General features: G+C 42.2%; 1 long non-coding RNA gene across 1 annotated transcript; it reads right to left on the bottom strand.

The window, feature by feature from the left end:
• Positions 1-33,258: 33,258 nt before the first annotated feature.
• Positions 33,259-60,348, bottom strand: LOC144587430 (uncharacterized). Its single transcript, XR_013542592.1, has 2 exons — positions 46,885-60,348; positions 33,259-34,033 (listed from the first exon to the last, which is right to left on the bottom strand). It is a non-coding gene; the product is annotated as an uncharacterized LOC144587430 (long non-coding RNA).
• Between the last annotated feature and the right edge of the window lie 11,741 nt (positions 60,349-72,089).

Below are 72,089 nucleotides of genomic sequence, written 5' to 3'. Positions count from 1 at the left end.
ATATATGTATGTGTTTAAGTATTATTAAACCCATTTATGGGAGTGCATTACTGTGGTAGACTGGGCAGGATGGGTATTTGCGAAATAAATTATCTTAAATCACTGCTGAGATTACATCAAAGGAAAACGACACTTTGATAGAGAAATGCATACAATAGAAAGGAACAAAAGGGAGCAGAAAAGTCGTGCATGGCTAAGAGAATACTAGAGCTGGCTGAAATGTCTCTCCGCTTTCCAATATACATAAAAAGAAGCGTTTTGTCCTGGAGGACAATTAATTCTGCCCACAATCTAATTTCTTACTCTGCTGTCTTTCCCTACTAGCCTCATTCTAGCTTCTTGGGGGGAAAAATATAATTGGCGGTCTCACTGCTTCCAATATTGGAAACTTCAGCTCAATGGCTTGGTATCTGATTTATTCCACAGAGATCCAGAAACTAAGGTGTGGTTAATAAATGAGAGTGATTCTTTGGCTACATCGAAGTGCAGTCTCTTTCTTTTTCATTTGAATAAACTGAGATTGACTTTTGAATGAGCTTATCTGTCAAAGGAGGTTTCAGAGAAATGGAGAGGCTCAGACAGTGGGGCACTTTGAAAAGGAGCAAAATGAAAGCCCATTTCTACTGTAGTGCTCAGCGTCCTAAGAACCTGACAGAAAACCTTTGACAAGCATCTGGTGGCATTTCAGAATGAATTCTTCTCGGTTTCTTGCAGCTTGATTCTGGCAAAAATTCATCTGGGTTGAAATGTGCAGATTTAACTATCAAAGTGCATTTTTGGGTTTATTGATTTATCAGTGAGCAGCAGGCATTATGTGGGGTAAGAGGAGAAAGCAAACTTCGCTGGCTTTTTTGATGTTCCTAGTCAGAGGAAGCTATTCCTCAGGGACACTTCTGCCTCTGGCCAGGTCACTCCTTCTGTGGACACAAATAATTATTAAATGGGCCTATGTAGTGACAGCATGAGCTGTGTGAAAGGCAGAAGTTTGTTTCTTCACAACGTGTGACTACTTGTCATACTTTTTTCATGGGGGGGACATGTTAGTTGCAGCAGAAATAACTAAGAATCTTGGTTGCATCTGAAGAAGTGGGGCATAGTCCAATGAAAGCTTTCCCCAAATAAGTTAGGAATGTCTACACTGGCTCTTTAAGAGTGGATTGGTGTGGTCTAATAGTGCCACTTGAGGTTGGATGCAAATGCAACCCGCCGTTTGGTGAGATCCTTACATCCAAATGGCATACAGATTTCACACAATGTTTATTTAGTCTGTATCCTTCCGGTGTCATTTTCTAGTATTCTGAAGCGACTTAATAAGCAAGTCATTTCAGAATATCATAAAATTGAAACTTCCCTTGCTCCTTTATGGAGGGGTGGGGGAAGTGAAAAACAAATTTTGCCTCTGGTGCACCCTCACTGATGCGCTGCGTCACTTAGATTAAATTTTTAAAAATACTTTTTTTATCTTGTCTGTACTGCCAATCGAGAGACTACTCACAGCCATGGTTTCAATCAGCACCTCAGACAAGGCAAAGGAAATGTGTTTAAAAAATTAATCTACGTGATGCAGTGCACCAGGATGGTCTAACAGAGGCAAATAATAATAATAATAATTTCACTTCCACTGACCCTCCACAGAGAAGCAAGGGAAGTATTCAATTTGCTGATATCCTGAGGAGGCTTCCTTATTAAGCCAATTCACAATATTGGAAATTGACAATGAAAGGAGCCCTGACAGTTTAAAGATCATTTCTTGGTCCATTTCCAGCAACCACACGCACTGGAAATGGGCCAAAGTAGAGCAAGTTTATCTATACCCAAAAAAAGTAGAAGCCCCTGACTGGGACTCAAAAAGGCACAGGTAGAAGAGCTCTGGGGGCAAATTGGTTCACTTTAGCAATTATGTCATCTGATTGCCATAAAAAAGAGCAATCTGTTCCCACTGGGCACCAAACAGTAGGATGAATGTCCATCTGATTATGCCCTAAAACTTGTTAATCGTTAAGGAGTCCTGCAAGAATATTTGTGGTATACGTTGTGTTGATCCACGGATAAGTGCTTTGGGCTTGACCGAAAAAGGCAACCGGATTTCACCAAGGCTGGGGCAATCTTCACATTTTCAAAAGGGGACAGATGAGGAATCCAGTCTTTGGGAATCTCTGTTCACAACAAGCTGAACCACCCCACTCAGACTAATAAGCCAGTTGGTACTTAAGCTCTCCACTAAGACCATTTCAGAATTCTCCAAATGCTGAAACTCAGTTCTCAGCAGTTTGCATGTATAAAAATATGCTTCTGAAGAATGATTTTTTTAAAAAAAAATACATATTTACATAGTATTGAAATGCACATCTAAGTAAGTATAGTAATAGGTATTATTTAAAAATTGCAAATAAATTCAGTAGAGAGAATGGAATTGAGGTAAAAACAAGCAAAAGCGACATGGTTTAGAAAGAGAGAGACTAGTCCATCCTTGAATTTAAAATTCAACTTTATAACTTTTTACTGCTGAAAAGCAGAGGTGTAAGTGTGATTCAGGAGAAGTCACAGTGTGCTCTGAAACATGAGGGATTACTCAGATATTAGCAGCAGCTGTAGTTATTGTGAAGTATAACAAATAATTATAATTACTTATGGTGCTGGAGGAGACTCTTGAGAGCCCCCTGGACTGCAAAGAGAACAAACCTATCCATTTTGAAGGAAATCAACCCTGAGTGTCCACTGGAAGGACAGATCCTGAAACTGAGGCTCCAATACTTTGACCATCTCATGAGAAGACTCCCTGGAAAAGACCCTGATGTTGGGAAAGTGTGAAGGCAAGAGGAGAAGGGGACGACAGAGAACGAGATGGTTGGACAGTGTCATCGAAGCTACCAACATGAATTTGACCCAACTCCGGGAGGCAGTGGAAGACAGGAGGGCCTGACGTGCTCTGGTCCATGGGGTGACGAAGAGTCAGACAAGACGTAACGACTAATCAGCAACAAATAACAAATAATAAACTGAGTACTGCTTTTAAATATATGCTGGATGTAAAGACTTATACACATTTGGAAGAACAGTTTTTTCAGCCTCAGTGAACCAAGAGGGACTGACAGCAGCCACTTACAGTGGCTCACTACATATGGCAAGGGAGGGGAAGAAGGACATGGATATTCCCATCCCACTGTGTGTGGGGGGGGGTGATGCTTCCAGATGCCCATTGTATGTCTGACAAAAAATACCAGGGCAAAGGAAAGGAAGTTCTGGGGACCTGAACTCTTATAATGCAGACACAGACCAAACATAATGTTCCAGGAAAAAAAATCAAATCCAAAAGAACTCCCATCATAGCACACGACACCAAGCCTTACTGCTGTTCAAAATGGCGCCCATTCTGATTCTTTCTGCTCACTTTTTACAGATGCACCCAAGTTTCTGGCAGTACAGGACCACTCCTTTTCCTCCACCAGTTATCCCCCTCATCCCTTCACTACCTCCCTCTTTCTTCTCCTTGCTTTTCCCTCCTTCAAGCATCATATTTTCTATTTTTTTTTCCAATGTGCCTCCATCCACACTGGTGCAATTCCTTTTTGTTTCCTTTAAACTGCAATTAAAACCACACAGTTGAAGATGGGCATAAAGACATTTTTAAAAAACCTTGAGGGGCTGAAGTGGGGCACCACGTTCTCATCATGTGAGGTCCCACCACCCACCCGCACATGCCCACACTGAGCGTGCGCACACCAGATGAAAATGAAGGAAAAAGCACTGCAATTTGAGCATGTGTTACAAGCAGAGTCACACCTGTTTCCAGTTAACCTGCTGCACACAGTACTCAGTCACTGCCGCTGGTAAGAAACAGATCTCAAGCAAATACGTCGATTGTTGCTTAAATTCGCTCAAGTAAGACTGCCGTACTTCAACAGTGGCCTGACAGAAAGCACGAGCAACCGGTTGGATGCCTCCCACAGCACCACCTCCACCCCTTTAACAGGTATGATTTCCTCCACCTGGTCCATAACTCTCTTTCACAGAGTTTACCCTGGTGCAGGCATCTGCCTGGAAGAGGTCAGCAGAAAAAGCTGGAAGTGACCTGATACCTGATGCCGATCCTGTGGGTGGACCTTCCACATTTGTTTTCACAAAAAGGGCTGGGGGACGGATCCTGTGCTTGTACGGCAGAGCAAACAGGAAGGGAAAGGAGAAAGAAAGTTACATTACCCTTAGTGCTGGGGAGCACATCTTCCTGGGTGCTGGGGGCAGAGTCGGCATTGGCAAGGAAGGAGAGAGAGCAGTGCCACGAGGAGGGTCCCATCTGGTTCGTGCCATCATTTCTGCCACTGCCTGCCATGCATGCAGTGGGGAGGCGAGAGGCCCGTGGGATCAGGTTTGCCTCTTCTCCCTCGGAATGGAATTCTGCACGCCGCTGTCAAAAGACTGTCATCCTTCCACCGCAGACTCCAGAAGTTGCGTAGTCCAAGACTAGACTCTAACGGGAGCAAATCAGCTGATACAACTGTTTTTGTCAGTGCAATTGGGAAAGGGTGGCCTGCAGCCACCCTTCCAACCCAAAACCCGCCCTGGAGCGCTGGGAAACTGGGCAGTGCTGAGAGCTGCGGTGAGGAAGGGAAGTGTGACAGCACTTAATCATCCTTGAAAGTGAGAGATGCCCATTCTAACCCCTTAGCAGTTGTTGTTGTTCTGTGCCGGCAAGTCCGACTTACAGCAACTCTCATAGCACTTTCAAGATAAAACAAGATATTTAAGGAGTGGTTTTACCAGTTCCACTCTCCCAGTCAGCTTCCATGGCTGTGCAGGGTTTTGAACCCTGGTCTCCAGAGTCTTCATCTGTCACTCTATCCAGATCATACTCAGTACATGAGTGAAGTATGCATACTTCACAAAATGTTTCACCTAAGTGTAAACTAGGCCTCAGAATTATATTTACTCTGGTATATACTCAATTTCTGATTTTTAGCATGACTATTGATTTTACTATCTTTTTCTAAGTGTACTTAGTCAACAGAAATTTCCAGAGAAAAGTCAAATACTTAAGGGACAAGGAGTATATCTACTGCCAATGCAAAATCCTTTTTTCCAGGAAAAATGAATCAATTTTCTTACTTCCCTCCATGAAAAATGTGCATTCTTCTTAGCAGACATTTCAAAGATAGACCCTCTAAAATGAAATACACAGCACTTCGTAGCAGACAGAATTATGCAAAATATAGGCTAGTCTAGATGAAATGTATACCTTCTATATACTTCTGCAAGACAAAATCCATTCCATCACTTACTATCAATTACTGTACTCGATTTTGCTTAAATGTGTAACGCTTCTAGCTATTAATTATACTAGTCTAGCACTTGATCAAATGTATGTATGCCTAAAAACTAGTAGTTTGATTTAAAAATATATATATTCATAATTAGGTTATTAAGAAGAAAAATCCCATATTTTCAGTTTTAAAAAAATTACAGAGCTCCTCTGTAGCCCCTTCATGGACACACATCTTAATGTGGCCAAGATGTTTGAGTGTGTGAGGGAAGCTGACAGCAATAAAACCAGGAGACCAAAGTCTAGATTCCTAGCAGGGTCATCCAAAGCAAAACGGTCAAAGCCAGGAAAATGAGGCAGATAAAAATCCACCCATCCTCATCAGAAACAAATACCTGTACTAGCAGCAGAACAGCGATTATTAATTCATTAATAAATTTTAACATTAAATTGAGTTCCTTTGTGTGGAAAAAGGTACATAACAAGGAAATAAATATATATATACCACTTGGCCCCATTTCCATCTTCCCTTTCCCATACTCAGTCCCAATTCCATCCCCACATGGCATCCACTGTACACAATAAAAATGAGACCCATATACTGTGCTCCTTATCTCTGTTGAAGTGGACTGCAGTCTCCAAAAGCTCACACCAATATATATTTCCCTCCCTCTTCCCCCTTTTTTTTTCTTTTTTTCTTTTTAGCTAGGCTAGCGTGATTTATGTAGGAATGGACAAACATGATCCGATGTGATCCTTTCCTGCCATCTAATTGCACCCAGACTTTTAAAGATGACGCAATTCTTTTGGGGTTTGGATTTGGTTTGCTTTTTTTGCTTTTGTTGTTGCATCAATCTGTTTCGTCTGGAGGTATTCCAATATCTCTATGAATGGGTCAATTTCTACAACACTTTTGCACTGCTACTGGGAGAGAAAAAAATCAAATTAAAGAATGAGCACTCTCTCCAGAGAGTGTACCCTCGTTCAGAGCAAAGCATAACAGAAAGCAAGATTAAAAGCTCAAAAAACTACTTTGTTAACAGAATATAGCACAAAAGGTTATGACCTCAACAAAGAGATGTGTGAAAATCAAAATGTGATTTCCACACTTTGTGACATAATCAATAGTGTTTTTTTTCTAAATTGAAAGTAGCAGCAATAATGGAATAAAAGCAGCAAACAAAACCAAAGTGAACTAGGATATAGGCTTATATGAACATTTAATTGAATACTCCATTTACAAATTCAACACGTCACCCTTCCGCAGCCACAGAAAGACATCAAAATGGCACTGAAAAGACAAGATGAACTATAAAAACATATCATTTGGGGGGGGGGGCGCACAACTGCAAGCACAAGACATCCAGTCCCCCCCCCCCCAAATCCATCCACAATACAGTTCTTTCCCCAGAGAGAGGCTAAAGAGCACAGGCATTGATTCTAATTTATATCTTGCAGAGGATGTGAAATGAGTATGTCATTACTGCTTGGATTGGAATGCCTCGCTGAAGAATTTAACAGACTCTGTGTCTCTCAGTAGGAATATAGGCAATGGCTATCACTGTGCAGGAAATTATACAGCAGCAAGAGTTGTTGGTACTAATTTGTAACACTGCCAATATCTACAGTTGACTCTCAGAAGGAGATGATGATCTACCTACTCAGGTATCCTATCAACATTAGGAAGGAAGGAAGGAAGGAAGGAAGGAAGGAAGGAAGGAAGGAAGGAAGGAAGGAAGGAAGGAAGGAAGGAAGGAAGGAAGGAAGGAAGGAAGGAAGGAAGGAAGGAAGGAAGGAAGGAAGGAAGGAAAGAAAGAAAGAAAGAAAGAAAGAAAGAAAGAAAGAAAGAAAGAAAGAAAGAAAGAAAGAAATGCATCGTGAAACTGGCTACCATGGAGGCATATGTATTGTTGGATTATCACCCTTGTTAATGCTTATTAACCATCTGCAACCCTAGATAAACTCACTTGGAAATATGTCCAGTTAGTCTCAGCAAGCTTTACATCCAAGTAGACATGACTGGGGTGATACTATGAATCAGAGGTTAAAGAAACAAGATTAGATTTCACTGGCTCTTTGCTTGCCAGACGATGGAAGTGACTCTAAATAAAGACTGAGCACTACACTTTCCCTCTATTTTTTATTTGGTTGCCTATGTGCCTGAGGCAATCTAGCACACACCATCAAAAAATCCATTCAATTAACTTTTGCTCTGTGACATTGAGAACCACATGCCTATAGCTGAGAAAGAAGCAAAGAATTTTTTCCCTCTTCTTCTGATACACTGATACGTTGGAGTGTGTCCAATTCTTGTAAAAGACCATTACTCACATTACTCGTCAAGGGACTGGTGAAAATTCTGTTTAGTTTGCCTTTTAATAAGATCCTTCCATAATTCATATTTTCTTTTCAAAGATTCAGTGGAAAAGAACTTAATAATCAGAAACTATGGGTGGAGGGTGGGGGGAAGCGAAACTGTCAGGTTCACCTATCCAGGGGTACGGATGGGTGCTTAATCCTCAAAAAGCTAGCTTAAAAACCCTACATATTCAACAACGTTTGTGATGCCGAATTAGAGTCATCACCATTTTTTTTCCTTGATAGGCTTCTCATCTTTGGCAGTTATGCAGCCATGAGTGAAAACAGAGTCTTGTGGTACCTTTAACACGGGAAGCTTTATTACAGCTTGAGTTTATAAAGTGGTTTTCAAAAGGGGAATGGAGCCAGCTTAAGACCTCTTGCTACCTGAGGCAAATCATGCTCCTTCCCAAGCAAAGTGCTTATTATGGAAAGCCAGTCAAATTATTTTGGCAGCTGAGGCAGAAAAATCCCACATGCATCTCTCCCTGTCTATGGCAGTAAAAATACAAGAACAATAAATTTCAATAACTAATAATTGGTTACCCTTTCATGACACCCCAAATCTGCTACAGTACCTCGTGTACCCTAAAGGACACAGGGCTCATCCTGACTGGAAACCTATGGAGTTTGGCCAGTGCAGAGGGTGAACAATTTCAGTCAGCTTATTTTTGATAAGAACCTGCCAATATTTGCAAATTTCTACTTAAATTCAATGAAAAAACTGACAATATCCCATCCCTACTTAGCTTTGTGTTTACCTGTAAGACATTTCAGATTATTGAGCATATATGACATATGGTTAGTGTGAGGGTTCATTGGGGTGGGCTGTTTTCTCCCCAATAAACGGACGAGGCATTGGCGGCAAGTCAAAAGGTTCTACATTTATTCCAACATTAACATCAACTGGGTTTCCCCCCACAAAGGGGTTCAAGGATTCTTGTAACACATGGCTCGGTTTTAACGGTGTCCACAAACTATGTACAAAAGGGTTCGTTGTCTCTGGATTCCAGGGGCCGGTTGTAGGTGGCACAGGCTCCAGTCCAGGGTCCAAAACTTCTTCCAAGGAGATCAAGGGTAGTGTCTCCTCGTCCCCACTCCAGCCGTCCCAGGAGGATCCCTCTCCTCCATCGGCACCCCAAGGGCAGGGTAACCCCCCAGCTTCCTCAGTTCGGCGATATGCCATTGCTTCTTTCTTTCAAGTTCCCTGGCAACCGCTTCTCTCTCCTCACGGAGTTTTCTCCTCCACTCCCTAGCTTCCGTTTCCCCCCAATATGAGGGTCGGGGTTTCAAACCGAGCTGCCAGCGCTTTTCCGCCTCCTCATGAGGAACCCTGACCTGTTCCCACTTGTGGGTCCAGGGGTCCTCCATCCACACCCATTCCCAACCGCCTGGAATATCCCTTGGTCTTTCTCTTATATCCCCTACCCCCGCTTCAATCTCCTCCCCTCTGTTTCCCGCCCGAACTCGCCCCGGTTCCCGGGTGATTTTTAACTCTTTCATGACCTCCTCCAGGTCATGGGTATCTACCCCCTTGTTTAGGGTGAGGGATCCGACGCTTTCCTTCCCCCAATCAGGGGTTTCCACGCTTTTCTCTTCCCGTCGCGGAGGGTATGGCGGGGGGGATGTCTGGGTGTGGTGGGTGCTCTTCGGGAGCGACGGCACTCCTATCATGGCCTCCATCTTGGGAGCCTCACAGTTAGAAGCACATGCATGCTTGTGTCAGGCTAGGTGACTTCTTACCAGTTTACCAGCAGAGCTAAGATTCTGTGTTCTGAACGGCCTCAGATCTAGTGCCTTGTACTGCATATACAAAATCTATTACAGGGAGCACATCACTATAGTAGGAAATTTCTAAAGTGCAGAAAGCCTTTAACTGTCACATCAGGACCTTTTCACACCTCCCATGGCTTGCAAATTACCTTCCTTTATTTGTGATTGGTCTTCTGGATCTATACACAGGCTTTGCTTGCAAATCTGATTTCTAAAATATGATGGTCTGGCAGAATCATCTCTCTGGAATACCAATATAATTTGAGCTAAAATGATGTGATATCTGTAACATATGATTTGGCTCTCAACTAACAGACAGAGTCAAATGTTCATCTTGTAGAGGTACCAGTAATCAGTGAGGACAATACTAAGCTAGGTGTACTAATTGGCTCAATATGAAGCAGCGTCAAATATTCAAATGTATAAGCCAAAACCTCAGGAAAGAATAAAACTACTTTATAACATTAGGTTATTGATTTTTAAACCTACTGTTCTATAGTTCTATCCTGGATCAAGGCCATGAAGTACAGGTTATTAAGGCTTTTGAATCTTTTAATAATTGGATTGTGCAACACCTTGGCCCTTTTGTTATAGGTGTGATAAAAGATAATAAATATGTGATTTGTCACTTCCGTGCTCAGAAAAGATTGATAGCACGGGGATTATTATTTGCTTGTTATTTCCTACTCTTCTATCTCGCAGTTTCTCAGGAGGTTAAGTGAGAAAGCTACAAAAACTTTTTATCAGGAAAGGCACTGCAGGAAATCAAAACTCATGTGCAGACTTGGAGCTGAAGTTTTGGGAAAGTTCCATCAGCAAGTTTAACCATATCGCTTCATTTTAAATAAAAGGACACCGTGCTAGCAATCTGTAATTTGTTAACCAGTGACATACAATCAAAAGAAGAAGATGAACATAAGGAGAAAAGAAAAAGGAACAATATGGAAGAAAGCAGTTCCATATTTATTGCCTAACTATGATCATGCAAAAGACTTGATTAATTTTAATGGGTTGTGCTAATAATCAAGGGCAACAAGGACATACCACTGTGTTTGATAGGGCTTATTAACTGGCAAGGGTGTTTGGGATCATAACTTTTTAGAAAGGTACAAATATGGCAGGGGAGGGAGAAATGGCAGCTGGCATAGGTCCAGATCAAAAGCCCTGTCAGGTATACAGTGAAAGTCACTTTGGATCCTTTGGGAGAAAGAAAGAAAGAAAGAAAGAAAGAAAGAAAGAAAGAAAGAAAGAAAGAAAGAAAGAAAGAAAGAAAGAAAGAAAGAAAGAAAGAAAGAAAGAAAGAAGGGAGGCTGAAGGAAAACTAATAATGCCAGCTGTAGGGAGCTAATTTGCTTTCTGTTCTGTTTGAGGGGTGACAGAAGAACAAAGCATTCAGATCCAGCATATTCAAACCTCCATCTCCTCCTTGTGCCCATTCCATTTTTGCAGGTACTGACATCTAAGTATCAACAACAGCGGCAAAGACAAAGACGGACAGGGAAATTCCCTATGCCCAATTGGGAGATCATGGCAGTGGAGTTCCTTCCCTGTTCATAGACAGGGGGGGGTGGGGGTGGGGGAAGCAATGATCTAACTGGGGGATAACTAGAGAACATTTCCCTCATGTGACCAGGGCCAAAGTGAAGCAACGCCCTGCCTCAGCCGCCCTGCTCTAGCTTGTTTCTATTTCTCTTGGAAGGAAGAAGAAACGGTTGGGGCAAGACAGCTGGTGACCAAAAAACATGGTTCTTGGACTGTTGCTCCCAGAATCCCCCCAGCCAGTATTGACAAAGGTCCTTAGCCAAAAGTAGCCTTTCCAAACGTTGTCACCGCATTACAAGTACCTGTTAGAACTGTCTTCAAAAAAGGAAGGAAGGAGACTTCAGAGCTGGCTTGAGAAGATGGATGCAGGAGAAGGAGCAGTGCAACCTGGGGGACTGAGTGCAGATCCCTGTTTAGACATAATATAATCCAGTACTCTCCCATAAGTAAGTATTCTCCCATACAATTTGTGTCCAAATACCGGCAGCTGAGCAGGTTTGGAGGCCTCTTGAACCAATTTGTTCTTGAACTTGTGCAGATATTTGTATGTACTGTATCCATGCATTTCTGGATCAGATGAAAAATCTGCAAATGAAGAAAACAAAGGACTATTAGGACCTGTGAGGGGTGTTTGAGTGTGATAATACACAGGGCCATGAATTTTTGGAATGTGGTGGATCTCCAGTTCCTAGGCAAAACTGTTACCAGCTTCTGTCATTTCTTTCATTCCTCCCCCCCCCCGACTCGTGCACTGTACTTCTTGCAGAGGTTCTGCTCTTCTATGACTCCAGTCCACATCATCCAACAGCTCGCATTAAAAGATAAACAAAAGCAGAAACAATTGGGGGGAGGTGATGGTTCTCAGCATTGCTTTGATCTTGCAAAACCTTGATTTGTTTCAATGTGAACTTCTGTGGATCAAAATCCTGTTCTTCAGTCACACAAAATTCTAATCTCAAAAATATCATCAGAGCTCTATGCATCTGCTCAGAAACTGCAGAATGCATTTGTCCAAGTACAATAAAAACCTGCCTGAATTTGTTTGCTTCTTTAAAATAAAGTAAAGCCTGGAGATGAGCTCAACTGATACTATACTGATTTTTGCTTCCCGACGATCAAAACAGCTGATCATCAGGTTTTCAATATGGCCACCAGGTGCTCAAAATGGCTCCCCACTGTGTTTAGGAGCCATTTTTTGCTGCACAGGCACCCGAAAATGGCCGCCCCTATGGAGGATCTTCGCTGGACAGTGAGTTCTTAGCCGTTTGGAATGCATTAACCAGGTTTTAATGTGTTTCAATGGCTTTTTTATGTTCGTTTTACGACGTTTTCGTTCTACAGTGATTTCGCTGGAATGAATTAACATCGTAATGCGAGGCACCACTGTACTATGATAGCATGACAAAAACAGCTGTGAGCACATGGATCAGAGCCATGACATGGGGGAACAGAGTCTCCCTCATTTGAAGCCAACCCAAACCTCGTTAGTCATTAATGGAACTAAAACAGGTACAGCCTGGTCCGTCCTCCCACCACCTGCTTGTGCTCCAAACAACAGGGCATTAATAGTTGCCACATTCCTAACAAGCACAATGTCACCTCGACCAAGGTTGCTCCAGACTTTTTGAATGGTTTTCTAAAAACGAGGCCAGCTTGCCAGTTATGATCACACAATGACTTCTTACTTAATATGAACCATAAATTCATTGAACAATTATATTTTAAAGCAAGCCCATAATTTCAGGTTCAGCTAATAGCTGATGGTCCTGATAATGAATGCAGCAAATTTTGGATCCTGTGAAAAACAACTAATTAGCAATGCAATAAGGATGCATCTATTCTGAACTCAGTGGGCTTTACTGCCAGCCGATTGGTATCGCAGCCTCAAAAATTCAGCTGCCAGCATCATGCACTTAAAAGCACTTATGCCACAATCTTATCCTCTGTGTGGGCTCTGCATTTCAGATTTCCCTTACAAATGAAGATAAATATTCCTGAAAAGGCAGGCCTCTTTGAAGCTCTAATGAAAAAAGACATCCCAGATAACTTAAATTATTCACTAAAAGCTTTCATTTACAGAAAATGCTACATGTTTCTTCTTGTGACTTATATTAGAAAGGAAACAAGCAGCAAAGGAAGATATAATACTGCAAATAGAATATTCCCCAAAGAATCAGAAAAAATGCTCCAGGCTTGATCTAAGCTGATTGCCTGCACTCTTAAGCAGGAAAGGAGGCTGATTTCCATTCAAGAGAAGGCTGCAGTCGGAAGACATAAGGACAGAAGTGACCTCATCAGAGCCACTTCTTGTAATGGCACATTCTGTAAATGGGAACGGAGGGTTGATTCTGAACATTAATGTCCACATTTTGGAGATAGTTCCCACACATCTGCAGGGTGCTAAGTGTGAATACCAACCATCAATGATTCTTTGTGACTGATCATTTGGTTTGGTGAGAATTTGTAGCGCAGTGCATCTGGAAAATATTTGGGAAAGGCCGTCATAAAGAGCGGTATATGACAATCTGTTCAATTAAGTAAGGATGGGACTTTTGGTCTACAAATCCCCTAATTCTCCCTTCTGGGAATTCTGCTTATTAAACAGGCACCTTATAGAGACATTCTTAAAACAGTACACCTGGGAGAAAAGGCCTAAAGTGGAAAGCTTTGAAGCCTAGCTAGACCTAACTCCAACTAAGGGTCTGTCTACATTTTTCAAAAAACAGTCAGAGGAAAATAAATACAGACATTGGAGTTCATTATGTGAACGTGGAACAGCACAGTTTTTAACACAGGTGAAATCCCAGGGTTTTTTGGCTGTGTGACCAGGCTCTAAGTATGCTGTTCCTGCCTGTGGCTAACTGGGTGCTTTCTTCCTGACCAAGAAGCTACGCAGAGCTAGGCTTTGAAGCCTTCCAGTTTAAGCCTCTTGTCCCAAGACTGTATACTGTAACTTATGGAATGTAGAGTGAGTGAGTGAGTGAGTGAGTGAGTGAGTGAGTGAGTGAGCAGAGTAGAGTAGAGTAAAGCAGAGTAGAGTAGACCTTTGATCTAGATGGGTGGGCTATAAATAAATAAATAAACAAATAAATAAACAAATAAATAGATAGATAAACAGATAAATAATAGTTAGTTAGTTAGTTAGTTAGTTAGTTAGTTAGTTAGTTAGTTAGTTAGTTAGTTAGTTAGTTAGTTAGTTAGTTAGCATACCATCACATAGTGCACACATTCTATGAGTGGTTTAAAATATGTTAAAAACACATATAAGTTATGGGATATGCAGTCCAAAAAATCCTATCCCTACCATTAAGTTTTTGTTACCAATCTGCAGCTGCTCTTTTCCATATCTGCCTATCTCTACTAACCTATAAGTTGTGTCATCCTGCTTCAGAGAGTGAGGATTCTTTGTCTGAAATGAAAAAGGCAAAAAAGGTAGAAGTGTCCCCTCCACTGTTCAGCTACCATGCCTCGGTGCAGCAGTAAGGGGCTACAAAGGTTAGCTGGGGAATCAAGGGCAGAGCCGCAGACAATGATAGATTCCTACGGTTTCTTAAGTTCTGAGTCAGAAACCGTGCTTAATTGATAATTGCTTCAAAACAGGTCAAGATGTGATTTTATGGTTTCAACATTAGCTTCTGATTCTTGGCATGTTTAGAAGCCATGGTTTGATTGCCAAGGAGCTAGAGTTAATTGTGGCTTCCTGGTTTGTTTCCTTATTCACATGAAGCAGGAGCCAAGTGGCTTTATGGGGCTGTATCAAATGCACGCATATCCCGGCCAGTTAAGCCCCTGTTTGATTACTGAATTTGGAGACCAAGTCAGACCAGTGATCTGCTCATTCCAGTGGTGTTTTCTCAGACTGCCAGCAACTCTTCCAGAACTAAAATCTGTATAACTCTCATGAAGCAAAATGGTTGCTGTTCTAAAACATATCTCTGTTCTTCCATGTCACACTGGCAATAAAAACTACAGTTTTTTAAAATACCTCACTTCTAAATAGATTCAATTCAATGTGGTTTTGTCGATGTTAACACTGTTGTTTTAATTCGTGCTTATGTGGATTTTGGGTAGCAGGGGCACTGCTGTTTTTCCTTTAAGAATTCTTTTTTTATTATTCTTTCTTGAACTATTTATTGCTGCGCCACCTGATCAGTGCATTTGGCATTTCAGCCAGCCACCCCATTCTGTCCAATTGGATGATGAAGGAGTAGGTGGAGCAGCAGAAGACCAACAGGCACAGAGCGGGTGCACCAGCATTCAGAGGGCGACAGCGGATGCACCAACTGCAGGGGTTAAACTCCAGTATTGGATCCCTTCCTAATGAACCTGTTGGAAGCCCCTCGTCCCCCTGCTCCCATTTCCATTTTTTCATCATTAAATGGCTGGGATAACCTCTCTGGTGCTTCCCCTGCAGTTTATAGCAACTAATATCACATCAGGTGACACCTCCTAGATACTCAATTTAGCAATGTATCGCATACTTTTAAAAAATTTAACCAAGAGTTTGCTCTACAGACAGAACAGAAATTGAGTTAATTTCTGTATGGTTTCCCAAACTGGTTTTAATTACCAGAAATACATCGAAGTACATAATTTAAGTCAAAGTGAACGCATCTACCGGGCTATAAGCCACAGGAATCTACAACAATTTAAAAAAACCCAGGTTAGGAATCAATGTAAATTGGCAGTGTGACCGTATTTAGCAGCAGCAGCATATAAGTATTGTACTTCCCTTTATCTGACACCAATGAAACAAAATTAGGCCAGGTCTGTTACGAATAATGGGAAGAACCACAACTATATACAAGATGTTGTACCACATGTCTTCAAACTCAAGACATATTTTTTACAATCTCTTGAATGATAGTCCTGGACCTTTAGAATAGAATATAAACGTTTAACTGAACATTAGTACAAATATGTGTGCCCAGAACCATTCTGATCTCAGAGAAAGAAAGGCAAGCCTCATCCGTTCCCACTGGTTTTTGCTCAGAAGTTGAACTCAAAGCTTATTTGCTTTCTGTTCTACTTTGCTTGCTAATGCTGAGGCCTCCCAGGCTTGCGTCTCAAAAAAGGCAACACACAACATTTGCCACATGTAGCAGAATGAGGCTGCAGGGTTATTTGTTGTATTTTTAAATTGTTCCCTATAGAAAAAGCTCTCTGCACTTTAAAAAAAAAAGGTAAAAGACTCTCTAATATAAAAGAATGAAGTTTCTTCTGAGCACTAGTTTGCATGCAATAATGGGGAAGAAGAAAACATCCAATACTGTATTATCTTGTACTGTACTCTGAAGCACAGTAGAACACTGTATCCACGGGATCAGTACCCACGATTTCAGTTATCCGCTGCTTGAAAATATGAAATAACCCCCTCAGAATTATGCATTTCCAAGATGTATCATCAGAACTGGCCACTAGAAAAAAAACAGCGACTATGCTTTATAGAGAGTCTGCATGACTGTGGTTTTTGGCATCTGCGGGAGATTGGGGTCCTGGAGGCAATCCCCCCATGGATACTGTGGTCCTCCTGTAATGAAGTCTATTATACTATTTCAGGATGTTACCACTTTATAGCCACATCATTTTACTATCTGTTTAGACCTGAGTCCTGCATGGTTACTCTAGACCAGCTTCATCAACATGGTCAGAGAGGAGCCCTCTCCCTCACTGGCTTCTCTACGCTATTTACAGGATTTATTGATTGGAATTATGAACCACCCATTTAGTGAACATGCACTACTCTGGGCAATGCACATGATAAAAACATTATCAGGGAGAGTTTGAAAAGGGGATGTTTCTGCTTACAGGAAGGTTCTACACAGAAGCAACCAACAGGGTTCTTTTTTGTGTGCAAAGCCTACACGTGGGTAGGAACCTTTCCTCCCCAGACTTTTATATCATTGGGCTCAGCTAGGCTCTCCCCTCTAAAGAGGTAGCCGGCTCATTAACGCCTGAATAGGGCTCACACACCAGAGAAATGGATGAGCTATGTCAGCCATTCCCCAGCTAATTTGAGGGGTGGGGCTCCCTTTATATGAATGGAAGTCCATTCTCATAAATGTTCGGTTGCACCAAATATGACCAGATTACAACATTCATTCATAAATAAGAAATCCTTCTCCACGTGATGAATAAAGGATGCTAACAATTCAGGTATTTTTGTGTGTGTGTGTGTGTGTGTGTGAGAAATCCTTCTCCACGTGATGAATAAAGGATGCTAACAATTCAGGTATTTGTGTGTGTGTGTGTGTGTGTGTGTGTGTGTGTGTGTGTGTGTGTGTGCGCATATGGCTCAATCATGCAAAAAATAAAATAAACAAAACAAACCCAACAACCCTGGCATTCAATATTCACATATAATTTTCCTTTAAATGAAGAAAATTAATTAAAGCTAGTCTTGCTTTTAATTTGTAAAGCATTCCTTCTTATTCATAGAGAAGCAACATCCGGTGCTGTAAATTGTGCAGCCTGACTGCCTAGAATGGCAGGCCCTTTTTTTACTGAAAAATGTATATGCCATGTAAACAATATTGTTGTGATTCAGCCTTTAAAAAAAATAATAGTGCTAATCTGGAAACTCTATAACACTTTATACCTGTTAATTAATTCCTTCCCCTAACACTCCAGTGCTTTAGATGAGTATAGTTACCAGTAATGATTTCCAACAAATTTACAGCTTGTGGGGAGTCAGGAACTTTGACCAAGGTGGGTTTGTGATTACATCAGGCTGTGTTCTGAAACTAAAAGTAGCTGTGATTGTAATATACCAAAGCTGTTTATAACTATGCATGAATGAAAGACTGCTTACACAAAGCTCCCCTTTTCCTTTCTTTTTTAAGTCCCACAGTACCTTACTGTTACATACAGCACTGATGTTACCTGTCTGTCATGGGTTTGGAGGGAAAGTTCCATCCTATGGGGAGTGGAAGGCGGGACATCAGGAGGAGGGGCTGTACTGTATATATATGTGTATCCCAGACCTACTGGGATATGCCACAGTTTCACTAAGCTGCCACCAACCATTCCCTGTAAGGAGTCACACAGACCAGGAATGGATTTTTAACAAACAAAGGAATAAGGTTTATTTAAATAACACACAGGGAAAATAAAATGATCAAGTGAATAAGATACAGTAACGTGGCTTTGTCTCAATCATACATCCACCAGTTTGGTTCACACAGAACACCTTTAAATAAAGCACAGACCCTGAACCTATCAGTTCTGGCTACCCATAAAGACACCTGAACCTATCAGGTTGGTACTGACTGACCCACAGTAGTACCCTGTCTGACACACAGACTCCCACACCAGCTTCTTCTTCTCAGCTTCTCCTTCTTCTCCACCCAAACTCCACATATATATACAGTACAGCCCCTCCTCCTGATGTCCCGCCTTCCACTCCCCATAGGATGGAACTTTCCCTCCAAACCCATGACAGACAGGTAACATCAGTGCTGTATGTAACACCTCCCCTCTTTATAAGTTGTTTTGTAGGGGGAAAGCTAAGGTGCTTTTCTCCAAAAAACAACCTGGATCCAAAACATACAAAAACAGTTATACAATAACATACAATACCATACTTACTTATACTTACACTAGGATAACCATATCAATTAGGCATTTAAACATTTACCATTTACAATACATCAAGTTATCTTTATTCATACAAACCAGACATATTTAATAACCAGATACATTTAACCTTTGGTCACCAAAATATATACATAGTCCATGTTTCTTTCGCCGTCTTCATTCTTCAGGTCTTCTTGACAAGGCGTCAGCAACACAGTTCACTGACCCTCTGACCACCTTCACTTCAAAGTCATAGTCTTGCAGGTTTAAAGCCCACCTCATAAGTTTACTATTGTGGGTTTTCATTGTCTTTAACCATTGCAGTGGTGAATGGTCAGTGCACAGAGTAAAATGTCTTCCCCAGATGTAAGGCTTGGCCTTCTGGATCGCGTAGACTATGGCCAGGCATTCCTTCTCCACGGTTGCCAAATGTCTCTCACCTTTCTGGAGTTTCCTACTCAGGTAGGACACTGGATGCTGGTCACCATTTTCATCCTCCTGGCAAAGAACTGCTCCTACCCCGCTGTTAGACGCATCGGTGTAGATGATGAACTCCCGGTCGAAGTCTGGAGCACGCAGCACTGGATAGTTGATGAGGGCCTCCTTCAACCTCTGGAACGCCTCCTCACAGTCGCTGGTCCACGGGATGCGGTCATCAGTCTTCTTCCTCGTCAAATCGGTCAGCGGAGTCGCTATCTCGCTAAACCTCGGGATGAACTTTCTGTAGTAGCCCACCAACCCAAGAAATGATTTGACTTTTTTCTTGGTGTTGGGTCTAGGCCAATCCCGAACTGCTTCTATCTTGGCCTCTAGGGGTTTGATCACTCCTCCCCCTACTATGTGACCCAAATATTTTATTTCTGGGCTACCCAGCTGACACTTGCTCGCCTTTACTGTTAGCCCTGCTGCACTTAACCTCTGCAGCACTAACTCCAGGTGTTTCAGGTGATCTTCCCAGGTATTGCTGAAGATCCCTATGTCGTCAATGTAGGCCACAGTAAAGTCACTGAGCCCTGCTAAGGTCTGGTCCATCAGCCTTTGGAATGTGGCTGGTGCATTTCTGAGACCAAAGCTCAGGACTCTAAACTCATAGAGACCAAAAGGGCTGCAAAAGGCGGTCTTTTCTTGATCCCTGGGATCAATCCTTAATTGCCAATATCCCTTTACCAGGTCCAATGATGAAATGAACCGACAACCCCCTATGGTTTCAATCAGGTTGTCTAGCCTGGGCATTGGGTAGGCATCAGGAGTGGTTACGCGGTTTAATTTCCTGTAATCTACACAAAACCTAATGCTCCCATCAGGCTTGTCTACTAGGACTATCGGAGAGGACCAAGGACTAGAAGAGGGGACGATTATGTTCTCCCTAAGCATCTCGTCCAGCTCCTTCCGCACCTTGTCCCTATAGGGTCCCGTCACTCGGTATGGGGATACTGCTTGCGGGGGTGCATCCCCTGTGTGGATCCGATGCATCACTCCCTTCACTATCCCCGGCTTATTGGAAAACACCCTTTGATATTTGATGAGCAGCATTTTTAGTTCTTGCTGCTGGTCTTGGGTGAGTGCAGGACTGATCTTTACCTCCTCTGGGTTGTATTTTACTTTCCCTCTACCCTCCCAGAAGGGTAATTCAGCTTCCTCACTCTCAGCTGCTTTTATTGCAAATAAAACCCTCTGTTCCCCTCTGTAGTAGGGTTTTAGGGCATTCACATGTACCACCCTCCTTGCTTGGTTCTCCTCCTGCTCTATAAGGTAGTTCAGGTCTGACATCTTGGAAATGACCCTATATGGTCCTGCCCATTTGAGCTGCAGTTTGTTCTCTCTGCAGGGCCTAAGCCAAAGCACTTCCTCCCCTGGGTCAAAGTGCCTCTCCCTGGCTTTGTGGTCATACCATGTTTTCTGTCTGACCTTCTGAGCTTGCAGGTTTTCTGCTGCTAGCTCTAGGTTTCTCTTTAGGTCATTCATCAAGATGTCTATATATGTCCCAACGTCTTGTGGATCATCCTGGGTGATCTGTTCCCAATTTTGTTTGATTAAATCAAGGGGCCCTTTCACCCTTCTCCCAAACAAGAGTTCAAACGGACTGAACCCGGTACTGGCTTGTGGCACTGATCGATAAGCAAACAAAAGGGACTGCAGCTTCTGGTCCCAATTGTTTGGATTCTCTGCCAAGTAAGCCCTAATCATGCGCATTAGAGTCCCATTGAACTTCTCCGTTAACCCATTACTTTCAGGGTGATAGGCAGTGGTTTCCTTGTGTTTAATTCCACAGATTTGCCATAACCGTTTCATGAGCTTCGATGTAAACGATGTGCCCAAATCTGTGATTATTTCTGAGGCAAATCCCATCCTGGACATATACCCCACCAAGGCATCTGCCACTGTGTTAGTTTCAATGTTAGTCAAGGGAATGGCTTCAGGGTACCTCGTGGCATGGTCCACAATGGTGAGAATGAACCTGTTCCCCCTCTTTGTGGCCTTGGGCAAAGGTCCCACAATATCCACCCCTATGCATTTGAACGGAGTGTCAATCACAGGCAAAGGGCACAACTTTGCTTTGGTCCTGTCACGGTTATTCCCCTGCCTCTGACACACATCACATTGTTTACAGAACTCCTTGATCTGCTTCCCTATTTCAGGCCAGTAAAAATTCTGTGTGATTCTCTGCTGTGTTTTGTTCACCCCCAAGTGCGCAGCAAACATGTCAGAGTGCCCCCTTTGTAAGATCATGGGGCGATACTTTTCAGGTACCACTAGCTGACTTCTGATCCCATCTCCCCCTTTTGAGATATTCATCAGGGTCTCTCTATATAAAATTCCCTTTTTCTCTTGAAATCTCACTGGGGTTTCAGGTGTTAGCTGGGCGTCTGTCACCTGTTCAAAACACTTTTGGAGGGTGGCGTCTGCCTTTTGCTCTTGGCCAAATCGGCTGTCTGTGGTCAAGGTTTCCACCACAGCTTCGGAACTGCCCTCTGCTTCCGTCTCGGGCTCGACAGTACCCCCCTGAACTGTCCCCGTGGCAGCTTGTGAGCGTGTAATCACTAGCACCCGTTTCACATGTTCAGCCAGGTCATTTCCCACGAGCACGGCTGCTGGCAGAGTCGATGAAATCGCTAGCCGCCAAACTCCCCTCCAGCCTTGAAGGTTCACAGGTACCTCAGCTACTGGCAGCGAGATCACCTGTCCCTCAATCCCTGCCACCTTCATGCTCTCATTCGGGATTATATACTCCCTAGGAATAATATCTGGATGGCACAGGGTCACCTGGGAACAAGTATCCCTCAGCCCCCTATACTGATGGTCAAGTATTCCTATGTCCACCCCTGCGGTTTCAAACAACTGCGAATCTGTTCTCACTAGTAAGCAGCGCTTGACCTCCACAAGAGGACCATTTTCCTCAGCCTGATCAGCAGATGTAACTGTTCCAGATTGAGTAGCCATGGCAACAGGCTCCCTCAGTGACAAGGAGCTTTGCTCTTTCTGGACACAGAACACAGCTTTTGGCTTGGTTCCACTCAAATCATGAGGCACATTTCCTTTTAGCTGCTGTAATTTCTCACACTCTGAGATTAGATGGCCCTTTCCTTGACAGAAATAACATTTTCTGCTGTATTTTGAGTCTTTCTCATCTTGTTTTGGTTTTCCCTCCAAAATCTGAGGTCTTGGTTTCGTGTCTGAGGGCTTCCCTTCACCATGGGCCCCTCCCACTTGCTGGTTTTTCCCTGGTCCCTGAGAGTACTTGCTGTAGGTTTCTTTAGGTTTACCTACAGATTTCCCCTCACCTAAGGGCTTTCTTATTTGGGAAATAAAATCTGCGATCTCGGCCGCCTCTGCCACAGATTTCGGTTTCCTTTCCCTCACCTGGAACTTCAGTTCCCCATGCAGGACTGAATAAAACTGTTCCAGCGCTATCAGGTCTTTGAGCTGCTGGAAGGTCTCTGTTCCCTCCTGAGATAGCCATTTCTCTAGCAGCCTCACCAGTTGGGCCCCCACTTGGGTAAAAGTCTGCTCTGGTTTCTTGGTGAGTGACCTGAATCTTTGCCTCAGCTGTTCCGCATGTATCCCATGTCTGGCAAACACCAGCTTTTTAAACTCTGCGAAATCTCTCAGCAATTCCTCTGGCATCTCTGCATAGACTTCTGCCAGGCTGCCACTGATTAAAGATCGCATGATGGTCATCTTCTCAGTTTCCCTTACTGAGAAGTCCACAAACGCTCTTTCCACTAGGGAAAAGAACACCTCAGGGCAATCTCCCTTGTGGTACACAGGGAATTTCTTCAGGTCAGTTTTAGACAATTGGCCTCCCTCAGAATCCCTATTGTTATTATTATTCTGGTTCATCATTTCCAATTTACGTAACTCAAATGCCATCCTTTCCTTTTCCAGAGCAATTTTCTCTTTCTCTAATTCAAATTCAAATTGTCTCTGTTTCTCCCTTACCCTTTGCTCCATTTCAAATTGCCTTTGTTTCTCTTCCCTTTCTATTTCCCTCATCCTCAGTTCATGCTGTTGGGCTATGAGCATTTTCCTGAGTTCTGGGTTCTGCTCTCCCGTGCTGTCATCCTGCACTGAGCCAAATTCATCCTCAGAACCTTGGTCTACTTGGGGTTCCCTCGCTTCACCCATTTCTGCCATTTGGCTTCGAGTCAAGGGCATAATCCCCCCCCCCCAGAACAGGCTGCTTTCAAAAGTCAAGCCTCAAAATAAAGCGACCACTTTTTTTTTCTTTTGCCTCAGAACCAGCCTTCTATAGATTGCTGCTGTTCTTCAGCACTAATTTGCAACTGTTGCCAGCCAGAGTCCACCCCCCTCTGCTAGGCCTCTCAGCAGACAAGCTAGATCACTGCTATTTCACACAGCTTTGCCTCAGCTTTTTCCCGCCAAAACAGGTTGCCTCAGAGCTCCCTAATCTAGTCCCACCAATCTGAGGTTACACGTTCTTCTACTAGCGTACCTCCCCGTGAGGTAAGCCTAGAAGATTACCTACGCGCTCTCAGATTGTCCCTGACTAGACCCCCCTTGCTCTGGGCACACTTGCCAAGGCTTTGCTGTACCACTGGACAACTGGACCAGTCGTATCCCACCCGCTGGACACCAATCAATGTGACATCCCCAGACCTACTGGGATATGCCACAGTTTCACTAAGCTGCCACCAACCATTCCCTGTAAGGAGTCACACAGACCAGGAATGGATTTTTAACAAACAAAGGAATAAGGTTTATTTAAATAACACACAGGGAAAATAAAATGATCAAGTGAATAAGATACAGTAACGTGGCTTTGTCTCAATCATACATCCACCAGTTTGGTTCACACAGAACACCTTTAAATAAAGCACAGACCCTGAACCTATCAGTTCTGGCTACCCATAAAGACACCTGAACCTATCAGGTTGGTACTGACTGACCCACAGTAGTACCCTGTCTGACACACAGACTCCCACACCAGCTTCTTCTTCTCAGCTTCTCCTTCTTCTCCACCCAAACTCCACATATATATACAGTACAGCCCCTCCTCCTGATGTCCCGCCTTCCACTCCCCATAGGATGGAACTTTCCCTCCAAACCCATGACAGACAGGTAACATCAGTGCTGTATGTAACAGTACCTTACCATTTCAATATTCTCAAATGCTGCATCACACGGGCTCCTCAACTCTATTCTCAGTTGAGCAATGTCTGGGTTGTTAAAGGTGTACCAGGCGCGTTGCTGGCTTTTTCAATGTTCTCAAAAAGCTAATGGAAGCAGATTTTGCCCTTCCATACAATGTATAGGGTTGTTTCTTACTGGAAATAATCCATTTCCTCTCCAAAAGTGGCTTACAAAATACAGTATTGTTTTAAGAATTCCCCATTAAAAACTGTAACTATTTTTTTTTTTAAATCTGCAACAAGCTAGAAACACCAACAAAGATAAGAATGTAGAAAATCAAAAATAATAATTTTAGGGGGCACAGAGACTCCACAGCTGGAGGCTCTGAATCCTCCATCAGAGAACCATTAATGACAAAGGGCTGCATCTTGGCAATGAACCTAAAAGGTGCAGCTGCTGCTGGGCTGAGAGGGCTTTTGAAAGCTGTTCATTGTGAAATTCACCATGACATTTTTACCATCATAGTCACCGGCTATTAATTTAAAAAAGGGGGGAAATATGTTACCCATTGTATTTAAATTGTATAACAAAATGCCTTACAATAAAAAACATTTTTCAAGCGGCATACACATTTCTTAAACCAATAAACTGGCATTATTGTAATATTGATAATAAACAGTAAAATCATTGCTGTCAATCTGACATTCTACACACTGGAAGATTTGTATGTTCAGTTCCATGGTAAAACATTTTAAAAAGGAGAGGGTGGTAAGAAATGTAGGTTTATGAAATTCCTCAAAGTCTGCAGGGAGTCTGATGGGCTGCTTGAGAATATGGTTCTTTCATCTCATTCCACAGCATGATTAAAGCCACATGTTACATAAGGTACTATTTGCTAAACTGCGAATATATTACAATACTGGTTTTCCATTATATCATCTTACTGTCAATAGAAATGTGACATTTAAACAAACAGAGCCATTAAGCATATAAAGTCCTACCATCAAATTATTACAGTTGGACTCTTGGCTTTATTACAAGTAACTCGGCAGCAGTCCAGTATGTTTTCTGAGCCAAAGGAGCATTAGAGGTGCTTAAATCATGTCTGAAATGGATGTGCCTCTCAGAGCAATGCCTAATAGTGAGAATTTCACTGTCTTATTTATATCTGACTTATCTGAAAGTCTTATGGACTAGGATTTTATATCTGCCTCTTGAGTACATTTTCTGGTGGATTTCCCAATCAACAACATTCACTAGGATTTTAAGGTTCGTTCTAAGGTTCCTTGTGTGTTCTTTTTTAAAAAAATCTCCTGAATATTCCTAGCTTTTAGAGAAAAGGGACGTGGTGGCGCTGCGGGCTAAACCGCAGAAGCCTGTGCTGCAGGGTCAGAAGACCAAGCAGTCGTAAGATCGAATCCACGCGACGGAGTGAGCTCCCGTCGCTTGTCCCAGCTCCCGCCAACCTAGCAGTTCGAAAGCATGCAAATGCGAGTAGATCAATAGGGACCACCTCAGTGGGAAGGTAACAGCGTTCCGTGTCTAAGTCGCACTGGCCATGTGACCACGGAAGATTGTCTTCGGACAAAATGCTGGCTCTATGGCTTGGAAACGGGGATGAGCACCGCCCCCTAGAGTCAGACACGACTAGACAACAATTGTCAAGGGGAACCTTCACCTTTAGAGAAAAAACAAAACGCTGAGAGTGTCATACACGAACATACTGTACAGTACAGGTGGCCTTTAACAAAATTCTAGAGAAATTCTGTTTTAGTAAGTAGAATTCTTTAGCTACTGTGTTGATAACTTAATATCAGAGCCAAATGGTCATTTGGCAAATAGGTTACCAGACAGAATTTTTGAAACACAGCACAATGTGGTTCACAATTGAAGCAAGCAGATTAAAGAAACAAAGTCAAGAAGGCCAGCTGCTGTTGGGTCTCATCTGCCGTGCATTTTCTGCTGACAATCCTCGGGCCCAGGACACCCGTCCATTCAGTGAGGCAACCAGTGCTGCAAAGAAAGGGTGTGCATGATGTGATTCCCCAGTCTGGAGAGGAAATGTTCCTATGCTGGCCAATATAAAAGGCAGGACAAAGAAGAAATGTAACTGTTCTACTGAAGCCCTGTTCAGGCTTTCAGCAGCACTGGCTGTTATGGCATGTGCGTGCGTGCAGATATTGTGGTCCGATATACCCTCCCATTCCACTCCCAAAAGATGTGTACCCTGTTTCCCCAAAAATAAGACCTAACCTGGAAATAATCACTAATATGATTTTTCAGGATGCTCGTAATATGAGCCCTACCCCAAAAATAAGCCCCAGTTAAGTGAAAGCCTGCCCTCCACCATGATGCAGCAACCAGAAGAAGATGACGTGACTGTATTTGAATAAATGTAGATTGGTGTACATGGAAAAAAATAATAAAACATCCCCTGAAAATAACCCCTAATGCATTTTTGAGCAAAAATTAATATAAGACCCTGTCTTATTTTTAGGGAAACACAGTATTTATGTATGTTATAGGTAAAAGTAAAGGTTCCCCTTGACAATTTTTGTCCAGTCGTGTTCGACTCTAGGGGGCGGTGCTCATCCCCGTTTCCAAGCCACAGAGCCAGCGTTTTGTCCGAAGACAATCTTCCGTGGTCACATGGCTGGTGCGACTTAGACACGGAACGCTGTTACCTTCCCACCGAAGTGGTCCCTATTGATCTACTTGCATTTGCATGCTTTCGAACCGCTAGGTTCATCTTGCTGGTTGTGCGCTCCAACGAACGCAGCAGCCTCGGACATTTGTCATGCTCCGCATCTAAACAAGGCTGGGCTTCCAAATCTGTCCTTAATTGGCCCACTTTAAACTGTGTGGAGAAAGGGCTTGCAGCAAAAGTGGCCCCCGTTTCCCTGAAATGTGAAAGAACAGCTATTTCTACCCACTTAATACAAAAGACGAAGGACATATTAACTGAGTTTCCTTCAACAGGCTTGCCACGTTTTTCTTCTTGGAATTCTTTCCTTTCTGTGTCTAGAGATGCCCAGTATGTGTAATGGATAGAGTAATGAGCTAGGGCTCGGGAGGCCTTTGTTCAAATCCCTGCTTAGCCATGGAAACTCACGAGGTGGTGGCGGCGGCAGAACTGGTAAAGGTAAAGGTAAAGGTTCCCCTTGACAATTTTTGTCCAGTCATGTTCGACTCTAGGGGGCGGTGCTCATCCCCGTTTCCAAGCCATAGAGCCAGCGTTTTTGTCCAAAGACAAACTTCTGTGGTCACATGGCCAGTGCGACTTAGACACGGAACGCTGTTACCTTCCCACCGAGGTGGTCCCTATTTATCTACTTGCATTTGCATGCTTTCGAACCGCTAGGTTGGCGGGAGCTGGGACAAGCAACGGGAGCTCACTCTGTCGCGTGGATTCGATCTTACGACTGCTTGGTCTTCTGACCTTGCAGCACAGAGGCTTCTGAGGTTTAGCCTGCAGCGCCACCACGTCCCTATGTATGTTATACAGTATGTTTAATAGGCAGCATTTCTCCCTCAAAGAGGAAACCAAATGTTACACAGACTTCTGTGCTGAGCATTAGAAGAGTAACCTTTCATTAATTTCTTCCATGTCAGCAAGCTTTCAGACATTCCTTTAAGAAATGTGGGCGTGCGCGCGCACTTGCACATGCACGCGCATGCGCTGTGTATGACTTTCCTTCTTTCCACTACCACCAGTTCCACAAAAAAACACTCACAACGTTCAACGTGCCCTGGTGAATAAGATGAGTTGTGACACAGGAAGACTAAGAAGAAAGGAAAAGCTAACAGAAGTGGAAGACTGGCACTTCTCCATGAGTGAAGGTCCCACAAGCATAGACTCTTTCACCTACCTTTGTCCACAGGCTCTTCATTGGCTCCAACCTGAAACTATCACAAAAATGATATCTCCCTTTATGAGCCTACCTGGGTGTTAAGATTCATTAAGGGAGACTTTTCTCTCAGTCCCACCACCTTCATAGGTATGTCTCATGGGGACATGGGGGGGGGGCTTCTCTGTTGCTGCTCCCAAACCCTGGAACCCCACTCCCACTCCCACGGAAGGCCAGGCTGGCTCCATCTTTGCCGCTCTTCTCTAAGCAGACAAGTTGCTTTATCTCCAAGCAGGCTTTCCCTGAGTGACTGACTATCTGGGAGACAATACAAAAATTGGATGGTTTATAGTTTGTTGCTTCTAACGCTGTTTTTCACTTCACTTCAGCTTTCACTTCACTTTCTAGAACTGCAGGTTCTTCATTATAGAATTCCTCTTCAAAGGAATCTGTCAACCTTTTATCTTTTCTGTATAGGTCTTCAGTATGTTGTTTCCACCTTCTCTTTGTTTTTTTCTTGTGAGATAATATGCTTCCCTGTTGGCCTTTCAGGATTCCTAATCCAGGCTGAAATTTCCTTTTGATTTCTTGGCTTTTCCAGAAGAGACCTCTTGTTTTTTCCTTTTGTGTTGTTCTCTTCTATTTCTTTGCACTGATCATTATATTAGTTCTTTTTGTCTCTCCATGTGAGTCACTGAAAAGATGTATTCAGGAATTTAATCCTATTTCTGCCACCTTTTATTTTTGCTTCTTGCCTTTCCTTTACAATTTTAAATGTTTCTTCCATCATTCATTTAGAGTTTTTTTTTCCTTTTTACCACTGGAATTGTCTTTTTATTTTTTGCCTAATAATATCTCTGGTTTCAATCCACAGATCTTCTGGTTCATGGTCAATCGAGTTTACTAATGCAAATTTATGTGGATTTAAAATTAATCAGAAATGTTGTTTAAATTACATTTTGGAACTAGGATTCTTTTAGTGCTCTTCTCAAGCTTTACTCTAATGCTTGATATTAACAGTTCATGATCAGTACCACACTATGTTCCTGGTCATGTTTTAGCACACAGTTTCTCCATTTCCTGATTCCAGTTATATAGTCTATTTTTCTATTGGCCATTTGGTGAAATCCACGAGTACAGTCATCTGTTTGATTGCTTGAGGCATGCATTTGTGATAATCAGATGTTGACTTCACAGAATTCTGTCTGGAAGGCACCTAGAGTGGTCATATTGACCAGATAGGCGGGGTACAAATAGAATAAATAAATAAATAAAATTCTACAAGTCATTCTTCTGCTTCATTTCTGACCCTTAGGGGCCTCGTGGCGCAGTGGTTAAAACGCTGTACAGCAGCTAAAACTGTGCTCACGACCTGGGGTTCAAATCCCAGGTAGCCGGCTCAAGGTTGACTCAGCCTTCCATCCTTCCGAGGTCGGTAAAATGAGTACCCAGCTTGCTGGGGGGGGCAATGTGTAGCCTGTATAATTGACATTGTAAACCGCCCGGAGAGTGTTTGTAGCGCTATGGGGCGGTATATAAGTCCAATAAATAAATAAATAAATAAATAAATAAATAAATAAAACGCCCATCCACATTTGGTTCTGCTTTATTTCCTATGTTTGTGAGCATGTCTTCTTTTGATGTGTGATCAGTTTCCTCCTGGATGTTTGCATAAAAACTTTCAATTTCCTCTTCTTCAGCATTTGTAGTTGCATCTTAGACTCAAATGACACTTATGTTGATAGGTGTTCCCAGAAGGCTGATGAATATTATTTGGTCAAATCTTGCATTGTAGCCCATAACAGCCTGTGCTACATCTTGTCATTATTAGACCTGCTTCCTATTGTAGCTAAATTCAGTAATTCAATTTACACAACTCTTTTCACCCTGCTTTATATCCAAACAAGTTAGATGATAAATAATGAAACATATGCGACTCAATGCATTCTGTTCCAACTAATGCTATTTCTTTTATGCATGGGAGCAGGGCTGTCTTCCCCTTTTTATTCCAAGAAGAATCATACTGAATAAAAAAAAAACTACCGAGATCTCTGAGTCTCAGCTACAAAAGCTATTCATTTCAGAAATAAGTTATTCTGGGGCACACCAACAGTATGTGTGAAGGCTACGCTCCCTTTGAGTCATTCATCATCTCGGTTGTTAGATGTCAACTATTCAATGGCATTTTGACAAAGGTTACCAGACAATAAGTTTCCCTTGAATTGGTTCTCTGGTTACACCATGAGAGCGATGTGTCGGGCCCACGCTTTCATTTTTATTAAACTTTCTGCTGAATGTGACAAGTCAGGAGAAAGTTCTGGATACAGATGCACATCCAACTAATTTTATCCCTTCTCCTTCCTTCAAACTTTAAACCTGTGTCTTTATGTGAAAGGCTTCTGTATTAGTCATTAAAAAAACAAAAGAACAATGATGACTCACCATTTCAGATAACCCACTCAGACACTTCAGCCTCCAGCCCAAAGTCAATAATTCATCTATATTCAGGTGTCGACTGGTTTCCACTAGAGGTGGGCGTTCAAGGATTTGTGCCATTTTTTAAAATCATCTGAACAGGTGCTCGGCACTCCAAAGCCCCATCTCCTCTGGTGGGTGTCCCCTCAGAGGCAGCACCCGGAGGGGCAGAGTGTTGAAGCCAGGCCTCTGCCTCCAAGTGGACGCCCGCCAGTGGAGGTGGGGCTTAAAAGTACCAAACACCTATTCAGCTGCTAAATGAGCCGTCATGAAGTGCCGAACCGGTGGGTTGTGCCCATCTCTGATTTCCTGATTTCTACCTTTCTAATTTGTGGGTGTTTTTTTTTTAATCTAGTACTTGGAGCCAACAATATTCCGTATATTGAATCACAAAGGACAAGGGGGGAACACATTTTGGTTCTTCAAAATGTTCCGAAGGTCCTACTCAACAAGTCTGCAAGTCTTCTGTCAGGGAGTGGCTGAGCTGCTGGAATGTCACGGCGAGATTTAGCAGGTAGAAAGAGGTGACAAATCTCTTCTGGACACCTCAGGTGTAGCAGCAATAATCTAGGGCAGCCTCGTCCCATTGCTGAAGATTTCAGGGTGAAAACCTGGGATCAGAGGATAATTATGTCTGATTTCACAGAGGTTGGCCCTTGTGATGTCACAGAGGAAGGGCAGGCAAGGACTGGGCAGGACGCCATCATAAACACACATGCAAACCCTTTTTGCACTGAGCGAGTAAGCCAGGGATCAGCCGAGAGTGGGTGGATCAAGTTTTCAAAACACCTTATAGACAAAAATTAAACTCTCTCATCCGCCAGTGCCGCTGATTTGTCTCCCTACCTGCAGACTGCTTCAGACTGATTCTTCAGAAGCAGATCTGAAGAAGCAGATCAATTCTCTGAGACCCTAAATGGTACAGAGCAGAGAGGTATAAGGCTAGGCAGGCAAGTTCTAAAGGAGAGACAGAATTTGAATGTGAAAAAGTATCAGCCATATTTGTTCAATTTAATCTAGAAAACACAAATCATTCAACTGGAAGCCCATCAGCAACTGTAGCAAAACTAAGAACATACTGGAGGCGTTCAAGAGAAATTTAGACCACCACCTGTCAGATCTGCTTTGATTTGGATTCCTGCACTGAGCAGGGGGTTGGACTCAATGGCCTTATAGGCCCCATCCAATGCCATTATTCTGTGATTCTGTGCAACTTCCCAAGCAGTGGAAAGGGCAGCTCTTATTTCTGGAAAAGAATGTATGGTCTCTTCCTCATGGCTCAGTGGTTAAACTGAAGCACTGCAGCCAAAACTGTGCTCATGACCCAGGGTTCAATCCCAGGTAGCCAGCTCAAGGTTCACTCAGCCTTCCATCTTCCAAAGTCTGTAAAATGATTACCCAGCTTGCGGAGGCGGGGACAATGTGTAGCCTGCATAATTAAACCACCCAGAGAGTGCTTTATGCATCATGGGGTAGTATATAAACTGCACACTTAGCTTTCCTAATAATCTGACAAAATAGTGTTTGTGTATTTCCATCAGGGCATAAGGCCCCATAAAGCTGCTGGTCACTTCCATAATTAACACAGGGAAAGCAAAATATGCAAATAAGCTTTTTTTAAAAAGCATTATATGCATGAGCTGCAGAATCCACCCTCTTGTAATAAATTTCTTCCACCCCACCCTCAAAGTAATGAACAAACAGCCCTCCCAACATGGAATCTGCACATTCTCACAGGAGCTGCTGTATCAATCACATTGAATACTATCTAGGCGCTCAAAGGCAGCCGCTGCCCTCAAGCAGCAGATTTTGCAGTACCAGTGTATTTTTGCCATCTATCCATGGCATGGATCCACATGAATTTTAATGTACGCTCATCTCCAAATCATTGCCCATCTCCATTTCCTCGGTTGTGGCACTGACGTGAGAGGTTGGACTGGAAGCTTCTTTGAAGTAGCATATTTTCTCCCCACTTGTACTCTGCGAGGAGCTTGATGATTAATATGAGGCTTGCTCAGGTCTCTCCTTTTTCCTTTGCAACACCCCCACAACCATCTGACAGTTTCAAAATGTGGCAGCAGCTGGTGCCGATCTAGCCAGTGCTTGGACAAGAGATCACTGGGGACACCAATGTGTGTGATGCCATCAACCAGATCTCGACAGAAAAAAAGTGTAATGTACATAAATAATACCCAGTGTGATGTAATGGACAGATTGATGGGCTGGGACTCAGGGAGCCTGGGTTGTGGACCCTCCCCCCCACTCAACTATGGAAGGGGTAAAACTACTCCTTAAATATCTCACCCTGAAAGCTCTGTTAGGACCAGTGTAAGTCAGTTCCAACTTGACGGCACAGAACAACAAACATAAACAGTACATACGATTGCACTTCCATACTCCTGTTCTGCAACATCAGCCTTATTAAGCAGGGGTTGCAGTGTAACTTAATGGAAGTCTAATTACCTAGCAGAACCAGCCCTTGAAGGAAACAATTAGAGCCTCTCAACTGTTCCTCCTTAACTTCCTGGATTCTCCCTTATTTTGAAGGACAGAGCTGTGGGTGCCACATCGATTAGCCTGCACCCCTTAAAGTTCCTTGCCCAGTGCTTTCCCTCCAGCATGGTGAAGTGCTGAGCTGCTGTTGAGAGTTCTGGGAACTTGCTTAAGTTCCAGTAAAATGCACAGCAGAAGGCCAGCTCCTTAAGGTTAGAATTAGCTGCAGAAGTCCCCTTCTACCCAATTGCTCTTGGTATCCTCCCTCTCCAAAGCCCGACACAGTAGGAAATAAGACTCAAGAGGCTATCTTTAAGTATAAAAGGTTTTGTGTACTTTACTCATTTAAAGTCCATTTCTAAAACAGGCACTCGTTAGGCTTAAAGTTGATAGAAAAGAAAATAGTAAAAAAAAATAATAATAAGGATTGTTTCCTCAGCCCACGTGGCTGGGAGGATCTCCAGGGTGCAGAGATCCAGCCTGGAGATCCAGCATCTTCTAAGGTTTAAAAAGGTCTGAGACAAAATGGAGTCTCTCAAACGGGTGAGGAGAAGGGAAGAAACAAGGGCAGAGTTTGTCTAGCCTGGGGAAAAACAAGCCACTCTGATTAGTTAGCACGCAAACAAACAAGGAAACAAGTTAGTCTGTGATGGAGGCCCGTCCTCCCATATCTTGAAATTTACATCAAGATTGCTAACTAGCCAACAGCTGCCAGCTTCAGTACATGGAGTACACGGAATGGGGAGAGGATCCATCTTGTCCTGTGCTTCAGGCAGCAAAATGGCCTGGGCTGGTTGTAGGAGCCAGAACCCAATTAAAGAGGCAATCAGACGAGCAAATAGTTTGCTATTTGGTTTGCTTTGGGTGCAGATTGGTTTGGTTTTGCCTATTTTCCAGCAACCACATGAGTTTTAAGTAAGAGTGATCCTCCACCCTGGCCTTCTGTGAGATGTTTCACTCCTTTCTGGCACAGCGCTTGGTCTGCAGGTTATTTGGTGCGATTGGGAGCGCTCCTGATAGTCCCATTCTGCAGTCTGTCATTTGTTTCTTTGTCTGTTCATATTATTTATATGCCACCTCTCTCTTCTAGGAGACCCAAGGCGTCTCACAACAGATGAAACTATAAAACAAACACAGTTTTAAACACTGTATAAATATCATATTACGAAACAATTAAGCCTATATTAAGGTAAAAAAAATAAGATCAAAAACAAAATTAAAGCATTAAAAAATCTGTAAATTAAAAACCAATGCTCCTGAGACAACTTACTGCTTCAAAGTCTGCCTGAAGAGGAAGGTCTTTGCCTGACAACGGGAGGACAAGGGGGGGGGGAAACAACCTGGCTTTCAAAGCTGGAAGCAGCCACCGAAATGGCCCTCGCCAAACAAGCTTGGGAAGATGTGGAACCAAAAGAAGGGCCTCCCCAGAAGATCTTGAAAGCTAAGAAAGATCCTTAGCCCAGACCCAAGCTGTATAGAGCTTTATAAGTCATAACCAGCACTTAAATTGCACTTTGAATTGCACAACTGGCAGCCGGTGAAGCTGCTGTAGTAAGGGAGTTACATGCTCCCTGTAACCAGCACTAGTCAGCAGTCCGGCTGCAGCATTTTGAACCAGCTGAAGTTTCCAAACACTCATCCAAGGCAGCCCCACGTAGAAGGCATTGCAGTAATCCAGATGGGATGCAACTAAGGCATGGGTCACCAGGACCAGTTTGGATATCTCAAAGCTAGGCTGAAATGTATCTAGAGATAATCTGCTTCATCCAGGATCCTCAGGTGCTGAGACACCAAAACATGCTCCAAAACCTGGCCCAAATATGGAAAACTGGTGACTGGGTGATAATTATCCAATACAGCCCAAGGACAGCTGTTTAAACAAAGGTCTTAACTACTCCCTCAAGGTATTCTGGCGCCTTGCATTGTTGCAAATAGATATTCACCACTGCTCTAATCCATTCAGCCAGCCCCCCTCTGGCTGCTTTTATAAATCAGGAAGGCCAAGGGTGGTTGCTTAATTTGCCCTGAAATAAAGCTGTGGGTGGTCTACTCTTGGATGACAACCATGTGGTCTATGCAATGGGTTGTCACAGTGCAAAGGACAGTGATAAAACCTCTATTTTCCTCATCTTGCAATTTTTAAAAATATTCTCCTAAGTTAGTGGTTCCCAACCTTGAGTAACCCAGTTGCTCTTGGACTGCAATTTCCAGAAGCCACTACAACCTGTTCTGGCCAGGGTTTCTGGAAGTTGTAGTCCAAGAACACCTGGGTTACCCAAGGTTGGGAACCTCTGTCCTAAGCGATTTAGCACTATTTCATATACAAAGGAATATCCATGCTAGGTTAATGTATTGCTGTAGTGCTATGCCACCTATTAACATTGATTTTTTTTGTAAAGGGAAGTCACTACAGCTGATGGAATATGACAAAAGACAGGGAAAGGCCTGGGAGAGAGGTGTTAATAATTAAAAGGGGATAAGAAACATCTCTAATGTGCACAGAAGAATCACTCCAATGTGAGATAAAATAAAATGTACCAAAAATAAGGGGCTTTTAAACTCACTCCAAATCGCTCCAAATTCCCATCTCGTTCTGCCCTAAGAAAGTTTCATCTACTCCATAGTCAAAATTAAATTTAAGAGTTCTTTCAGTTAAACCCAGAGAAAGACAGAGTAGATATTGGAAAAGCTACTTTGTGGACTTATGGCTTCCAGTGGCCATGGAAGCTATAGTTCAAACATAACTTTACCAAAGTTGAGGGGGAAGAGCTGTCAGTGACACTGATCTAATTTAAAGAGTTACCAAAAGTCGCCTTTTTCCATTCAAGGGCTTTGTGACCTGACAGAGCCTTCACACTATAATACCTGTGATTCGACTTCCTTTTTCTTTGTCACTTGAAAAGTGACCTTTAAGATGTCATTCCAAAGAGACAATTCAAAAGACTTGTGATCAAAGGCAATAACAAGGTTTTGATTCTGTTCTCTCCCCTTCTGCCAGCATCCTAAGCGAGAGGAAAACAATACAGGCTAATTGGCTGCAGGTGTAAACAAGACAAATCCAGACCATTCCGTGCTGTTCAATCACCTACACATCTAAAACTGCCAAGAGCAGCTACAGGCCTTTGAGTTTCCATAGCAACAGCCCATTACACAATTGTTAGCAATTAAGATTAGCTCCACCATTTAGTATAATTCCACCAGGCCCTACCTTGGATAAAGGTAATGTGAAAGGTAGGTGATTAGCAAGTCCAACTCACACAATCTGTTTAGTCTTCAGAATGCCCACAGGGACATGGCACAGGTGAAGGATTGAGCATTGGAAATATGAGCAGCTCTAGCTAAATTGTTCCTCACCAAAACATAATTAAGATAGTCATGTAAGGGTCAGGAAAAATGCTCAGTTGAAACATGTTGAGTGTCAGCTGGCCCTGATCTCTTGAGTTTGCACAGGATTCTGTTGTAACCCTCTCTGGGGATGCTAGGATTGAACCTACAACCTTCTATGTGCAAGGCAGGTGCTCTGTCACCGGGTAGGGTGGTCCCTCTGTTGCAAACTGAGCAAAACGAGGCCCTCCAGGTGTTCCTGGACAGCAAATTGGGAGTTGTAGTCTGAAGGACCACTTTGCACCCTCCCTTGCTTTAAGGGTTAATTGGAAAATACATTACATATTTGTCTGGACATAAAGATCTGAGTTTTGGGGGGGGGGTTCTATTTAAATAGCCACAGTAGAGGGGCACCAGAAGTGACCACAACTGGAGTGGTGCAACATGGTTTCTCCAACACCATGATCTCAATGAACCCACAGCTGCCATTAGCCTTAGAAGGAAAGCTTCTAGTGATGCTCAGGCAGCTTTAAAAGAGGTTGGTGTCCAATGGTAGTTTCTGTCTATGGATCAATAACAGCTTCAGGGTGTCCCCATTCTCTCATTACCCCACCTGCCTCTTCCTTCTCCAGCAGTGGTGTGCAGGGAGAAGTACTGAAGAGCTATCTATGGTGACAGGTGTCTCAAGCGCCATTAGCCTACCTGGAGCTATGGTGGCAGTAGTGTGGGGGTGAGAGGAGACCATTTGCTTCCCCCAACACTTCACCCCAGTGCAGCTAATGACAGGCATGGTGTGGAGTCAATTGTTGTTGTTGTTTAGTCGTTTAGTCGTGTCCAACTCTTTGTGACCCCATGGATCAGAGCACACCAGGCCCTCCTGTCTTCCACTGCCTCCCAGAGTTGGGTCAAATTCATGTCAGTAGCTTCGATGACACTGTCCAACCATCTTGTCCTCTGTCGTCCCCTTCTCCTCCTGCCTTCACTCTTTCCCAACATCAGGGGCTTTTCCAAGGAGTCTTCTCTTCTCATGAGATGGCCAAAGTATTGGAGCCTCAGCTTCAGGATCTGTCCAGGTGGGCTCAATGCAAACATTAAACAGACAAAAGTTCACCTCTTCCAGCAGGGCACTGATCCACACCAATACACAGCACTCCGTTGCTGTTTGGGTAACAAAGGAGAGGTATTGGTTTAATGGAAAAAAATAGTAATATTGTCAGGTGGGTTTTTTGAAATGGCAGACGCCCTGTGTCAGTAATCGCAAAGCAGCAGAACTGCAGCACTCCTCATTTCCAGCCTGCATTGAAGGATCATTTCATCTGCACAAAGCATTCTCTGCACTTTCAAGCTATTGCCCGTAGAACTGAAAGCCTACATAGAGAAAGCCTGCATGTGTGAAACTCTTGCACCCAAAGAACCCAACAAATGTGGAGAGAGTGGGGATGCAGCCAGCAGATCAGATGGCAACTCGCTCCTCTCTGTTCTCCCTGTTGCCATTGCCACCACCAACCAATGGATGCTGTTTGCGGTCATTTGGGCATATCTATTAAGTGCTTGCACTGTCTTCACCTCTCACTAATTACAAGGGCTTTGAGGTGTTTCTTGGAATGTAATAAGAGGAACAATGGCCAATTGTCCTTATTTTCTTACAAGTTTCTTACCAGCGTGTGAGCTGGTTCGGGGGACTAGGAACACATCCACAGACCAAAAGGGACATCAAGAGACCTGAGACGATTTTCTGTAGTGGTGCGACCTCAAAGAATATGTTTTCGTTGCTACAGATTTCTGTATTTACACTGCATACTTCACATTTCATCATGCAGTGCCTCCTGATTATCTCAGCAACACAAATGCCTTGTATTCAGTATTAGTCTTGCTGATTAGCAAAGGAGGGAAGGGGGCAAGGCCATAAGAACTGGCAACTTGCCTGGACACACAAGGTAGCCTCACCAATGATCACCAATTATTAGATAAATTAAGGACAGCCTGAAACTTACAATGACCATTTCACAACCTGATCTCCAGAGAGGCACGGTTAAATCTGAAAAAAACAACAAACAACATACTACTACTACTACTACTACTACTACTACTACTACTACTACTACTAGCAGTAGCAGTAGCAGTAGCAGTAGCAGTAGTAGTAGTAGTAGTAGTAGTAGTAGTAGTGGTGGTGGTGGTGGTGCATGCCCTCATGTTCAGTTCTGAATTGTGGTGACCCTTCCAAGGTTTTCATAAAGTATTCAGAAATGGTTTATCATTCTTGTCCTGGGACTCGACAGCTTGCCCAAGGCTACACAGGCTGGTTCCACTTGCAGGAGGTACAGAAGGGATTCGAACCTCCAATATCTGGATACCTAATTTAACTAACCTATTTAGCCACTTATACTGAATCTACCTCTCTGAAAATACAGCAATGAAATAAGGATGGTTTTCTTTTTCATACATATCCCAAGTTCTTAGCATTTTTCCTTGGCAGAACACCTTAATTTGCACACAGATTTGTTTCCAAAACAAAGGAGAGAAATACTAAATCAGCACCAGTCTCTCATCTCCATATATAAAAGAGGAGCCATGCCAAAACACCATGCCCTGGACTACAAAATCAAGGATAGCAGTAGAAAGTTAAAAATTCTAAATGCCGCCAGTGGTAGAATGCCTGGCAGAAATTAATCCAAAGTACATTAAAAATGACCTTTTCTATGTTATATAGCTCAAGCAGTCAATGTAACCTCGTCAACTCGAGTGTTCATATTGATAACATTAATCAAATGTTTCTCGATTATGAAACACACCGTATTCAGTATATTGACAAGACTGCCTTGCTGCACTCTACACTCCTATTCTGTAGCATCTCCACAGGTGAAATAGTGGAGCCAGCACAGATGATGGTATCATATCTGTGACACATGTGCTAGTTACTTTCTGGCTGGATTACTATAACACACTCTATGTATTGCCGCCGATGGAAAGTATCAGGAAACTTCAGCAGGTCTAAAATGTTGCAGCCAGATTACTGACTGGGGCTGGAGAGGTGGCCAGAAAATAGGGGCTTATTTTCATATGTGGTGGACTGGGACGTGAGAATATATTGATATGTTGGCAATTGGTTTTTAAGGAAATACATGAACGAAGCCAGTTAAACTTAGCTGTGTGTCCTAAATTAGCACTTTGATCAGTATTTGAAAGGAAGCCGGGAATGGGACAACTAAAGAATCAGTTTCCAATTTGTTAACCGTAGCAAGATTGATTACACCTAGGAATTGGAGAATGCTTTATAATTTCCAGTTAAGTGACTGGTGCAGGGAAGTTTCAGTCGTAACTATCAGTAATAAGCTTACATGTAATATAAAAGTTAAGAGTGGAGTAACTGCTAGAGATGTATTATAGACATATGGGGATAACTTATCAATTTTATATTAATACAGGGGAAGAGACAAAGCCTAATTCAAGAGTCAGTACACATCTGGAAGGGAGATGGGTGTCCATAAAAGCAAAAAGGATGGTTGATTACTCCCAAATGGTCTGTGTGTTGTGTATTTAGATTTATGTTTTATTATTATTTTTCTTTCTGTTTGCTTTTGGTTTTGAAAACAAAAATTTATTTAATAGGAAAAAAAACCAACCAATCTATGAGTGGATTGAGCAAGAAGGTGAAGGATTGGGAATTGACACCACCACCATTGCGCGCACATGCCCTGTTACCAAATAACCTCTAGACTGAAAAGAAGACAAGGTTTTAGATGGTGATTAGTATGGAAAAATCTGAACCAACAGAGCCATCCTGCCACAAATGTATGGGCTTTTTAAGAAGTTTTTTTTTTAAACTTGTTCAAAAGTCACTCTTTATTTTCTTGTTTTTCAAGAGTAATTAAAATAGATAAAATAATAAACCATCAGAATGTCCAGTAAGAAAACCAATTGCAGTTGCACTGCTAAGGAAGTGAAGTATCTCTCTTTACAATTAACTTAGTTACGCCTTAGTTACTGTAAAAAGAAATGATAATAGGTAACCCAATATCGGTAACTAGTTATTCCCAAACTCCTTAAATCCACTAAGTTTTTCCTCCATTGTGTTGTTATCTGCCAAGATGCAAGAAGAAAACATCACTCAGTCTGCAAACAGCAGCCAGATGAAGTGCATTTGAAGATTATGTTTCAATTACAGCTGACATTTCAAAAAAAATACCATGATGCATACTCCCAGACTTAAAGTCACTGCACATTACTTCCTCGTGCATATTGGTGGCACAACAGGTCACTGATTTTTCAGGAATATCTGAAGATGCCATCCTCCCGGACATTTCACTGCTCACCAACCAGAAGAGTGGGAACATAAGAAGCAAAGTTTTGAAAAAGAACAGTCCCTGTAAGGGACAAGTACGGGGTGGGCACTTTTTAAAATACATAGGCTCTGAGAATGGTTTAAGGCAATTTTCTGCACTGTGGGCAGCTCCCTGCACTGTACACAGTGGATGCAAGGCAACTGGTGCAGTCCTGCTAGCTCAAGGGATACACACAATGCTCTAGCACAGAGTTTGTCCCCCAGGGCAATTTCTAGGGATGAGATGTTCAGAGATATTCCAGCCCCACCTCTGTCACCCAGATCCGAGTAATGGTCCCACCTAAAGTGGAGGCATCGAGTCAATGAGATTTACACAAATCCTGACTCACCATCCAAGAATTCTCCCTCTAAGTTGGCGTGAAAAGCACCACAGTGCAATTAATGACTATATGAGATAATTTTGCCTCATAGCGCGGAAAAACAGGAGCGTTTTGGGCTGGTAGTCTTCCAAGGCTCGTGTTGAGGGGGCATAGGTGTATAGGTGTACTGACATAGGTGTGAAGTTGCCTATTCTTCTTCATGCTCACAAAGGACAATGTCTGTGCAAAAAACCAAATTTCTTGGGTTCATTTTGATTCTGCCAACTCCAGTCCATAACCTATTGGATGACTTTGAAGTAATCCAGTTCTCTGTGTGATTTGGGATGGGTGGGGAGGGTTTGGACTTTTTCAATTTAGACAACTATCACATCTACTACTGTGGGCAAGAATCCCGTAGAAAAAATGGAGTGGCCCTAATAGTCAGCAAAACAGTGGGAAAAGTTGTACTGGGATACAGTCTCAAAAATGATAGAATGATTTCAGTTTTTTCTAGCAACTCAAGAGGTGACTCTACACATGGACATCACCAGACAGGCAATACCGAAATCAGATTGATTATATTCTCTGCAGCCAAAGATGGAGAAGCTCTATACAGTCAGCAAAAACAAGACCTGGAGCTGATTGTGGCTCTGATCATCAGCTTCTTATAGCAAAATTCAAGCTTAAACTGAAGAAAGTAGGGAAAAACCACTGGCCTAGTCAGCTATAATCTAAACCAAATCCCTCATGAATACACAGTGGAAATGAAGAACAGATTTAAGATTTGTGGACAGAGTGCCTGAAGAACTATGGATGGAGGCTCGTAACATTGTACAGGAGGCAGCAACAAAAACCATCCCAAAGAAAAGGAAATGCAAGAAAGCAAAGTGGCTGTCCAACGAGGCCTTACAAATAGCAGAGAAGAGAAGGGAAATAAAATGCAAGGGAGACAGGAAAAGTTACAGCAAATGGAATGTAGACTTCCAAAGAATAGCAAGGAGAGACAAGAGGGCCTTCTTAAATGAACAATGCAAAGAAATAGAGGAAAATAATAGAAAAGGAAAGAGATCTGTTCAGGATAATTGGAGATATTAAAGGAACATTTTGTGCAAGGACAGACATGATAAAGGACAAAAATGGGAGGGACCTAACAGAAACAGAAGACATCAAGAAGAGGTGGCAAGAATACACAGAGGAATTATACCAAAAAGATCTGGATGTCCCAGACAACCTAGATAGTGTGGTTGCTGACCTTGAGCCAGACATCCTGGGGAGTGAAGTCAAGTGGGCCTTAGAAAGCATGGCCAACAACAAGGCCAGTGGAGGTAATGGCATTTCAGTTGAACTATTTAAAATCTTATAAGATGACACTGTTAAGGTGGTATACTCAATATGCCAGCAAGTTTGGAAAACTCAGCAGTGCTCAGAGGATTGGAAAAGATCAGTCTAAATCCCAATCCTAAAGAAGGGCAGTGCCAAAGAATGCTCCAACTACCGTACAATTGCACTCATTTCACACACTAGCAAGGTTATGTTCAAAATCCTCCAAGGATTCAGCAGTATGTGGACCGAGAACTCCCAGAAGTACAAGCTGGATTTCGAAGGGCCAGAGGAACTAGAGATCAAATTGCTAATGTGCACTGGATTATGGAGAAACCCAGAAAGTTCCAGAAAAACATCTGCTTCTGCTTCATTGACTATGCAAAAGCCTTTGACTGTATGGACCACAGCAAACTATGGCAAGTCCTTAAAGAAATGGGAGTGCCTGACCACCTTGTCTATCTCCTGGGAAACCTATATGTGGGAAAGGAAGCAACAGTTAGAACTGGATATGGAACAACTGATTGGTTCCAAATTGGGAAAGGAGTACGACAAGGCTGTATCTTGTCTCCCTGCTTATTTACTTGTAGCTTATATGCAGAATAAATCATGTGAAAGGCTGGACTAGATGAATCCCAAACCAGAATTAAGATTGCCGGAAGAAATATCAACAACCTGAGATATGCAGATGATACCACTCTGATGGCAGAAAGTGCAGAGGAATTAAACAACCTCATAATGAGGGTGAAAGAGGAGAGCGCAAAAATGGTCTGAAGCTCAACATCAAAAAAAAAAAAAAAAACCTAAGATCATGGCCACAGGCCCCATCACCTCCTGGCAAATAGAAAGGGAAGATATGGAGGCAGTGACAGATTTTACTTTCTTGGGCTCCAGGATTGCTGCAGATGGAGACAGCAGCCACGAAATTAAAAGACACCTGCTTCTTCAGAGGAAAGCGATGACAAACCTTGACAACTTCTTAAAAAGCAGAGACATCACCTTGTCGACAATGGTCTGCATAGTCAAAGCTATGGTTTTTCCAGTAGCTATCTATGGAAGTGAGAGCTGGACCATAAAGAAGGCTGACCGCCAAAGAATTGATGCTTTTGAATTGTGGTGCTGGAGGAGACTCTTGAGAGTCCCTTGGACTGCAAGAAGAACTATCCATTCTAAAGGAAATCAACCCTGAGTGCTCACTGGAAGGACAGATCCTGAAACTGAGGCTTCCAAGACCATCTCATGAGAAGAGAAGACTCCCTGGAAAAGACCTGATGTTGGGAAAGTATGAGGGCAAGAGGAGAAGGAGACGACAGAGGACGAGATGAATGGACAGTGTCATCGAAGCTACCAACATGACTTTGACCAACTCTGGGAGGCAGTGGAAGACAGGAGGGCCTGGCGTGCTCTGGTCCATGGAGTCACGAAGAGTCAGACAAGACTTAATGGGTAAACAACAACATTTTTTTATTTATGCCGGCTACGCATTGTCCTCTCCCCAGCAAGTTGGGTACATTAGAATCCACAGAACTGGTATCTGCAGTTTATGTTGTCCATGGTTGCTGCTGCTGCAACTCACCCTACTGTGCACACACACATTTAACGCAGTACACATGAGCACTTACCTCCTCCCCTTGCCCTCCCCTTTGCAGATAGTAGTGAATGGGTTTGCTACTATCTGCAATTTCAAGCATCCATGGGACAGAGGGCTTGGAACCTATCCCCTGCACATACAGGGGTACTACTTTAGATGATATTGTAAGTTCACTGGTTTCCAGTTGCTTGTTTTGTTGAAGTTCAAGTTCTAATTTTCTATGCAATGTTCAGATCTGCTACTAAAGTGGGGGGGGGGGGACTAGTGGGCTCCTGGATTTGCTGAACTGTAAGAATAGGGCCTGTAGTCGGATGTTTGTTGACTTTCCTTAATAATCGCCTTGTGTTTCAACTGTTCCTGACTCTTTCAAAGCCTAATTCGATGCCTGTGCTCTACCGGGGCCCATTGTTTCAATTTAGGTCATTGAATTTAAAACTAAAGTTGATTCTACCCACGGCAATCGAAATGGTGGAGCTCTTCTGTTCCCCCCCTCCATTCCTAACAGATTTTCTTGGGTAAGAAAAGGGAGGGATGAAGCAGTAGGAAACTGTGGGTGGTTAAAAATAGAAGATAACAATACATAGACTCTTCAGCCCATGAAATTCCTTGAATGGGGAAGTGTTTGTATCATAAAAGGGGAAGTGTTTGTATCATAAAACCCTTAGACAGTATCCTGTTTGTTTGTTTGTTTGTTTGTTTGTTTGTTTGTTTGTTTGTTTGTTTGTTTGTTTGTTTGTTTGTTTGTTTGTCTTGCTTGTACAACGGTCCACTGTGTGAGGGAGGTGACATTTACAGAACTTGTGCAAGGTGGTGTATAAGTAGAAGCTCCAGTTGCTTTAATGGGTGATTTCCACAGCCTTCCACCTGGTTAAGAGAGTCAGGCAGAGCTACTCCAGAGGAACCATGCATGCACCAGAGATGGTAAATGGGATTCTACCCTTGGCCTTGGAGCACCTTTTTATTTTTCTTGATTTTCGTTTTTGTCAGAAGTTTCAAAGCTTGGAATCATTACTTAAAAAAAGTCCAGTCAGTCAGTCATTATTTTCCACAGTAATGTTCCACTCATCACTGCAGGGTACCTTGTTATTCCCATAAAGTCTCCTCTTTTTAAAATAACACACACAGAGACCCAAATAAATTGTCCAAAGACATCCTCCCAACCCCATCGCATACTGTTTCTGAAATAATGAATAAATGTTACCTATGCCTAAATAAATAAATGCCGTTGTTGGTGCTGACATATTTAAATGGTATTGCCATCTATCACAAGAACTAGCAATGGCATTAACATTTGACTTCCAAGCCTCAGAATAGTGCTATGACCAGCCTATCTGCATTCACACACGCAAAGAAAAGAATGGAACCAGGATCTGACCAATTTCTCAATATGAATTTTTAGAAACTACACTTGCGGTTGCCTTCCAGGACGACTGTCGGTTAATACACAAGCACCTGGCTAAGTGATAGATGAAAACGGAGTGGACTCTGTAACATCGCAAGAGCTCTAGCACTGCGACCCAGTCTTAGGTTTTGGAACTAGACAGACAATAGGATGCGGATGGCATGCCAGCCCGAGTTGCTACCATATTATTTAAAGAAGAAGAAGAAAGGGTGGGGGGAGAAGATGCATCAACCATACTGTCATATGTTTATTTATCCCACTTTTCTCCCATTTCATTAACTTATCCTGCTTTTTCCCAGTGACCTTTAGCTCAAATATCATTCCTTCACCTTTCCACTGGCAACCTTATCCACTGTATTTCTTTATTTATCTAAAAGCCATGTGTAGGTTGCATTCCCTTAAGGTCAAAAGGGTCCGTGCCACTTTAAACTATAAAATACAACTTGAAGGACAGACAGTGAAGGTGCATAATAACCAGAGCCTGGGGAGAAAAACTCCACCAGTTAACTAGTGAACATCATTCTAGTTGATTGACACATTTGGGAGCTGTAGTCCTGAAAGTAACGTGTTCTAGCTATACACCATACCAGATCACCCAGCCCTTTGTCACAGGATCCAAAAACTATCCTTCAATTACAATTATTTGACAAAGAGAAGGAAACCTTCTTTTACAATCAAGTGCACCACAAGATATATTCCTACTTCCATTCCATTTGCAGCACAGATGTAATATTCCCTCATTGAAGAAACTTTACAGAAACACTTATACAGCTGCAATTAAGGAACAAAGCAAGTGATTAAGGATCAGGACAGGACTCTCACAACGAATATGGCTTCTACTTCAATGGAATGCATGCAAGCCTTTCCTGGATACAGTGGAAATTGTCAGAATTGTCAGAACAGATATCCCATGTTGTGTTCATGGAAGAAAATACTTCCACTTGCAGTAAAGTTTTGTAAAGATAGGGACTGCCAGAAAACCGCACAAAGAATGACATCTATCCATGCATCCCCCGGCATTCAAAACTCCAATGTGATTTGAGAAACACAATCAACAGGGGAAAAGCATTATTTTTGAACTGCCTGTATCAGTGAATAAGTGGTACAACACTAAAGTAGACAGAAAAAGCTTAATTAACATTTGGACTACAAGATGCCACAGTCCAATACAAAGAACATGCAACTGGCATTCAGATTGGGGGGGGGCAGGGTTTGGACAAATTAGGAAAAGTTTACAACAACAAAGGCATCCGCATATGGCAAAATGATTTAAAGTAATTCAATTTAACATCCATGTTAAAATAAACAATCTTCTGGCAGAAGAGTAAAATACTTTGCTTCCAATCAAAATAACACAATCCTGTGACAAAACAACCCACACCACCATGTGCATTGTGTAGTATTGATTTATAAAATGGTAAACCTGATTCAACTATGGCTTTTTCCCCTCTTGTAACTGGGCCCTGAGGTCCTTCCTGAAAACAAATGAAGAGTTACAGCTTAAGAAAATTCTGGCCACTCCAGTGAAAGCCCCATGTATAGCAAATGTGGTTCCCTTGCTAACTGAGAATGAAGTATGGCTCATGTAATGAATGCTGTTTGCCATAAAAAGTGGCAGATTCTAAAATATGTGGATTAATTGAGAATCAAAAGCCTGAGTAAATAACATAATACAGATTTTGGATATACTCACACTGCACAATGTTTTTCAGAAGACAAGCCAACACAGTTTGTGCTATCTGAGGTCTCCAGATCATCTTCAAGCCCAACACAGAGTTCATTGCAGTAGCCCAGCCTAGAACTTAACAAAAAAGAAGAAGAAAAAATCAACATAGCAAGATCTTCTGCATCCGAGAAAGGAAAATTCTATGCAATAAACACAGCTGGCAAAAAGCACTTTTGATCCACCCCACTGCTTTTCCTGTTTTCCTAATAAAAAGATGAGGATGGAGAAACCTTGAAGCAACCATAATGTCCCAAGGTTCCCCTTTTCTTCTTTTCAGTATCTTAATTGTACACAATGGATTGAGATGGGCACGATTGCACCTAAGATATTGTATGAATTCTGCAGGGTTTCTATTCATTTTTCTAAAAGTCCAAGTCAGCAGTTTAAGAACGAAAAAACATATCTTTATAGGAAGTATATAAAGGTTGTATAACTGTTATAGAAGGAATGTTTTTTTAAAAAAAATATTTCCAGACCGAGAGTTCATAAAAGTGACATGAAATGGAATAAAACAAGGTTGCGGGTGAACACCAAGTGAAGACAAATCAGTTCCGAACATACAACACTGTTCTAGTCAAGCAAAAGATCTCAAAGAATGTTTATAATCATGCCTGCATCAGAAAGGGGACCTTTCAAAGAAGCATTTCTGTTTACCTCCAGTTTTTAAGGATCTGAGCAAGTCTGTCTAGGACCTGAATCAAACCTAAACACCAAGGCGTAGGCATTACAAAGGTGAAGCCAAACCCATAATTTTCGCCCCTAGCCACTGATTTTCTTTTCTCAAAAAATAAAAGGTAAAAAGTGAAGAGTTCATCTTCATTTGCAAGAGACTGAGTGTCTGAAGCTTTTGATTAACAGCAGCCTGATGCTCTTCTGTTCTACACAGATCAATCACTCTGTTCTGTTCCTGCCAGACAAACAGGGGATTCAGCATTCTTATGTCCAAAGGGCATCTGAAAAGCATCAAGAGTAGTATATCAAGGAATAGCTGTAATGTTTTCCATCATACGTTTATCTTAAGCTAACCCCTGCTTTCAGACCATGTATAAACTGCTTGAATGTAATTCTCTAGTCCCTTGTTGTTCTTGTTGTTTTGTGGCCAGCTGACGCCTCTTTTGATATAGCTGATATTTAATGTACTGTACAAAGAAAACAAAATGATATTCTGTCCTGTGCCTGGAACGCCTTTCTCCCAGGTGAGCCACACTTAGGTTCCTATAGGTGCCTGTCTGTCAAAATGGGGGATTATGGGATCTGTAGTCTAACAACATCTAGAAGGCCATGTTTTGCCCTGGTCTTTTTTCCAGAGGCATCTTTCAAGAGTACATTGTGGCACGGGTGTATTTAGTAATGTTGTCAACAGCCTTAATTACCTGAATGAGAATGTGAAATTTGCCCAGTTCAAAAGAGCTCAGAGGTGTGACAATGTCAGCATCGTTTTCCATCAAACATTCCTTTTCAGGTTGACAACTGGCATGTGATTCTGCAGAGACACTGACAAAGCACTCCTCAGGGGTTTCAGAGAGTTATCACAGCCAACTCAAAACATATTGCAGCCTGAGGCAGAACAAACTGTGCTCTCATCCACCCATCCAAGCTGAGGTTCGTAGTGTTCAAAACCAGCTCAGTTATTTTGGTACACAAAGTGGAAAATTCGAGAAATGATGGGATTATTTGGTACCTGTACTGGCGAAAAATAGTGGCCAGCGACTGAGTTTGTGACTGTTGAGAAGGAATATCAAGCTTGTGACTAATGAGCCCATTGTGGGATAGAATGCTGGGCTGGGATGCAGACAATCCAGGTTCAAGACCTTGCGTCTGTGCAGTGCTGCTCAGCTGAGCATTATGGAGAGACCATCTGCAGCCTGACTGTGAACTAATGAAGAGGAGGAAACAGGAAATTATCTGAGACTGAAAAGAAGGAAAGGTGAGAGCCTGACAGTAGAAATCTACACTTAGAGACAGAAAAGAAAAGAAAAACATATGATTATCTTTCTTGCTTCCCCAATTTCAAATTCCTTCCCACCTGTATTGGCACTCAGTTTCCAACTGTTAGGGAATTACATGGTGAAAACTTTTGTGCTTATATCATTTTGAGGTTCTTTTGGAAAGTGCCTCTTTTGTTCTCATGTCTTTTGTGTACCAGTCCATGAAAGCCAGCTCTTTCAGGTTCTTTCCTTTTGTTTTCCCCCATTCATGTTTTCTGGCACTAGTAGGACTCAGCTGCAGAATAAGACTGAGCCAAAGGACTCTCACAGAGTTCCAACAGATCCAGACTCTTTTTCATCTTCAACATTCTCACTCTCCCACTTCTAGATGTTCTGATTGGCTACTGGCAACAGTCCTTGCAACACTGTTGTATTAAAAGTTTCCCAGGTGATTTGACAGACAAAGGGTGAAACAATAAAGAAAAGTTAAACAAAAGAGAAAAAGAGAAAGAACATGAACATGAACATGAATCCTTTGTGTTTCTGAGACCCTCTATAAGGAATGAATGAAAGAACATGAAAATTGAAATAAGAACCTCTTATATGTTTTTTCCATTAATGTTAACATGTAGTTCCCATCCCTAAGCTCTACACTTTCCAGGCAGTGAAAATATAATAACAAATATAATTTGCTCCATTTTATGACTTCCCAAAGGCCACCTCACTCTGCCTGATGGGAAGGCTGGCCTCAAGTATGGTCAGGTATTTATTTGGGAATAGATAAGAAGCATCCATGTGAATGTTGTTGATAAGGGCCAGCCCACGACATACTACTGCTTTGATGCAGAAGAGGAAATTGCGCCCACACTATCAAGCCAAGGTACATAAAATCCCAAACCAAGCCATGTTATTCTGAAGAAAACTCAATATGTTTTTCTCTTCATAGCTAATGCTACATATATTTTAACAACAAAGTGAATAATTTAACATCCATTGTCATTATATGACATCCTAAATCTATTGCTGGAGGTGACAGCTTCACTGTCCCCAACTGCATGACTTGCTGCTTCATTGGTCTGACCTCACAGATCAATTTTTTGTCTTTCAAGAGACCACAAGTATACATGGTATATACTTGTGAGTTGCTTATTAGCTCAGAACCTGAAAAAATCTTTTCCGCATGGATCATCCAGAGACCAGAGCCAGTCCTTGATATCTTGAGAGCATATTCTCATTTCTGTGCACCTAAAGATATTGTGTTTGCCTGCAGATGAAACTAGTAATAGTGTTTGATATATTGAAACACAAGTTTTATTAAAAGGAAATGCTACAATATCAAGAGGCAAAAACCACAGACTCTGAAACAGAGTTTTGCCCTCTTATGCACTAATACAGTCATCTTCCTCTTCACCCTAACCGAATGAATGGAAATACAATTTGTATTTTTGCCATTTCTTCTATTAGCACTTTGCTACATGGTTCGCTACCATTGACTTCCAGTGTGAGTTCAATATATGGAAAGTTCATTTATGCCATCAGAAATCTTTCCCCAAGATGTCGTCCCTCATTAGTGAGAACTGCACTGCAACATATAATGACTTTCCTCTCTTTCGTCTCTCCAATTCCAGATACAAGGAAGGACTTAACGATATTTCTGCCAGAGTGGTGTTAGTAGGAGAAGCATGAAGGATGGAGTTTAATTAAATGATGCTGCAGACCAAATAAGTTGGAGTTTCATGATGTGTAGTGTTTCCTAATGATGTGACTTATCATTCGGCCTGTACTGCAGAAAGTGCTTTTCTGTGTCCCTGTGTGAGTGCCATGAAATATGTGTATGAACCTTTGACAGGAAAACAGTTAGTAGTTGAGATAAATTAGTGTTTAACTCCCCTGCATTCATGTTCTTCAGTGACCCTCACTGGACTGGCCTTCCCGTCAGGCAAAGCAAGGCAACTGCCTCAGGGATCAAATGGTGGGGTTCTGCCATGTTGGCCATGCCTCCAGGATCCCAGATAGAGCAACGTGAGATACAACACATGCCTCCTACTCTTTAAATTATCGGCCCTCAAGTATGACAGATAACCCAACCTCACTGGTAGTACTGAAGTAAAGTTCAACTGCCTATCTAGTCAGCTTGTATGGGTAGAATATAGGAACAGGTGCCATTTTGTCCTTTGTCACAGCTAGCTCTATGTCCTGCGACAGCACTGAGTTCTTAGTCTGCTGTTATTGGAACATCTCTTTAAGCAACTGGCAGTTGATACGATACAGATGGGATGCTGTGTACCAAACTGTTCTGATTTACCACCAGGACCTAGCAGCTTAATTGCACATTAGTGCAGAGGACTCCAACTGTGCTGTGGTAGTTTCCAGCTGAGGCTCAGAATACTTTCACATATGTGGCTTATACCACTTCTTCCTCCAATCCATTTGTAATGGGAGTACAAAACTCACAGAAGAATTTATATTCACATTACATATATCTCGGTTCCTTCCTTCCTTCTCATTAATGTGATCAGATGATCTCACAAACAGCCCAAGAGAAATTCAAAAATGCTGTTAAGCCTTGCAGCTGAAAACATTTGCAGTTCTGATGTGTGGATTATGTGCCACTATGAGTATCAGTAAACTAGCATGAGGCATTATATATTTTAGAGAGAGAGTGAATAGTAATAAGTATACAGAGACCCCAAAGCCATACAGAGAACTTTTATCCTCTTTTCCTCTATTGGATTTGAAAATAATATGAGACACTGAACAGAAGATACAGATTTTAATAAATTTTATACAGTAGCCGAAGAAAATTAAAACACACTCCATTCGAATGGAAACTTCAAGCCTACAATAACAATAAATTACAACGAAATATCAGGACAGTACAAGATAATGGAGAGAGATAGAAATAGAATAACAATATTAACAGAGAGACACGGTTTTAGCTACTCTTGGTGGGGTTTTTACTTCAGTTGGCCAGTTAACAGAGAAAGTGCGATTCTCACAAAGGGAGAACTCCTCTGATACTGGTGTGGAGATGGGTGCTCCTCAGCTGTGACTGAATGAAATAAGGGTCTGTTTTTTCTTGTTTACTGGAATTCCTCTATAAGGCACGTTACTAATATGTGTGCAAAATCACAATTTGAAAAAGTTACGGTACATATCTGGACTACAGAATCCCCTCTCCCACCTCACACAGAGTATGAAGGAGGAATGGGACTGCATCCATACCGTGATCCCAGAGTTCCATGTGTCCATCGGATGACAGGAAAATGGATTCTGCGTGCACTCAGTTAAACCTGCACTGGCTCTCTCCCACATGACTGGAAAGTTTGGTTGAGCACCACTGTGAGTCATTGTGAAAAACCTATGCACAAACACACTCCGCCTTTCATGGTTTCAGTCCCTGGGTGGCTGAAGAGGTTAAAAAATGTTCCTATGTCTACCCTATAAATATAGGCCCAGATAGTTTTTCAATTGGTTTTAAAAAGTGGTAGCAACAGACATGGCCTGTTTCTTATGTATATCTTGCAGTTTTTCATCTTAGGCTAATTTAAGCTGATGTAGATGTTCTGAAATAAGGAAATGACTGATGGCTGCCAGCTGACTTAAATTAATCTTTGCACATAACCTGGTTTTAAATGCAAACAGTTCCCTTGGCCTAAATGAAACACTGCACTCACAGACGTTTGAGGGGGAGGTGTGAGACCCACTTCCTCTCCCCTGCCCCTGCCCCCCGAAAAAAAAAGCTCTGGAGGGTTTCCCAGGCTTGTGGCACAGGTTTTGATGGGGCACGAGAACCCCGTCTCTCCTGGATCTGTTGATGCTTACTTAGAGAGGTGTGCTCTTTAAAAGGCAAGGTTTCCAGACTCTTAAACTTATAACTTTTTGACAGCTTTCATTCCTAGGCAGACTAATGAATGCTTCGGTAACATACCATACCATCCAGGAAGCACAATGGTATCCTTTGCTGTGGCTCCTGGTTATTCAAAATGGGGAGAAAGTACCTTACCTGAACATTTTGACTATAGCAAACAATTGGGTTCTGGTATTTTAGCCAAACTAGCAGCCGCTCACCTGAACCTGATGCCCAAAGAAAGAGCTGGTTGTAAGTCTTTGGCCTTCATGTCTTGAAAGCATATGCTTCCTATAAGCTTAGTCAACACAGATGCAGGACTGAACCCACCAGTAGTGTCATAGCAAATGTTTAAAAGCAATGACTCATTATGACACTCACTGCCCGCCAAAGCCACCATCCCGAGAGGAGCACCGAAGTCCTGGCATCTGTATTGATACAGATCAACAAACAAACAAATTCTAGCAATATAGGTAAAAGCAAAATAGAAATAAAAGTTTTTTAAAAAGAGTAAATCATGGTGGCACCTGAAAGACTAACTTTTATATACCGTGTTTCCCCGTAAGACAGGGTCTTATATTAATTTTTCCTCCAAAAAATACATTAGGGCTTATTTTCAGGGGGATTTTTTAATGTACAACCATCTACATTTCTTCAAATACAGTCATGTCATCTTCTTCCGGCTGCTGCACAAGGGTGGAGGGCGGGGTTTCACTCAACTGGGGCTTATTTTGGGGTAGGGCTTATATTATGAGCATCCTGAAAAATGATACTGGGGGGTTATTTTCAGGTTAGGTCTTATTTTTGGGGAAACAGGGTATAATATAATAATGTGAAAAGTCCACTTCATCAGGCATAAGAGAAAGAGATTTAACTAGCAATTTGCTTTCTTTGCCTGGAGCAGGTCTTTTGTAAAGTGTGTAAGTCTTAATAGTCTACGTACAAGCCGCCCTCAAAATACTTTGCATGGCAACAGAGGGAGTTCACACCAGCATATCGTGGCTCCTCCCTTCAACTACTCTAATAATTGCAGCTAAGCCCAGAAGAAACAAGGGAGCTTTGTGGGAGGGGCAAATGATGTCATCATATCTGATAATCAAAAAGCTCCACCACCCCCTGACCACATTAAAGTCCTGCTGATTTCTCCAGTTATGAAGTAGAGTTCACAAATTTTTCAGACACATCCTTCCAATAGTTTTCGGAGCGACCATAAATGGGAGCAAAATTATTTGTCCAAAACTGTTTCCTTTTGTCCCTCTGACTTCATGACACTGCATGGTCAAATCTGACTGCTTCATATGAGATTCAAGTGTCACAGTGATGATGTGATTCTCAAGCAGGGATGTTGGCAAGCCCTTTGGGTCCATGTCCCAAGTCCCTATTAAAAATAAGCCTTTTTTCCTCAGAAAAAAAGGGAGAGGGCGGGTGAGTTCCGAGTTGCAGCTCGAGTCCAAGTCATTGAAAACAAAAACCTGCAAGTCGAGTCCCCAGTGTGACTTAAGTCCACCTTGACAGTGAGTCCCACAACTCAAGTCCCCCTCCCTGTTCTCAAGTCGCTGGGAATTAGCTTCACATGCTTGGGGAAAGGAAAGTGGCTCAAACTAGAAAAGTATTGTACCAGAGGAGCAGTCCCTTGTGTAGGGAATCAGTGCTCAGACAAGAAGGGAGTTTTCTTCATAAAATAACTATATCTGCCCTGAAAAAGTTTGACTGTCTGTGGCCGAGCAGTGCTATTTGCCATGTGTTGCTGAGAGGAAAAGAGAAATAAAGTATCCTACAAATGTCTATAAACTTTCCAACCATCTTGGACAAGCTATAAATGCTCTCTCTTTTTTTTATCAGCATTCTCACATTTTATTAGTCTAGCCTCTGAGCCACTGTAAAAACAGTTATAGATTTAATGTCAGAACAAAGTTCATCTTGCTGGTTGTGCGCTCCAACGAACGCAGCAGCCTCGGACATTTGTCATGCTCTGCATGTAAACAAGGCTGGGCTTCCAAATCTGTCCTTAATTGGCCCACTTTAAACTGTGTGGAGAAAAGGCTTGCAGCAAAAGTGGCCCCCGTTTCCCTGAAATGTGAAAGAACAGCTATTTCTACCCACTTAATACAAAAGACGAAGGACATATTAACTGAGTTTCCTTCAACAGGCTTGCCACGTTTTTCTTCTTGGAATTCTTTCCTTTCTGTGTCTAGAGATGCCCAGTATGTGTAATGGACAGAGTAATGAGCTAGGGCTCGAGAGGCCTGTGTTCAAATCCCTGCTTAGCCATGGAAACTCGCGAGGTGGTGGCGGCGGCAGAACTGGTAAAACCATTCCTTAAATACCTCACTTACTTTGAAAGGCCCGTTAAGGTTGCTATAAGTCAGTTTTGACTCAATAGCACGGAACAACAACCATGTCTGGATAACGACTCCCTCCAATGGACCTGGATTTCTAAATGTTTTCATTCTCATCTCCTTCTTGTCTCTGCTCTTAGCTTAATTTAACATGACCAATTTTGTTCTTCCTCAGTAATCCCATAGCTATATCGTATAATTACTTAGCATTTTGTCAAAGTCTAGAAAGAAAGGACTATCAAATGACTTCCTGTTTCAGTAGAGCCCTTATGTGTGGTCCTAGATCAGCTACTAGGTCTTTGCCTGCTTCATAGTCCTGACCTCTGGCTTGCTTCTTGATTCTGCTCCTGGTTGATTTTTTGGGGTCTGAGTTATTCATTAGACCAGAAGTATGCTCTCCTGTTGGACAGTAATTTCCACTCACATTCACTGTTGTCTAGGGCCAATAAGCGGGGGAGTCACAGTCCAACAACCTCTGGAACCCACAGTTTGCCCATTCCTACATGAAGCGTAGGGGCTTTGCTCAGTGCCCCTGGGTCATCACTTACTGGACCACTGCCCGCACTGCAGCTGATTCAGGGCTTGATATGAAACTGTATGTCTTGATTCAAGTAAAGTCAAGGAGTCCAGGGTCTAGGCCAGCTAGGGCCGAACCAAAGGCATTTATTTCAGGAAAGGGCAAAGAGATCCAACTGAGCAAAAACTTTGTGGGGTCAGGAAAGAACAGGAGCAGAGCTGGATTTTTTTTATTATTTTATTTTATTTTATTTTATTTATACCCTGTCCATCTGGTCTTCCAACCACTCTAGGCGGCTTCCAAATACATAGATAAAAACGTACAAATATACACAAAAATTTATAACATGAGCTAATAAATTAATAAATTATTCAAGATGGCAAAAAGAAAGGAAAAGGAAAAAAGAAAAGAAAAATAATCAAGGGTTAACTGGAGGGAAGGCCTGCACGAACATGGATCCAGCTAAAAGTCTGTCTATATTAACATGCTGTTCACACGGTAGTCAACCATTCTCTTACGAGAAGCATCTCAGAAACTACAGGTGTTTTGATGGCCTATTGCTTGATTTTGGAAGATGATTTCCTCCAGTGGTGGCATGATGCTTCCAGTGTTGTTCAACGACATGTTTAAGGAACTAGATATCAAATCAGGGGGACAAAAAAGAAAAATCAGAATCACCAATGCTATGATGCTGGCTCTTAGTTTCAGAAGTTGTAGCCATGAGAACAGACCGTGTCACTGTGGAGAACTTAACTACTATGCAGATTTAAGCTCAGAATTCCCCAGGCAGCATGGCAGAGGAATTTTGGAATTTTTAGTCCAAAAAGCATTGTTTCCATCTAACTATCATAGGAAAATGTCCAGCTTTGTTGAAGTCATTATCTGGATATTGGTGTAAAAGCTATGCGCACACACACAAAAAATAAATAAATACCAAGCCCTGTTATTCTCTCTTGTGTTTTAGAGGTCCCATAGATTTTCGAAAATGATATTCTCAGTTTTATCATGTGATCTGATTTCAATGCAAGAACTTTAACTCAAAATGACAGCTTAGCATTCCCCTTCCTATAGCAGAGGCCAGAATCTTCGGAAATGATTATGGCAGAGTCTTGTAATAAAAACTGGATGAAAGCTGAGGCATGTGAGAGGATTTATTGGCAGAGAAGCAATATACAAATCCAGGAAAAGTTAATCACATGACAATCACTTCTCTTTCTGTTAAGAACATATCATTTTGAGGGGTTCTTAACTCACAGAAACAAATTATTGTTGTAAATTATTTGAGCAGCTGTCTGTTCTCCAATGGTGTAGGGTAGTCCTATAACAGATACCTGTCTTTGTGGCTTGTGTTTCAAGTGGATACCAAGACAAAATGGCAGAATTCCAGAAAATCCTTGATGTGAGCTCATTCTGTATCTGCAGGACAATGACTGCATAAAACAGGCCAGGGGTGTCCACTGGCTTCAAAGGAAAACATCCAAATGGGGCAGATCAGGGTCAGCTACAAGGTGGTTCAATGAGCCCTCAAACATATTTGGACCAGTTTGCAGGTCCCTACAAATCACTCAGGTTTGCTCCTGTGCTTTGGGAGTTAAAAATGATGAAATTAGAGGGACGAGTGAGACTTGTACCGGTTGCAGTTCAGGGGGAAATGGAACTAATACTGTAGTAAAAGAAGGAAGTGCCAGATTAGATCAATGGCTGAAATCCCAATAAAAGTCAAAACCTCCCCTGGAAACTCCTTCTGAGACCCTGGAGAGGGCTCAGACTGACCTCACTGCAGTTTATAGATTCTTGTCCACTAGACTGAGCAGCCATTTCATGTGTAGGCACAGCGAAGGAGGGGTGCTACAACACTTACTAGACTGGCTGCATTCAAGAATTTTCCTCCTTTTTTCTCTTTTCAGGTAGCTACAATGGGCCTCCATCACACTTAGGACTGAGTGTACAGGTGAATGTGAGATGAATGACTGGGTCCTTTGTGCAGGCTTTGATTGATAGTTCAGAGTAGGTCTAGGAAACTCAACTGTTTCAACTTCCTTTTATTTGTTTAATGCCTGCTGCTGTTTGATGCAGGGTGGAGTCATGAAAAGGCAAGAAATAGAGTCCACGGCCCCCAAGAAAAGGAAGGGAAGGAAGAGCTTTGCCTACATATTGAAGGTCCATGACATTGCCAAAATTGATAGTACTGTGTAGTGTCCCCACCACCACCACCATCCCAAGTCACAGTCCTTTATTTTCCTCATTTGCAAGGTTTTTTTACAAACCCAAGACGCATTGATTCAGGCCACTTCTAAACCAGCTCAAGGTAGGTCAGTCCCAATTTGTACTGGAAGCATATCATATTTTTTTCATGTATAAGACGCCCCCATGTATAAGACATCCCCTACTTTTCTAACCCAAAATAAGAAATCTAAGTGGGACTTAGCAAGTGTAGGGGGAAAGGGATCAAAGCCCTGCAGGATCACTTTGATCCCTGCTTTCCCTTCCATTTGTTTTTGTTCTCTCCTTGTCTTACTTCCGTGAATAAGACGACCCTCAATTTTTATTCTAAAGGTTTTGGACAAAAGTATAGTCTTATACACGGAAAAATACGGTATATCACAAGCCCCCCAATATATGACTTTCTAACTTCAAATTGCACCAGTGTCTGTACTGAATCCAGGAAGAGGGGACTAAGTAGATCTAATTTTGAAAAACCCAGTATTGCAAAGTCTTTACACATCCCTAGAAATGACACTCTGACCCTCATTTCTTCCTAGGGATGAAGGGTCTGTAAACTCATCATTCCCCAAGGAAAACATGCTTAAGACGGGCATATCCAGTGGGCAAGTTGATGCTGCATTGCTAACTACTATGTATGGTCCTGATGTAACAGCCTTTCTGAGCAGCTCATCAGAATTTCACACAACCGGTTGCAAAAAAAACATACACTGGGTTATTCATCTGTTTCCTTTACATACCAGTTTGTCCACAGAACAGCGCAAGTTAAACATCCTAAATTTATGTGTTTACTTTTGTGTTAACAACTTTTGTGTCTCATCTTTCTTCCAGTGAGCTGAAGGTGGCACTCATGTGGGGTTCTCTTCTGTCAGATTAGTCAGGCGGGGGCAGCGCGACTGTCCCACAATCACCCAGTGAGTTCTACGGCTCAGCGAGCACTTGAACCTCCATCTCTCAAGACCGAGTCCAGCAATATAGCCATGAATTCTTGATGCTTTTAAAAAGGAAATGAAGTCCAGTGGTCACTGCCTTTTGATGAACATCACATTTCTTGTTCATAAAGATGGCCCTGTTGATGTTAATAGTGTTATACATTTATGTACACGCCTTGTGGTTTGTGCAGAGGTATCATGCTATGTGTGACAGGCATTGCACACATTCATATCATAAGCTATGATTGGCAATTAAGATTTTTAAAATGGGAGTCAAGCAGTTAATCATACCATAGCATCTTATGTGAACAATCCCACAGTGTGCTGAAGCCAACTAGATGTCCTCTTGGAATTTACTGTCTTGTCGGAAAACCGACTTCAAGGCTAGGAAGTGGAAGAGCAAAACCTCTTGCTTTTGTAAGAAAACTGATGTGCTTTAAAGAACGACTATGTCTGGGGTATAATCAGCAAGCCCATATTTAGCAGTGAAGACATTGAAAATAGCTTGGGGAAAAAATAGCTTCCCATTATCTCTCTGGCTAGGCAAGTGAACTTACTGATGCTTAGAAGGAATGCATTGCCACATACTGGGTTTAGTAACCTAAGCAGTACAGTGTGTTTAAATAGAAAAGAGAATATTACTCAGTAAATATGAAATTTGAGACTTCTTTCTTAGCATTGCCATCTATAGAGTGGAATGGGTATCTTTGTCGTTTCTATAAAAGGGCACAGGTGACCAAAATGTAGCAGAAATTCAGCATTTGACTGTACATATAAATGTTGAAACCATGGCTGTAGAAGAGAATTGAAATTATTTTCCACAGCAGGCTTTAGGCACTTGTGTGGGAACCAAAAAGGAGAACTTAGCCAAGAGGTCAGGACTCTGAAGCTGAAGTTGCAAGTGATAAGGTTCCAGGAACATCTGGCAATTAATTTGGACTGTTTGACAGGTTTGCACATTTATGAGGGATAGGAACAAAGTAGCCCAGCAGATGTAAGCAAAGCAAGCGAGTCACCTGGTCCGGTTTGCAAATATGCACAGCTGCCATGCCCTATTTTTAGAATACACCTCCAGGGAAGGCATAACTGTATCGACAGGGGGCAGGAAGGGGGAGAGAGGGGGGAATTCAAACATGATTTCCCCGTGCTTTGATATCGCCCAGTCAACAACATGCTGCAAGATAAAAACAAGGGAAGAAAACTAAGGAGTCTCCTATCCTTTTTCGACAAAGCAAACAGCAGTCCCTGGAATGGTATTCATGGAAGGAAAATAGAAACTGTTTTTGGATAAGACAAATGTATTTGATTAATCATGGCTCAAAGCCAAGAAGATTTCTGTGGCAGTTTGATGTTTTCAATACAAACTGCTACCCTCTTGAGTTGTAGTGGTTAATTTATAAAGACATCATTGTGTGAGCTATGGAATTTGCCAGAGATAAATACCGTAAGAATCTTCTCATATACATTCACTTTTAAGGATACATCTAAACCAGAGCTTGGAAGAGTTACTTATTTAGAAAATAACTTCTATGATCCTTCAGCTTACGAAAATGGGTGTGTTTTTAACAATAATTTTCAAGAAAGCTGCAAAAAAAGTAGCTTTCCCAAACTTTATTCTTCACATATATGAATTACAAATACTATATCTGTGAACAATTGTCCTTTCAAAATTCTCCAGCCGAGGATCTCAGTTGTTTATTTGTTAAATGCCTGTTACTGGCTGATGCAGGGTGGAGACACTGGCTGGACAACTGCATTGCATTTCTCTCTCAAGGGGAAGGAGAAATTCTTAAACAATTCCTCAGAGCTCAGATTTGGCCATTGTAGCACAATTTCCTTCCTTTTTGCTAAAGGATTTTTGTTTAAGGGGAAGAAGTGCAGTTGGCAGCAACAGCAGCTGTGCTGGTGAATTCCTGGCCACTATTTTGATTCCTCCATAATTCACAATACGTTCTCCACTTAAGGGTCATTATAGGGCATAAGGATGGTCCGAGGAAGAGCTCTCTCTCTCTCTCTCTCTCTCTCTCTCTCTCTCTCTCTCTCTCTCTCTCTCTCTCTCTCTCTCTCTCACACACACACACACACACACACACACACACACACACACACACACACACACACACACACACACACACACACACACACACACACACACACACACACACACACACACACCAGAATAGTGAAGAAATGTTGTGAATAATCCACAAACTGGAGGGGTGCTCACAAGTATTGAGCCTTAACCAGAAATGCAATTTGCTTCTGCATCAACCTTTGCACTCAGAACTTCTTTGGCTTGGGATAACCACTGTGCCTCTATTCCTTAGACTGTTCCTTTGTCTCAGGACCATAACAGTAGATCCATGTCCCATCACCAGTTACCAGTTTGCCTAGGAAATCTGACTCATGTCTTACAAAATGTTCCAAAACAGCCACCGATGACTCCACACGTTACCTCTTTTGTTCAGTTGTCAAAAGTTTGGGGATCCACTTTGCTGCTGGCTTTCTCATTTCCAAATCATTGTGGATAAAAGCACCAGCTCTCTCACAAGATATTCCCAGAGATGTAACAATACTTTTGGCTGATATTCGGCAGTCCTCCATGATCATGTCATGGATGGCTTTCACATTTGCAAGCTCAGAGACAGAAGCAGGGTTTCTTACTTTTAACACCAAAGCAGGGTTTCTTACTTTTAACACCAAAATGGCCAGTTTTAAAATTGACAACCCAATGTTTAACTGTTGCATATGAAGGGCCACGGTCACCCATAGTTTGTGACATTTCATCATGGATCTGCTTCACACCTTTCCCTTGGAGAAACAGGATTGGGATGGGTTGATTCACTATTTTTTTTTTTCTGTTGACCATGCAGTGTCAAAAAGCAGAGCAAATTGCCCAGAGTTTTTTGCTCTTAATCCATAGTTTATGCCTCCACCGCTGGGGCTACTACTTCTTTCACCATTTGATCCATTTGCATTGGTTCAGGCAATGTGATCACTTGAATTAATGCATACAACAATCCATCACTCTCAGCCATTCCCCTCCAGGGAGAATATGCAATTTATTATTATTATTAAACAGATTAGTGCCAGCACTGTTCTGCTAGGGCACCTAGGCAGCAGGAAAGAAAGAGAAACAGAGAGAGCGAGAAAGAACAGTGAACTGTTTACAGTTTATTCTCGAAGATTTTCATGGCCAGGATCTGATGGTTGTTGTGGGGTTTTCAGGCTCTTTGGCCGTATTCTGAAGGTTGTTCTTCCTGACATTTCGCCAGTCTCTGTGGCCGGCATCTTCAGAGGACAGGAGTAGGAACATGAACAGAGTTCCTACTCCAGTCCTCTGAAGATGCCAGCCAGAGAGACTGGCGAAATGTCAGGAAGAACAACCTTCAGAACACGGCCAAAGAGCCCAAAAAATCCACAACAACCATGATTAAAATTTGTTAAATAGTTCTCCTGTAGCTGTGCCTCCTACTGGGCTACAAGGAGAGCTACAGTATATCACAGAAGTGAGTAAACCCCCTCATATTTCATAAATATTTTAGTATATCTTTTCATAGGGACATTAATGGCTATGTGTTGTGTTATTTTGAGGGGACAGCACAGTTACACTGTTATACAAGCTGTTTACTCACTGCTTTACATTGTAGCCAAGTGTCATTTCTTCAGTGTTGTCACATGAAAAGATATACTAAAATATTTATGAAATGTGAGGGGATGTACTCACTTCTGTGATATACTGTATGTTAACGAGCTGCAAACAAGGCTATTTAGCCAATATCTTCCTCTCCCTGTGTGGCTATTTAATTAAAACAGACCTGGGGAAACCTTAATTTCTCAATGTAAATTCACACAGTGTGTGAATTCACATTTCTCTCACTGTGCAGTCACACCCTCCGTGATACAACTGCATTTGTTAGTACTGTATATAATGATGTTCCTTCAGCTGTTCCATCCCCATAAATGTGAATAAATTCTCACACCAGAACACCATTTTACATATAGAAGCTGGCTATATTTTTATTAAATTTTATTTCAACTGTGGCAATAGGATGGCAGCCACCATCACATCTGACGCCAGGAGGTTAGCATACAAGTTATAGCAGTCTACGCAGTAAACACAGCTGTGTCCTCCAGGATCTCCCCATCGCTTCCTGCCTGCATCATCTGCCAGCCAATCATCTTGCTGTAATTATTGATGGGGCCAGCTATTTCTTCATACTACTGTATTCCTTACATAGTGGCCCACATCCGTACACACATGCAGGTGTTAGAGCAATACGGTTGTTGCTTTGCTTTGCTTAATGACACTTTAGCTAAAAGCTATTTGATTAAGTATTATTGCTGCTACATTGCACTGCTTTGGGGTCAGCAGGAGAGGTTGCAATAGTTAACACTCATTGTGTAGAAGAAGAGCCATCTCTTTAAGGGTGGGAGGGAGTGCTTCCAAGCGCCAGATAAGGCTTTGAATGTTCAGTCTTTCCTCTTCATACATGGAAGTTCACACTGTCTTCTGTCTGTAATTTTCCCATGTTTACCCATCGCTTGTTCTTTCCTTGTTCTTGCCACAAAAATGGATTAAGAAGTGAAGAATAAGAATATTCATTCATTCATTTACAGTATTTCGCGATCATTTTTCTGACCCCACCCCCAGAATCCCCAATGTGATGTACAATCAGCTACATGAAAACGTTATTCGAACATGGATTTCAAAGAACCTTGAAAAACAAATTTTAAACATATATGCCAGATGGAATAATGCGATATAACTTGCCTGCCAGAAGCTGAACGGTAACAGCGCTGCACTGTCTTCCCTGAGAAGGGGCTCTATAAGTGACAGACGGCTACACAGAAAGTTCTGTCTCTCTTACCAGTATAGCCTGTCGGCTGGCACTGGGGCAAAGGAGGCAGAGGGACATGCACCTGGGCCCTGTTGAGGATCTCATGTTCTGTGAAAACTCATACAAGAGGAGGTGGCTTCCCATTGTTCTGGTCCAGATGACAAACAGCTGCATAACACCTTTTGACTGGTAGTTCTGAGAGTTATCCATCCGGAAGCACTCAAAGATGGCAGCAGTAGTCCTTGGATGTCCTTTACCATCAGGTAATAAGCTCTACCCCTGCCACCTCCTGTGGCCTGAAAGTCCAAGAGCACATCCAGGGGCAGGAGAGCAAAAGGTACAACCCAAGGAAAGGGGGCTGGTTTTAAAGTAATTGACTTGCATGGCTGTCTCTAACTAATGCACAAACTCACATGCCCTGCTCTGTTCAGGAGCCACCAGGATGCTAGGAAGGATGCTTAGAACACATTCACTAATGACATTTTCCAAACACATTTCATTGGCTTGGTTTGATAATAATGAGGTGGCAGGTTTGTTACACCAAAGCTTAAACTGAGTTGCTGCAATAAAGACCAAAGCCATAACAAGACTCTCATTGTTATTCCCTGGCAACTTAAACCACAAGTCTGGTGACGCAGTTCAACTTCAAATTGTTTCTTAATTGCATTCCTCCCTGGTATCCAGGAACAGAGATTAAAGGGCAATTTGTGTTAATCAATTATCGTTTAGCTGATACACCAGGACTCCGGGATGGTGATTTGCTGGCAAATGTTTTGACATAGAGTTCTGGGTCAGAATGTACCAACACATTTTTATAAATGAAAGAAAGAAACCTTTAACACAGCTAGCACTGAAGAGTGCTGCTCATTTATAGATCGGCATATTCAAGAGAATGTGTATTAGATGCGGAGTGTTCTTCCAGATGTGGTTGTTACCATGGTAGGTTCATTGGATGAGAAGCTAGTTGGAAGACATTTTGGGGGTGGAGGAGATTGGTGAGCTTAGGTTAATATCAGCCTTCCCCTCCCAAGAACACAATTATGCCCCATTTATCTACCAATCCTTAGGAGGTGGAGTTGATGGTGTGGAGGTACTGCATGTGCATATTGAACGTTAAATCATGATAGATATACCTAATGGGAGATGCAAGAAATCACAATCTTTTAAAAAAGCAAGGTACTCTGAGCTCTAAGTCCACCTGAAGCTGGTAGCCAAGCACTGCCTTCCCACTGCAGTAAAAGTGTCCCCCTCCATCAGAGTAGCAGGAGACAGTAGTGGTACAGAGAACACACCCCTGTCACCGGAGACCTGAATGATAAAGGGTTCAGTTTCTTTGCATGTGCCCTTTAAAGATTCATGTTGAGAGGAAAGCATTTTTCGCCCATTCTGCAGCTCATCAAAGAAACAGCTAAACTATTTTAGATGTTTTTTTTTACTGTACCAGGGTTTTTTTACTTACTTGAGCATAAAACTTGTCCAGGACTCGCTGAAGTACAGGAGTGTACTCAGGACACAGGCTCTATAGACCTGGATCTTGGTTTATGCCATCAGCTTCTTATTAAGCCATACTCTCTTTGTGAGTCTAGAGAACATGGTAGCTGCTTTGCCGATGCATTTATCCAGCTCGATATCTAGAGAGAGGATGTCAGAGATTGTTGAGCCAAGGTACACAAAATCATGAACAACCTCCAATTTTTGTGTGGAGATGGTAATAGAGGGAGGTGAGTCCACGCCCTGGCCCACGACTTGTGTTTTCTTCAGGCTGATTGTTAGTCCAAAATCTTGGCAGGCCTTACTAAAACAATTCATAAGTTGTTGGAGGTCTTCAGCAGAGTGGGCAACAACAGCTGCATCATCAGCGAAGAGGAACTCCTGCTCCATTTCAGCTGGACTTTGGTCTTTGCTCTCAATCTAGAGAGATTAAAGAGCTTTCCATCTGATCGAGTCCGGAGATAAACACCTTTGGTTGCAGTTCCAAAGGCGTGCTTCAGCATGACAGCAAACAAGATCCCAAACAGGGTCGGCGCGAGGACACAGCCCTGTTTCACTCCGCTTTGGATGTCAAAGGGATCTGATGTCGAGCCATCAAAAACTACAGTGCCCTTTATTCCCTCATGAAAGGATCTGATGATGTTAAGAAGTTGAGGTGGACATCCAATCTTGGGAAGTATTTTAAAAAGGCCGTCCCTGCTAATGAAATCAAAGGCCTTTGTAAGATCTATGGAGGCCACAAAGAGTGGCTTTCGTTGTTCCCTACATTTCTCCTGCAACTGTCTGAGGGAAAATACCATGTCACTGATGGATCTATTAGCTCGAAATCCACACTGTGATTCTGGATAGACACTGTCTGCAAGCACCTGGAGTCTCTTCAACACAACACAGGCAAGCAGCTTCCCTACAACACTGAGAAGAGAGATGCCATGGTAGTTATTGCAGTTGCCCCTAATTAAAATACAATTGAACAATTAAAGACAAGTAAGGATTATACATGGGGACAAATATAAAAACAAATCAGGATATTCAACGAATATCCCAGATTCATCAGATATTTGTTGCTTCGTATTCTTTTTTTATATTTTTTTTAAATTAAAATTTCTTTTAATTAAAAAAAAATATAAAATACATCTACTACTACAGAAAAGAAAAACTATAAAATACAAAACAAAACAGTGCACCCATCACCCTCAGGACTAGCATTACACTTCATTCCATTCATTTTCATTCCAAAATTTCATTGTTTCTGCACTCGGTGTAAACCCCCTCCCTCTCCGAAATACATGTTCTAAAAATACATTCCATATTTTCTTAAAATCATTATTTTTCATTTGGCCCCTGCTTATTTTCATGTCACATGTCAGTTTATCATTAATAGCCATATCCCACAATTCTCTATACCATTCTTCGAGGTTAAATTGATTTTCATTTCTCCAATTCCTTGCCATAATTATCCTTGCTGCCGTAATCATTATTACTGTTAAATCCTTATTTTCACTCACCAGTTGATCTTTACTCATATTCAATAAAGCTGTTATTGGGGACATTGGAATACTTGCTTCGTATTCTTGGAGTCCAGAGACCCTGTCGAATAGGAAGCAATAAATATAACCCTTTTATATTTGTCCCTTTGTTCTCTATCTGCTTATTCCCCCATGGATCAGCTGTTCCTCAGGGGCATAAGCAGAGACAGGTTTTCCCTTCAGGCTTGGGGGATGGCTTGGGTCAGGCTTTTCCCCTCTATGCCCCACAGGGGTATAGGAAGAGGGGGGAAAGGATAAAAGCGACCCCCCAGCTCCGCTGCCTTTGCAGCAAACCAAGACGTTGCTTCGTCCCCATCTCTAGTTAAACTGTTATACTCAAATCCCCACTAATTTCAAGGGTTTGCTTTGCATGCATAGATAAGAGAAAGGAAAACACTGGGAACCAATCCTCTCACACCACCCGTCCCCAAGCCAACCTCACTTATTTCACAAAACTTCTCTGAGGGAGAGTTACTTTCTCCTCAAATCCACTGCACAGCACATCACGAGGCACTTTGGCAGCCCAACCTGCTCTCTCATTGGTCAGAAGCTGGATGCAAAGTGCTGTGCAGGGGAGGAAAAAGAGGTGGGAGTTGAGAAGGAGATGGGAGTTGCGTAGAGGGGCAAGCACCCCAAAAGGCCAGGCCATGGAGGAGGGGATGATCATTCTTCGTATACCTTTGGAGCCACAGTATGGTCACAGGAAATAGAGGGACACTGAAGCAGGCTTCACCATGCTGTTACCTACCGGATTTCCTGAGAAACTCTCTTTTGACATACAGTACGTCCCTTGCTCCCTATTTTGAAACACAGCCTCAGGAAATGAAATCGAGGACAGAGCCCTTCCTGTGTCGAAATAGTGACTCCTAAATGGCCGACTCTTAGGGGCCCCCTCAGGGCCGACTATATCAAGTGACCAGGAAAATCATCTGTGCCACAAGGCCCATGATCTCTCCCTAGGTGGAAAGAGCAATCACTCTAGAAAGGAACACAGAGCAGTAGCATCTCTCCAAAGTGGCATGCGCGCGCACGCACACCCCTCAGGCTAGACAGGAGATTTGCCATTCTTTGCAATCTCCTGCCCAAGACAATTGCCTCATTCCACCTAATGGTAGAGCCAGCTCTGTTAAAAGGACTCCTGCGCACAAATGGACTGACCGTCTTTAGAGACAAAAGCTAGCCACGCTGGCACAGAGCAAATTCCACTGTGTGCTGCATCCCAATCTATTTTCTTTTTAAATAACTGCCCCAGAACCACATAAAATGTTGCTGTTGTTGTTTTTTAAAAAGAGCTGCATGGCTCCCTGCCAAAAATGCATGGTTGCCTGACCTTTTATTTGAAATTATTTACTGTCTTCATATGTGTTTTATTGTTTTAAAAGATTGCCAGAATCCAACTGATAACTTATTCTGGTGTAAAGGCAATGGTATGCATCACAGCAGCAAACGTCTGCTACTTAACAAGTCACCACTTGTATTTCTTATTGAGACTTTGGACCTAACACAGTACAAGGAATGCAGGTAGCAACTCATTACCTGGTGTCAATGTGGTGCTGCAGTTTATACCATTGTACTTAAGCCAGCATAAATAACCAGTAGGATTCTGGCCAGCTTTTTTGTTTTTTTATCTGAATCAGCTTCAGAAGTCTTCATTTTTCTGTGCCCACTTAAGCCACAATGTACTTCTGGGAATCTAACTTTCTTATTCATTGATCAGCTTCCATAGTTAAAATTTATTCCTGTTTTTGCCTGTCTCTATAGTTCAGAATAGTTCAGGCATCAGAAAACAACAGGAATGAGAATATATACTAATGATGCTCATGTCGCTAATGATGATGCTCAGTTTTGCCCTATTATTGTAGGTACAACTCATCTGACTTATAATAATGTAGAAATAGTCTAAGGTCAACTCCCAGAGGAAGGGAATTGTTTAACCACTTTTGCGTATTCTCTATCTAGACAACCCTGAAAAGGGTGACCATAAGTCAGAATGGACTTGACAGCACAATATTTATTTATTAAATAAATTTATAACGTAGCAAAAGCCTTTTATTTAACTAATTATACTGAATTATAAGTTTGATAGATAGAAATGAATAATATTTTCAGAAATAAAAATAAAGTATAACAGTCACATATAATCAAATATTTTATTGATCATGGCTTAATTAATGATATGTTGCTAGGTTGGGGTGAGTTCTTGTACATCGCTAAAAGATACCAATGTTATTTAAGGAATATTATTTAATGAAAGAGAAAGATTTAATTAGCCCTGAATTAACCCTTCTCAACATGCACCTTTCAACCTTGGCCATGTCCCTTGCGATTCTACCTCCCAAGCATCCAACATATCTGAAAAACGGCCTTGGGCCCTGTCAGATTTCCTCATCCTTGCTTTAGACATATTATTTCATTCATCAAACAAGGCTATAAAGCATTCACAGTACAAGGAAACACAATACACATTCTCACAACCCTGGATAGAGACCAGGCTGACTTTGTGTTACACTGAGAGGTGTTAGAACTTGTGCAGCTAAAATTGGTCATAATGATGACAGGAAAGGCATTTGATTGGGTCAAATGGTAACACTCAATCTACACTGGAAATTTTATCTTTGCTGTTTTTCTAAAACAAAATAAAGCCAAATACAGGTTTTGTAAAAACTTGCACAATTATTTAAGCAGACCTATTTCTTTTAAAAATAATAATGGTGATAGGGCAAGAATTCACATTGCCCTCCCAGGTTTCTAATGTGACAGGAATAAGCATGACAATTAAGATCTCTGATTGAAATGCTGATGAAGGGTGTGACTACATTGGAAAGCTGATTTAGAGTTATTTTGCTTTGCTGAGATTTGATTCACAGCCTATATTATGTTTGAAATCACAGTCAGTGTTTACAAAAGGGCTGTGGGTTTATTTGGGAGTTGTAGTGCAATTCACATTCCAGCCCACAGCTCCCTTTCTTGAGCAGGGAGTTAAACGTGAAGGCCTGATAGGCCCCTTCCAACTCAATTATTCTATGATTCTATTGTTCCTTCTTCTTGTCTTGCTTCTGCTAATCCTTCCTTCCTCTGGTCCCACCTCTATCAATCTGACCGGGAAGTGACAGGGCATAAATATGAGAAAAATAGTGATGACCCAGCAATAAGATGATAGGATGATCTAGCACTAATCTCATATATGTAAGAAATTCTTTAAAAATTAAAAAGCCAGAGGACAATTGAAGAAGAAAGAATGTGGGGGAAGAGAGTGTTTCCCTGGCCCTGAACATTGCACCTAGAGCAAATCCCATGTTACTTGATCATTTCCCCAAAAATATGACAAGGTCTTATATTAATTTTTGCTTCAAAAAACACATTAGGGCTTATTTTCAGGTGATGTTTTTTTCATGTACAACAATCTATATTTATGCAAATACGGTCATGTCATCTTCTTCTGGTTGCTGCACAATGGTGGAGAGCAAGGTTTCACTTAACTGGGGCTTATTTTGAGGGTAGGGCTTATATTACGAGCATCCTGAAAAATCATACTAGGGTTTATTTTCAGGGTAGGTCTTATTTTTGGGGAAACAGAGCAGTCACAGTGAAACGCACAGAGCTGCATGTGTCTAAATGCATGTGTTTACAAGTCCATGTAGAAAAAAGCAGCTATGTTATTTATTAAACTGGTTCACTTCATTAACATATGTAATATTGGCAGACCAAGGATTTGTTGCCGAGATAGGTACTGTATTAATATTTTACCATCGCACACATAATAATTAAGCAAGTTACAGGATGCATGCAACTCCATATGGCTACATTTTTCTCCTGGCATTTTTATTGGCTCTCGGATTGAAGGGGGAGACAATGCATGTAAACTATGTCTACTTGAGACAATAAAATCATGCCAATAAAGCTTGAAGTGCTAAAAAAAAGTCTGTTAAAAAAAGGAATGGAATTATTCCAAATAACAGAATCATAGCAAAGCAATGTTTGTTTCACTAAAGCAGCAGGAGTGTATGCCTCATGAAAGTTACATGGCACAGGCTGAGTGGAGATTGTCTGTGCCAGAATCTATGGACAAGTGAAGAAGGGATACTAAAATTGCTTTACCTCAATTGAAAATGATACGGAGGCTGGAGAATCAAGGATTCCATCAAAAAGCTGCCTGGTTCGTTGTGACTCACTAGTCACAAACAACACAGCAAGTCCCAACAGTCAAATCAAAATATGGCCTGTTGCTTGAAAGAAAAGTGCTGTCATTAACCAAGCAAGAAATTATGGTATCAGTGTAACCTTTTATGCCTCGCTCATTTTGAAGTAGTCCTCTACACTTCTGTCACAATTTGTAAACAGAAAAAAAATTAGTATATGAACATGTCACTTTCTTACGTAATAGACAATGTCATGCCAATCACTTGCTGAGGCCAAACTTTTCCAATGGCTGTCAAGGACACCAATGGACTTACCCTACTGTGGATACTGGCAGAACTCCTGTTGTGGCTGTCAAGGGATCTGCTAACAAAGTGCCACTGACAATACTTGGAGGAGCTGCTCCTCTGAGCATTCACAGAACAAAATTTCTTGATGTCCTAATTGAAGCCAGAGTTTCACCGCAAGCACTGCTGTCAATTTGGTGTCTCTAATTTGCATAGGTAGTACGTAGTTGCCTAAACATGGAGCAGAAGGAAAAATCACAGAAACATCCTCCACCTGTTCTGGTAGTCTCTCTCTCTCTCTCTCTCTCTCTCTCTCTCTCTCTCTCTCTGTGTGTGTGTGTGTGTATGTGTGTGTGTGTGTGCGCGCACCAGGCAACTGATCCTTCAACAGGGAGCGTGCCAGTGTGATGGGAGAGCCTTATGCAATCTCCCTCTTGCTCTGTATCTAGCTAACAGGATACTAGCCATAATCTCCGAGGACAATCTCATCTCTGACCTATGATAGTGTGTGTTTCCTAAAAGGTCAGTGCTTGTGCTATGAAAGCAGCTCTTATATATAACCAGGGTAGCAGGTGTGTTGCCCCAGAGCATCTCGTTTCTATCACTGACTATATATAATTTTTCATGTTATGAGTCCACTTTCTTCTTCTTGAAGAGCCTCGTGGCGCAGTGGTTAAACGGCTGTACTGCAGCCAAAACTCCACTCACAACCCGGGGTTCAATCCCAGGTAGCGGCTCAAGGTTGACTCAGCCTTCTATCCTTCCGAGGTTGGTAAAATCAGCGGGGGGGGGGGGGGAATGTGTAGCCTGCATAATTAACTTATATACCACCCAGAGAGTGGTTGAAGCACTATGGGGTGGAAAATATAAGCGATACACTTAGCTTTAGCTTTGCTTTATGACCTCTTTGCCAGCTGTGAAAGGGATATAGAAGTCCAGAAGGAAGGTAAGTTAAGGGGCTCATCTTGATCCATCTGTACCCATTTCAGCAAAATGGGAGAAGTTGGAAAGACAGGCAAAAAGGTGTCTGAGAAGGGGCAGAATTAAACTGTGGACTTGCACTAATGGAAGTGGAACCAGGAAGGTTGAGGTCCCACATCC

This window comes from Pogona vitticeps, chromosome 1 (genome assembly GCF_051106095.1).
Source record: "Pogona vitticeps strain Pit_001003342236 chromosome 1, PviZW2.1, whole genome shotgun sequence".
NCBI classification, from domain to species: domain Eukaryota; kingdom Metazoa; phylum Chordata; class Lepidosauria; order Squamata; family Agamidae; genus Pogona; species Pogona vitticeps.
This window is presented reverse-complemented; position numbering and strand designations above follow the sequence as displayed.